The sequence below is a fragment of the Diabrotica virgifera genome, chromosome 3 (genome assembly GCF_917563875.1).
Source record: "Diabrotica virgifera virgifera chromosome 3, PGI_DIABVI_V3a".
In the NCBI taxonomy this organism is placed as follows: domain Eukaryota; kingdom Metazoa; phylum Arthropoda; class Insecta; order Coleoptera; family Chrysomelidae; genus Diabrotica; species Diabrotica virgifera.
Genome location: NC_065445.1, coordinates 41,283,761 through 41,344,708, shown reverse-complemented (window position 1 = coordinate 41,344,708; position 60,948 = coordinate 41,283,761). Strand labels below are relative to the sequence as shown.

The 60,948-nt window shown below is 33.6% G+C and overlaps 1 protein-coding gene across 1 annotated transcript; it reads left to right on the top strand.

The window, feature by feature from the left end:
- The first annotated feature begins 2,503 nt into the window (after positions 1 to 2,503).
- On the top strand, positions 2,504 to 36,948 carry LOC114327747 (uncharacterized). Its single transcript, XM_028276453.2, has 3 exons — positions 2,504 to 2,670; positions 33,792 to 33,868; positions 36,624 to 36,948. Exons 1-3 carry the CDS (start codon positions 2,626 to 2,628, stop codon positions 36,874 to 36,876), a joined length of 375 nt encoding a protein of 124 aa, XP_028132254.2. The 5' UTR covers positions 2,504 to 2,625; the 3' UTR covers positions 36,877 to 36,948.
- Positions 36,949 to 60,948: the final 24,000 nt, after the last annotated feature.

The following is a 60,948-nucleotide window of genomic DNA, read 5'->3' as shown; positions in this document are numbered from 1 at the left end:
ATATAATCTTTAGACCTTCTACCTTCTCGGGTGTAGGTATGACTTGTGCTCTGTTAAGAGTGCACAAATCTCTTCCACTGCTTTCTGTCCTGTGCCACAGTCTTTGGTTCGTTTCTTGATATTCCTTTTTTGTCAAGAATCATTGCCATCACTTCGTTCCATGTCTCTCTCGGTCTTCCGCTAATTATTTTTCCTGCACCTTCGTTTTCCATATCTCCTTAACTGTTAATTCTTTCTGTAGTCGTTGTAAATGTCCCCACCAACTTAATTATCTTTTTTCAACATACTCCATCATTGTCTCGATTTCAGTTCTTCTCTTATGTAGTTATTCCTTACTCTATTGCTTCTAGTGACTTCTTGAACTCTGCGAAGATACCTCATTTCTGCATCCTGTATATTACTTTTGTGTTGTCTATTTAGTACCCAGGATTCAGATCCGTATGTAAGTACTGGTCTGTATATAGCCTTAAATACTTTTATTTTCGTATATTTTGATAATTCTTTCTTGTTAATAATTGCTGTTGCTATTGCATGGTACAGTCTATTCATTTTATCAATTCTTTTATTGATCTCTGCTCCCTGTCTACATGTTTCTTCAATGGTTACTCCCAAGTACTCAAATGATTGTACCTGTCTAATCTCTGTATCATATATCTGAACATGTACATCCCCTATTTATTTGGCTATTACCATTAACTTCTATTTTTCTTTGTTCATAGTCATACCATACATTTTTAAAACTTTTTAAAACTCCGGGCAGCCTGCGAGGTCTTTAGGAATTAGTCGCATAAGTTTAAGCTTGTGCTTTCTTAATGATACATCCCCCTAGATTTTTTAAGACATTTTTACACCTCAGTCACCCCATTGTGATTTCTTACACACTTACTTACGCAAATTCCAACAGCTACCAGTAAGTTAAATATATTTGATAACTTTAAATCAACCCAAATTTGCTTTTTTAAATCTTAGATCTCTTGATAACAAGATTTGATTACTGACTTTAGTTCTCGAATACAAACATTTGTGTAATGTGGTTTGCCTAACCACCTCCACTTGCAATATACGTGAATACATTTTTAACTACAACTACTAGTATACTGAATTTTAAATGATAATTTTCACAATGGAGTGTATTTTTACATCATTTCTAATTGTAACAAGCTGTACACCATAGTCTTTAAATATGACAGGTTAATTTTTCAACTTCCTGTGGAACTGTCATTTCTGTCTTGTCATCGTTCGAGGTCTCTATCCATTTCATTGTCACTTGCTGTCATACTTTCACCATGTGAACAAGTCAACTCCACAGCTCAGATGTTACCTAGGGCATACATGCTTAATGTAAGATGTTAAACCGATCTTTCCTTGACGGATTACATGGAGTGTATTGTTACATCATTTCTAATTGTAAAAAGCTGTACACCATAGTCTTTAAATATGACAGGTTAATTTTTCAACTTCCTGTGGAACTGTCATTTCTGTCTTGTTATCATTCGAGGTCTCTATCCATTTCATTGTCACTTGCTGTCATACTTTCACCATGTGAACAAGTCAACTCCACAGCTCAGATGTTACCTAGGGCATACATGCTTAATGTAAGATGTTAAACCGATGTTTCCTTGACGGATTACTTTTACAGGGCTTTGACCCACATATTTTTGTAAATTTAGATCTTGGTAGTTAGCATGTACACCTCACGTGAGTATAACCTACAACTTTTCTTAACCGTAGTCAAAATTTCAATATCTGCATTATTTTACCAGGTTATATTCATTTTAGGTAAGCACTGATGATAACTGGTAAACCAGTTGAAAACTAATTATGTGATTGTGATGTAGCCCTTTTTAGGGATTTTAAATATACCTTTTATAAAGGATTTTACTGTTTTTTGTATTACATGGTATACAGCCAACTACAGGAAAACTTTTTCCTTGTGGATTTTTAAAATTTTTAAAACTGTATTCCATGTTTTTACGCTTCTTTTTAACTCGTCTTCAGTCGCTGCTAAGATTACTAGATCGTCGGCATATGTACAATCTGCTATCTCAGTGCTTTTAAGCACTGAAACATCTTATCTTGGACGCGGCCCGAGTAGACGAATGATCTGGCTGCGCAAAATGACTAGATGGACATGATTAGACTTTCAAAGTTTAATAAGAAAAGCCCAAAATAGAGAAGACTTTCGCAGAAGTCATCGCCTACCTTCGCTAAGAACACGGCTCCTAAAGAAGAAGATAATATGTTCAACTTTGGACACAGAAGACTAGAAGGTGCTTATGAATTGTTAACGCTGTATATAAAAATGAATTTTCAGTATCGGTAGAATCCATCTTTGAACTAACATAATATTGTATGCATAGATAAGTGAATAAACAATGAGTCATAAACAAATTCAAACACGAAAAACACATTAATAAGTACAAGAACTTTGACTAATTTCTCTATTATTTATATTATCGGATAATTTAACATTGGTTTTGCCAAATGAGACAATGTTTGTTTGTTTAATGTCCGCACAAAAGGCAAGGTTAAATTTGCAGTTATAAAACTAATACTTTATTCACTGACATTGGAACTATTGTTATAGTTTTATTAAAGTGGTTTAAGAAGCAATAAAATCCAAATATGTTAAAGAAGTTGGTTGTGTATATTCTTGTTTCTGGATTTTTAGTATGTATTAAGTTTGTAGATGTGCAGTGTTTATAGAATATATTTATGGATATTTTGGGCCAATTCTTTAACACTTATTATGATTTGCATAATATGTCACATTAACAGTTTGTTGTGTAATTGTTTTTTATTTTCAATTATTATATAATTTTTAAAAAAACTAACAAATTTGATGTTTGTATCGATTCATTTTCTGCAGCTTTAGGTCTTCTTGGTTTGGATCTGTATCTGGTTTGGTGCTCCCGTTTTAGGCTTATCACGGTGTTCTATTTTTTTTTTTTCATTGTGTTCATCTTATCGAGAAGAATATTAAAACGTTAAAAATATAATGGTCTGTTAGATACCATTAAGTAGAGTATATTATTTGTCTTTTATCCTAATTCGACATATTTTGGTCCAATAAAATGGTATTTCGCAGAGATGTCTTTTTGCTCAATATATTTCTTTCTTTGATCTTATTTTATTAAGGGTTTCATTATTATTTTAATTTCTCATCTATTTGATTACCTATGTATGTACAGCAGCGGTCACTGGATAGTTTATTTACACCTTCATTTTTATAATTATTTTCATTTACATATTTATTTATCTTTTGTAATTTTATCTTTTTTAATCTTTTTTTTAATTTTAATCAACCTATCTTAGTTCGTCACTAGTAATTAAGGTCACTTTGACGTAAAAAGTGCGTTTAAACGAAGCAAAAATTTAAATAATATTAGATATGCAAGGGTATAAACTATTCAATTGCCGCAGCTGTACATGCATCTCATGATTTTTAGTTTAAGATTAAACATTAAACATTTCTTGCTCTCTTTGCTATTACCGAATTAATGCTTTAGTTAATTATACAGTGAGGGGCAAACTTTTTGAATATGTTAATTTTTTTTAGAATATGGGATTTTGTACACAAATCCCAAGTCGATTTTTATTTTTAAATTACGATTTTTTTGGCATATGTATCATATTAGTGACGTTATAAATATCTTAGTGTGATGACGTAACCGACGTGTACTAAACTTCGTTTTTAAACTAGGAGGAGTAATTAAACTTTACTTACTTACTTACTTAGTCCTAAGCCTTTCTACCTTTAGGTGTAAGGCTGTCAACTTTACTACGCCGGAATAATGCTTGTTTGTAATTGGTCCAACCGCAAGAAATTTGATTAAATTATGAAATTTGGACACTATTGATATTTATGAAATTTTGACACTATTGAGATTTAAAATATTTAGGTTAATTAAGTTATATCAGCGATTTTTTGTGTTTTCTACGTTATTCCTTTAATTATTAGATTTTTAGTCTGCATTTATATAAAAAATGGTTGATTTTAGAATTCTTTAGCGACGTATTAGTATAACATAATATTTATGGATTACCGTCGGAGGCCGACATGATCAACCAAAAAAGAAAATGAATCTGGTGATTTTTCTAGTGAAATTATTGGATGTGAATCGGTCTATTCAGTTTAGTCCTCCTAGTTTAAAAACAGGGTCTAGCTCTTTTGAAAAATTACGCAATTCCCTTTTAAGTGATAGTCGAGGAAATGAAGCATTTTGGCTCGCATTTTTTTCGTCCAAGGATCATTTCCTATATCATGCCGCTGTACGCTAAAACCTTGGGGGTGGTTGCCACCCCATCTCGGGGATGGGAATTTTTTATTACATTTTAACCATATAAATCGATGTAAAAGTTAATTCTAAGAAAAAAATGTTTTTTACATTTTCTTCGTAAAACTAATATTTTTCGAGTTATTCGTGGTTGAAATTAACAGTTTTTCGACGGAGAAATCGACTCTTTTAGAGGGTATTTTGAGAATAACTCGAGAAACATGCATTTAATCAAAAAAACTGTGGATATCGAAAATGTATATTTTAGTAACATAAACCGAACTGTTTTTCTGTAATATTTATACGACCAATCCAAACCGAGATACGGCATGTTAAAAGTTAGCTTTTTTCGTCAAATGCATAATTTGAAATAATCAAAGCCAAATAACGAGAAAACTTTGCATTATTCCAGAAAACCTTATATGATATTTTTTCAAGCATACAATAAGGTCTTTCATCAAAAAATAATAAAAAGTTTCAAACATAGAAATTGAGCAACTTATGATCAAAAAAATAAGTCGGTATCTGTTTTTCTCTACGAAAAAACAGTGAAGACAACCCCCTAACTACCCTCGTAATTAAAAATTGGTTTTAGGATTTCTGTCATTTCTTTTATATTTATATTATTAATACACCCAAGAAGTTTGACCTAGTTAAAAGGCCTAATTTTAGAAAAATTTTAGTTTAAAAAAAATGATTTTTTGCAATTTCGCATTTTTTATCATTTTATTCAAAATATCTCCGAAAATACTGGAGATACGAAAAAACTGATAGTTTACTAAATTGTAGCTCTATTAATAGCTAAACTTTTCTTATACATGGATTTTCATTACAGCGAACAGTTAGCGAGATATAGCTGTTTAAAACATCTATTACTGAGTAAATACCCCCTTATTCGAGCTATCTTACGGAATTTAATTTACACAGTCTTATAGCTCTCCAAAAATCCTACAAAACAATTATTGAAAAAACTTTTTATCGCAAAAATGAAGGAGGTATGTTTATAAAACTTAATTTTTTTTTTTCGAAAAATTCGAATAGTCCCCTTATAGGGCAGTTTCAATGTATATAATACCACAGAACCGGTTCGTATACTGGATTATGACTAAAAAACTATTTGTATGTGTATTTTTACATATTTGTAAATTCGTATTTTTGTGTAAATAAATGTTTTTGTATTTCTTTAATTCTACTTTTTTTTCTGTATAGATTTATTAAATTATCTACTTATAAAAATTGCAATGTTGATAAGGGTGGTTTTTAAGGGTTGAAATATTATGATATATCGTAAAGCATAAAACAATCATTATTTAACCAGTCAAAACCAAATTTTACCCATATTAAAGTTTACAATGCTTTTATATAATTTTTGACAATAAGGGGTAGCACACCCCTAAAAATAATCAACGCCCTTGAGCATGATATAGAATATGAAATACAGAGTAAGATGATCCTAACCCCAAATTTTTATGTAAACTGATGCAAGCCAAAATTATTCTTTTAGGATAAGTAAACTTTTTATATATAGCTTCAACAAGGGTGGTTTTAAGGGTTGAAATATTATGATATTTTATCTTAAAGCATAAAACAATTATTATGTAACTAATAAGAAGCAAATGTTGACAATATTAAAGTTTAAAATGTTATTTTATAAATTTTTACAATTAGGGGCGGGTTTTCACCCTTAAAAGACCAAAAGCGTACAACGGCTCAATATAGAAAATTAACTAGAGGGTGAAATGAGCCTAATCCCAAATTTTTGTACAAATCGATGCTGGACGAAAAAATTGCGAGGTTTTGCCATTTTTCCAGCTTTATTTCCTCGACTATGATATAAACATAAACATTTAATATTTTTATACAGGATGGTCAAAAATATTTAATTTTTGAATTAAATTATTTTACGCAATAAGTATGTACGGAATTTATTTAATACAAAATTAATTGATTGGTTGACTTACCTGTTAAGGAAGGACAATCATAATTGTCCTATCTTACATTTCGGACATTTGTACTAATGGTAGTGGCATTTTCTGGCCGCTGATCACAGTTTAAAAAAGAAGAATAAGAAAAAAGAAGATATTAGGCTTCTTGACACGTGACGTGCGCACATCACTGTTTTTTTTTTTTTTTATTTTGATCGCACAGAAACGGGTGGGTTCGAAAGAATCAAAGGGAGGGAGCGTACAAATGTTCGAAATGTAAGATAGGACAATTATGATTGTCCTTCCTTAACAGGTAAGTCAACCAATCAATTAATTGTCCTTCACATAACATTTCGAACATTTGTACTAATGGTAGGCTGTTGAAAGATTAAGCAATATTGTGCGATAATTAAACAACACTACATTGCAATCCAAAAATCGATACTTTACATTTTTTTTTAGGAACTTTACAAAAAAAAAAGAGAGAATGTATTAAAACAATTAAGAGTAATGTTTGTAAATAATAAGAACATTAATGTTCTTATGCAATAATAATAACATAAACATATAATTACAAACGTATAACAAACAGTAAACAAACGCAGAAGCATACATGGACTAAACAGACAATATAGTTTTTGCAAAGAGTCCCTAATCTTTTACTAGAGGTTTATTATAAAAAATATTAAATACTTGAGAATTTTCTGTCAATCCCGCCGTCTCTCTAATAGTTTCTATATTTAATCCAGCTCTAGCTCCTGCTGACGTAGATGCTTATCTAACACTACACCCTTTAAACATATTGGTGTCTATGTTACATAATTTTAAAACATCTTTTAGCCATCTACTCAAAGTCTTCGTGAATGCTGCTTTCTATGTTTTTTTTATTGTTATAAACAACTTGTCCTCTGATTGAGGACGAATGATTTTAGAAATCTCTAAATAGTGACATAAAGTCGATGCTACACACAACTGTGGTTTTTCTTTAAAATAGAGAAATCTTAAAATAGGTTGATTTTTATTTTTCGAAGAAGTCTTTATCCTATCTGGTATCATAATCGCAATTTTATCTTGATCCATGAAAATATTTTGAATTTTTATTAGGGATAGGGTTTGCAACCTGTGAGCTGTAGTCAGAGCAATTAACATTACAAGTTTGTAAGTAAGTTCTTTCAAGGAAAGACCTGTGAGAGGAAATAATGTTTCTAAATAAAATAATACTGGTTGAGGGTCTCAAGTAAATTGATATTTGGTATATATACCTTTGTAAAATTTTTTTAAACATGTTTTTATGATTTTATGGTATATGTATTATCAATGCCAATGCAGCTCTATGAATGTTTATAGAGCTATATGTATAATCCCGATCTACGATATATTTAATAAAATTAATAATATTTGATAATTCATAAGCAAAAGGGTCCATATTTTTTCTATACTATACCTCCACCATCTCTTGAAAACTGTATCATATAAATTTAGTGTTTTTGTTGTAATAGATGCAATCATAATTGTGATGGAATGCTCAGGAATACCTTTTCTTAAAAAAGCTTGCCTGACAAACATGCGATAGTCAGGGTAAGATGTTGGTGTCCCGGATATGGAAGACTAAAAGGGTGCAAAATTAAATTTTTACCAGGTCCTAAAATTATCTTTTTGCCTGATATCCAAGGTTGGTTGCCAAGGCTGATTTGGCCATTCTGCTACTACCACAATTCCTACTGCTTTGTCACATATGATTTTTTCTAAAACTCTTGGAATAATAGCAAAAGGTGAAGTAGAAAAGCATAAAATTTTAATCCATGCCAATTTAGAGTGAAAGCATCAACTTTCTCCGATTCGGGGTCAGGTTTCCAAGATACATACCTTGTACATTTTTTGTTAAGTTATGTGGCAAACAAATCGATTTCTGGAATATGAAGCTGTTTAAAAATTATATTAACACAATTATCACTTAAAGAATACTCTGTTCCTATTTTCAAAAATCTTGACTCTGAATCAGCAATAATATTTTCTTTTGTACTGATATAAGATGCAAATATTTTTAAATTTCTATTTTCACAGTATTGTCAAATTTCTCTGCAAATGTTGTTAAGATTAGATTAGAGTATTGCACACTCCCCATCTTGTTAATACAAGATACAGCTGTTGTGTTATCTATTCTTAGCAAAATATTACAATTCCTATATTCCTTGGAAAAGGATTTCAAGTCATTATATGCTGCCAATAGCTCAAGTACATTTATATGTAGTTCTCGCTGTCCATAACTCCAAAAACTATGAGTTTTATTAGCATTACAGTATGCTCCCCATGCTAAAAGAGATGCATCACAAAATATTTCAAGTACATAATCAGATTTTTTTATATTTTGTTCACTAATTGGTATGTTATATAACCACCAATTGAAATCGTTTTACAAGTATTTAGGTATGGTCATTTTTGTGTTAAAACTATTAGTTTTAGAAGGAGCAAGCCACTTTTCTTTTTCTAAATTTTTTAAGTATAATTTTCCATATTTAACTGAAGGACAAACTGCTACCAACTGACCGATTAAAACTGCAAATGATCTTATCGTACATGTACTTTTATTTTTGATGGTCTGAATACTATTAATTATTTTTTCTTTTTTTGTCAGCAGGTGCAAAATATATCATTTTATTAGAATCAAACGTAAAACCAAGAAAAGTTATAATTTTTGTGGGTGAAAGTATACTTTTTTTTTTTATTTATAGTAAATCCCAGGCGGAAAAAAGAACAAGTTTCAACAATATTTTCCTTAAATTCTAAATATGATTTTGAAATCAGTAAAGTGTCATCTAAAAAAATGACAGAAGTAAAGCCTCTTGTTCTTAGATTGTTTAAGGCTAGTTTTAAGGTTTTCGTAAATATAAAAGGCGAGATATTCAAACCAAATGGTAAGAAGTTGAAATGATATAGAATATTTTTGTACTCCAATTTTAAATATTTTTCTTTTTAATTTTCATGAAGAGGAATAGCAAAATAGGCATCTTGTAAATCTACTTTTGCCATAAAACAACCCTTGAAAAATGAGCTTGAGAACTGACCTATAGTCTTCCAACTTAAAATGTGGGGCTTCTATAAAGCAATTTAACTGTTTTAAATTTAAAACAAATCTATGACTTCCGTCCTTTTTGGGCACTAGACAATATGAAGAAAGGAATTGCTCTATTGTATGCTAAGAAGAAGAAATAGCTCCCTTATCTAGTAATTGCTTTATAGCTAAATCATACGACTCATTTGGGTCTATGAAAAACTTTTGGTGCTCTCTCTTGAGACGGCGTTGTTTTAAATAAAATATTAAAACCTTGGACCCAACTTAAAACTTTGTTGTCTGAAGTAATCTTTTTCCGGTTTTTAAAATAATTAGCCACATTTTCTGCTGATTTTTTATTTACCTTTAGTATGACCTCCTGGTTGTTCTGGTTGGGTTTTGATGCTGTTGTCTGCTCGTCTGTTTGTATCTCGATGTTGGTTGAGGATGATTTGGGTACTGGCTTTGTCGAAATCTTGGTCTGTTCGAGGCTGGATTGAAGTATAAACTCTGTTGATTGAAGTTGTAAGATTCTGGAAGTACTCTTGTTGGATGCTCAGTGGAAAAAACAGCTTGGCGTTGTGGCGCGGCCTTCGGATAAAAAGTGGCTTTTTGTGGCTTCATTATAGAGCTGACTTGAAAAGCTGCTGATCTTGTATCTTTGCTTTCTTTCAACATTTCAATCAAATTCTCCCCAAATAAATATTTATCTATAGGTTTCTCGTCTAATAATTTTTTAAATTTTAAATTTAATGAAGAACTGAGCAAAAATCTTCTGTGCAAGGACATCTTATAAAACACTTCTATATTGAAGTTTATGTAATTGGCAATTGTTTCGATATTCGACCTCTTTATAAAGGGACATAATACTTGCAGCTAAAATTGTTTGCATAGTTTGCAAGCCTTTATCTTCCCTAATTTTATTTTTATCTTTTATGGCAGATAAAATCTCAGAATTCAACTGAGGTGGGCAAAGTCTTTCGCAGTTTGTAGCAGGTAAGAATTTTTCTGTAAGTTTACCCACAATACTTTTGTCTAAGCCTTTGGAAAGGGAATAGTTTAGCCTTTTTGCTACATCTGGCAACATTTCAGAAGCATTAAGGTTAGTTTTTAGTGGGTCTTCCCCAATTAAGTTAATCATATTTAGAGAAATAGATTCTTTTTGTGTAGGTACCTCTCCAATGAAAAAATCTTCTGTCTGTTGTTGTGACTCCTCAATAAGTACTGCTGGTTGTAGATCTTCACTTGCCCTAAAATCTTCAATTATGCTTCAGTTATGCTCAAATTGCATTGGATCTCATTTTCTGTATTATTTAGTGAAACTGATGGGCTATGCACCTCCACAATGGTTTCTGTAATATTATTTTTAATATTTTGACAAAACCAAATAAAAATTTAGTGTAAGTAAACTTGCTACGCTTGAAAAGTGAAATCAAGGTAAAATGTACAAACAAATATTTAAATAAATATTATGTATTCTATTTTAAATTTCTGTGCTACTATAAAATACCTCTGAGAAATAGGAGCACCTCAAATAAATCATAAAGATTTTCTGGGCTATTAAAAAATACCCGCTTCCCTAGTATTATTGTTTGAAGATAAGCCAAACACAAATTTTGTGTATGTAACTTGCTATTCTTGTGATGTAAATTCGAAGTAAAATGTGTAAAATTAGTTAAATAAAAATATATTCCATACTATACTTCTGGGCCACTATAAAGTGCCTCTGAGAAATAGGAGCATCTCAAATAAATCATAAAGATTTTCTGGGCTATTAAAAAATACCCGCTCCCCTAGTATTATTGTTTGAAGACAAGCCAAACACAAATTTTGTACAAGTAACTTGCTATTCTTGTGATGTAAATTCGAAGTAAAATGTGTAAAATTAGCTAAATAAAAATATATTCCATTCTATACTTCTGGGCTACTATAAAGTGCCTCTGAGAAATAGAAGCAGGTCAAATAATCATAAAGATTTTCTGGGCAACTTAAAAGTACCCTCTGATTTATTGTTATATCCTTAATTATTTAGTCTGTATTACTTTGGGCTACCTTAAGGCACCTTTAATGAGACAAACAGTATATTTTTTCTTTGCAAAATGTGACGTTTTTGCATGTAATTTTCTACGAAATAAACATTTTCAGGAAAACCCGTGCAGTCCGGCAACATAGTGCCTGTTTTATATTCGAACAGGAAGATGGCGAAAAAACAGGTACTATGGCAACAGAAAAATATATTAATAACAACAAAATAAAAGACTCCATGTTTGAATTTGATTAAGATTGTCACTTTGTAAATAATTAACAAATATAGCTCTATTTATTCACGCTAAATTTAATTTAACTACCATAAGCAAATCAAAATAAATATCATAATATAAATACCTGAGTCCTTTTCATCCATTTCCTCTCTCAACTTTACCAATTTCTGTTGCAACTCTTCATATTTCCGCCGCTTTCGGGATAAACAACCACTCTTTGATGTCACACCTTTTCGGTATGAAAATTCTCCGGTGTGGACAAGCACACCTTTTTGGCATTTTAAACGCTTTTTAACAATTTTTATAAAATTATTTCGAACACGCGTGTGATCAGCCGCGCACAGAAAAAAACAGTGATGTGCGCACGTCACGTGTCAAGAAGCCTAATATCTTCTTTTTTCTTATTCTTCTTCTTTAAACTGTGATCAGCGGCCAGAAAATGCCACTACCATTAGTACAAATGTTCGAAATGTTATGTGAAGGACAATATATATTATTTACTGTCCTCATAAAACTTAAAAAAAGCAAAATGATTTTTATTTAAAGTAATTGTTCAAAATACCAACCGTCTGCCTCTTGACAATAACTGAACAGATGACGACAATCTTCGTGAACATTATGGATCATTTCTGGAGTTATATTACAAATTACCAATTTAAGTCTACTTTTTAACTCTTGTAAATTTTGTGGTTTGCCGGTGTATACTTTTGATTTTAAGTAGCCCCATAGAAAAAAATTAAGTAATATGAAATCTGGAGATCTTTGTGGCCACTCTATTATTCCTCGTCTACCAATACATTTCCTAGGAACACAGTAATTCAAAAAGTCACGAAGAGGTAGTGCAAAATCAAGATTTGCACCATCTTGAGAAACCATATGTTTGACTTGTCAAATTACGATCTTTTTCATTAGGAAGCTTTTCTTACTTTTAATTTTAGGTAGGAAGCTCTTCTTCTTCCTACTTTATAAATAAGCTCAATACCTATTTTACTTCGGTATAATACTCTGGGCTAATTAGCAAAATTCATGGAAAAGTTATTTACCAGCAATTTTATTGATGGAATCGAATTAAAAGATCCTATATATTAATAATATAGGTATGCAAAGTCCGCAGATAGTGTGCTACTTTTTTTATAAACAAAATGGCGCCGACAAATCGTATTTTTTTCAATTATTGCTCTATAACTCCGAAGATTTTAACTTTACAACAAAAACACTCAAATAAAAATTCACCGCAATTAAATTCTGCATAGAGATATGTTTTTCACGATTTGCTCCGATGAAAATTTTCCTCGGAAAATGCGGGTTTTCCTAACAAAAACAATAATTTTCAAATAAAGTTTGAGGTAAATAATTATTAATCAATAATTAAATAACTTAGTGACATCAAAGATTTCTTAGTATATATTGTAATTCCAGAAGCCGGTGAAAATTAAACGAATATTTTAGCAACAATTCAATTGTTAATTAACAATTTACGATCGCAATAATAACCAAAATAATCATGATACATTGATCAAACTTATAAAGATTATAAAGATGAGATGCTTGTTTAATATTTTATCGACAAAATATAAATTTTTCTTTTTTTTGCATAATCTTTAAATTTTGAAAAAAACAAATAGTTATAATACGTTGGTCTAATTAGTAAAGTACAAAGAAAGGTTATTTACCAGCAATTTTATTGCTTTAATCGAATTATAAGATCTTATATATTATTAATATAGGTATGCAAAGTCCACAGATAGTGTACTACTTCTTTTATAAACAAAATGGCGCCGACAAATCTTATTTTTTTCAATTATTGCTCTATAACTCCGAAAATTTTAACTTTACACCAAAAATACTCAAATAAAAATTCACCCCAATTTAATTCTACATAGAGGCATGTTTTTCCCGATTTTCTCCGATGAAAATTTTCCTCAGAAAATGTGGGTTTTCCCAACAAAATCTCGAATTTTCAAATAAATTTTTTGGGCCAGTAATTATTTATCAATAATTAAAAAGCTTGGTGAAATAAAAGCTTTCTTGGTATAGATTATAAATTCAGAAGCGGGTTAAAATGAAACGAATATTTTAGCAACAATTCAATTGTTAATTAACAATTTACAGTCGCAATAACAACCAAAATAATCATGAGACATAGATATATAGATTATAATATATACATAGATTATAAAGGTGTGATGCCTATTTAATATTTTGTCGACAAAATATAAATTTTTCATTTTTTTGCATAATCTTTAAATGTTAAAAAAAATTGTTATAAACAAATTAACATTTCTTAAAAATTGTTTATTATATTCTAATTTTAAAAAATACTTAAAATGCGTATTTCATAGGTCTTGAAAAGGAATGCTTTAAAAAAAATTTCCAACCATTTGCAAAAAAGTTAGGAAACAGCAAAATAAATATATACGATATCTCCATTGTTTATAATTTGTTTTAATTGTTTCAAAGCTTAAAAGTAAGTCTATGGTACAATCTAATTACTCACAAAAAATGTCAAAAATTAGTGCAATGGTTATATTTTAATCAAAGATTAAAAATACTTTTTTTTTAAATTTTTAGCGCGAAAGTAGGCTTGATACAGAGCCGGAGATAAAATGTTCACTCGAAGCGACTGACACGCTTAAACTCGCGCGAGTTGTGTATGTGGGCGGGTAGCTACGGTACTGTATTATTCTACTTTCGCGCGTGTAAATTACAAAAAAATATATTTATAATCTTTAATTAAAATATAACCATTAAGCTGATAATCGATATTGTTTTAAAAATAATTAACTTGTACTTTAAACTCACTTCTACGCTTTGAAAGAATTAAAAAAAAATTATTAACACCCTAGTAATAGTATGTTTATTTTGCTATTTCATAACTTTTTTGCAAATGGTTGCAAAAAATTTTTGAAGCATTCGTTTTCAAGATATTTGAAATTCGCATTTTAGCTATTTTTTAAAATTACAATATAATAAAAACTTTCTGAGAAACGTTAATTTTCCGCAAATCGCCAGGAAATTTTGACATTCCTGTCAAAATTTCTTGAAGAAAAAGTCAGGACTTCCTTACTGTAAGGAAATGTCATTTCCTTACTGTAAGGAAATAATATTTCCGTACAGTTGTTAGTGTTCTACATAAATGATAGAAAACACATTGCTATTAAAACCTTGTAAATTACCTTAATCATTAAATTTTCTTTATCTGGAGCTTCCTGGATAAATTTTTCAATTTCTTCCTTCGTTAAAATCTTAGATTTCTTTGCCCTATAACCTTGAGCTTGCCGTTTCAATAAAGAACGAAGTTTTGAGTATGTAGATATATCTACATTGTGTTTAAGTGCAAGGGTTGACTTCATCATTGAATAATTGGCCCATAATGTTGAAGATTTCATCTTTAAACAAAGGTCTAGGAAGTATGCCATTACAACATTTTCTGAGAAAGAACTCGTATTTTTACTCATGCGATAATCCATAAAACGTCTGTATGCATTTTCGTACTTTTCTCTTGATTTCTTTGGCAATAATTCTAATGAAGCAGTATTCACTGCCTCAACCAGCTCTGGAGGAGTCCCAGGAATGGAAATTTCATCATCACTTATCATTTTACTTTCGAGAACACCAGCAATTAAATTTATAAGCGTCAAGTTTGACAATTCAACCTCAATACGTTTCCATAGTAACCCAAGTAATTTTATTAGGAATTTCAAAGCACCATTTATTTGGGAATAAAATTATCGCGTTTTTTTTAAATCAATCAATATCTGTCGAATTTTAAACGATTTGCGGAAAAATAGTATGTTTACCTCGTAGGAAAAGCCACATTCCTGGACTCTGTGTTGCTAAGTCTCGGCTTGCGCCTCGACTTAGCAATCTTCACAGTCGTCCAGGAATGTTAAGCTTTTCCTACCCGGTAAACAATGTACTATTGTTTATAACTATTTTTTTTAAGATTATGCAAAAAAATAAAAAATTTATATTTTGTCGACAAAATGTTAAATAGGCATCTCATCTTTATAAGATTTCAAAGTTTGATTAGTGCATCATAATTATTTTGGTTATTATTGCGACCGAAAATTATTAATTAACAATTGAATTGTTGGTAAAATATTCGTTTAATTTTCACCAGCTTCTGGAACATAATCTAAACTAAGAAGGCTTTTAAGTCACCAAATTATTTAATTATTGGTAAATAATCACTTATCTAAAACTTTATTTGAAAATTAAAGATTTTGTTGGGAAAACCCGCATTTTCCGAGGAAAATTTTCGTCGGAGCAGATCGAGAAAAACACGTCTCTATGCAGAATTTAATCACGGTGAATTTTTATTTGAGTGTTTTTTTTTGTAAAGTTAAAATCTTCGGAGTTCTAGAGCAATAATTAAAAAAACACGATTTTCGGGCGCCATTTTGTTTATAAAAAAAGTAGCCCACTGTCTGAGGACTTTGCATACCTATATTATTAATATATAGGATCTTATAATTCGATTCCAGCAATAAAATTGCTGGTAAATAACTTTTCCCAAAAATGGCCTATTCCCCGATAATCAGCCCAGACTATAATAATAATATCGTATGGCATTTTGCCGGGGAGATCCTTTCGGACAATTCCGGCGCCATTTACACCTTTAACCCTGTTTCAAGTAACTAGTGGCGATGTACACTAGCCCAGGGGGCCGACGGCTTTACGTGCTCTCCGAGGCACGGTGAGACGGCTCGTGTCATTATTGGAAATGAAAATGGTTTGTCTTTGGCAGGGCTCGAACCCACGTGTACTGGCGTATGAGACCAGCGAATATGCCGTTACTCCACGGCCGCTCATTTTACTTCGGTTTTTAGCCTCAATTGACATTGCCTGACCATCTTTTCCTCGGTCGGCCGAATGATCTTATTCCATTTGGCGATTTGTCTCTTGCTATTCGTACTATTCTAGTTTCTGTCATTCTTTCTATGTATTGATTCCATTCTATTTTTCTTCTTTAGCTCCACATGTTTATTTCTTCTATACCACATCTCGCTCGTATTTCCTCACTTCTTACTCTGTCTCTTAGAATTTGGTTTGATATTTTTCGTAAGACTTTTATTTCTGCTGTTTTCAGCAGTTTTTGTGTTTTCGCCATATCTGCTCTTGTTTCCGCTGTATACGTCATTATCGGTCTTATTGTTGATTTATATATCCTGATTTTCGTTTCCATTGTGAGGTATTTGTTTCTTCAGATTGTGTTGTTGAGACATCCTGCTGCTCTGTTCGCCATGTTCACTTGTTTTTGTACTTCTTCTTCCACTTTTCCGTAGCTTGACAGTTTTATTCGCAAGTGTTCTGTTTTCATCACTTGTTCTATTATTTTGTTATTTACGACCAATTTATATCATCTCGGTTCCGCTGATACCACTATAGATTTAGTTCTCTCTGTTGAGATCACCTTGTGTATACAGGGTGAGGCAGATAACGGGCCTATTAGAAGTATCTCGAGAACTAAAGCTAAGAGAATAATGAAAATTGTAATGCAAGGGTTTTGAGGTATAAACTATTTAATGAAAATATTTTGGTCTCTTTGCTACTTCCGGTTATACCGGAAGTTGATTGTAACTTCGTTTTTTTAAACGGGACTCCCTATATATTTTTACATTTTTGGATTCTCTTCGATTTCTTCTTTCTTAACATATCAGGTTTTGTAATATTATACAGGGTAGGTTAAAAGATAATAACGTTTTCTTATTAATTTCGTAGCAAGATTTACACCCTGTAGGATTGTAGTAGTTTGACATAATAAACTCTATTTATGTTCAAATGATTTTTAATATAGTCTACTATTGTTAAGAGTTATTGGTATAGTTAAATTTTTCATCTTAGTATACAGGGTTGGTCGAAACTCGGAATGAGTATTTTCTGAGTTTTCTTACATGGAATACGTATTTTAGTATTGTAATGAAATGTTATTTTATGGTACTTTTTAATTTCTTAAGCATTCCCTATACCTAACTGCTTTAATTTGTGAGTTATTGGTGAATAAAGCCAAACATTAATTGCAACACAAAATAGGTGAAATTGTATTAGGTTGGCCGTGAAAATATTCAGTCACAAGTATTTTTTGGAAATAAATAGATATTAAACTAGGCTGATACTTAAAATTGCCAATAATGGTTGAGGTATCAAAATACCATCGAAGTTAAAATTGTTGGTGCGATTAACAATTAAGCACAAATTAAAGCAGTTAGGTATAGGGAATGCTTAAGAAGTAAAAAAGTACCATGAAAAAATATCATTTAATTACAATACTAAAATATGGGGTGTTCCATTTAAGAAAACTCAGAAAATACTGATTCCGAGTTTAGACCCACCCTGTATACTAAGATTAAAAATTTAGCTACACTAATAATTTTTAACAATAGTAGACAACATTAAAAATCATTTGAACATAAATAGAGTTTATTATGTCAAACTACTACAGTCCTACAGGGTGTGAAGATTGCTACGAAATTAATAAGAAAACGTAATTATCTTTTAACCTACCCTGAATAATGTTACAAAACCTTATATTTTAAGAAAGAAGAAGTCGACGAGAATCCCAAAATGTAAAAATATACAGGGTGTCCCATTTAAAAAAGCGAAGTTATAAGCAACTTCCGGTATAACCGGAAGTACCAAATCGATGAAAATATTTTCATTAAATAGATCAATCTTCAAAGCCCCCTTATTCCAATTTTCATAATTCAGTTGCCATTAGTTCTCGAGATATTTCTAATAGGCCCTTTATCTGCCTCACCCTATATATGAGAGCCGTGTCTTCGAATTCTTTAATTAATCTTTGTAGGTCATCTTCATTTTCCGCTGTTATTATGGCGTCGTCGGCGGAGCAGATTATCTTTATTTCCTTTTCTCCCATTCTATATCCTTCTATATATTCTTTTCTTTTTTAACTTTCTTTATGATTTCATCCAGTATCAGATTAAATAAATATTAATGGGCTCAGCGAATTTCCAGCGAAGCACTTCTTACCTATAATTATATAGTCGGCCATCCCTGATAATTCGTTTGCTTTTTAAGGGTGTTGGGTGTGTATCTCAGTCATCCAATGGGGATTTTTTTACTCCATTATCTACTGTTCCTCATATAAACAGAAAACTGCTTCATCAGAAAAAAATAATTTAACGAATGAAACACGGACTGTATTGCATAAATCTTACATTACTTCGCAAAACTGTATTAAAATTTGGCAACCTGAAACATCGTTATTAATTTCCTGAGCATTATAAATTTTATACGGATAATATTTCTCTTTTTTAGTACATATTCAGTACACAGGTTATTATAAAAGATAAAATCGAGAGTCGCAGAGGACTTGGAATGAAGCAGATGTCAAAGCTCAAGAACATTGGCGATTGGACAGGAATACGCAGTGCCGAACAACTATTCCGATTAGCTGAAGACATTAAACAACTCACCAATGTAATTGTCAACATTGGAGAGCATAATATGGCACCGAAAGAAGAAGAAGAGGAAGAAGAAGAAGAAGAAGAAAGAGAAGAACATATAAAAATAAAACATACCTATTAGAAATAACGTTTGTGTCAGCTGCAAGTTACCTTGAATTAATTTACCTTGAATTAATTTGAGGATTCGCTGCCACACTTCATAATACTTCAAGATTAACCTTATCATTCATCGGCGGCGGCGGACAACCTGCATTTGCAATATGTTTCACTTATCCAGATTTTTCTTTTACCAATACCGGATTGTGTGATACGGGTATTGGGATGTTTTGTACTGATTTTATCTGCCTGTCCAACAATTTATCAGCTTATTTCAATTCTTTAGGTTTCCGTTAATGCTGCCATTAGTTATTTAACTGTTTCATGCAATAAACTACTATTTATTTAGTGTATGGACGTTTTTCTATTCTCATACTATAATGTTAATTATAATTTCACTACCTGTATCTTAATGAACTTCATTATGATACAGAGTTTCATTACGATATAGATTTTTAACCAATAGAATTGCGATATGGCATTCGGTACCAAAGGCGAGTCAAATACATACTCTTTGACAGTTTCCAATATGTAAACAAACTGTCAAACTACTTAATTTGTTTGCGTTACAAAGTTAATAAATTTGAATATATTTTTTGTTGTGAATGAAGCTCGTACTCTATACGAAACTAGCTGCTAGGCGGCTCGTTTCATATCCCTCATACTCGCTTCATAATGACCATCGTTAAATGCTCGTTGCATAATATACAATTACAGTACGATAAATACATAAATATAACATATTATTCAAACGCTAAAATAAAATGAATAAAACTAAATATTAATGTCCAATTTACACAGCCATTCAATTGCTTCTGGGGAACATTCCACAAACTGGAGGTTTCCACGTTAGGCACGATTTAGAAAGTCTTAAATATAATGGGTCAAAACGGCAAACAGGTGTATGTTTTCAAAAAACTTTTGATAGTGTGTAAAAAATATATTTTATATCAGCTAAGTACTTTCAACACATAACGTGCCATCATCAGAGCTTCGTCCTCTTAAAATACCTTCATAGAAGAGCAATTGCTTAACAACACAACAAAAAACATGAATACTGGGCAAAAGCCACAGATATAGGGTAATAACCCTTTACAGTGAATAGAATCACATCTAAATTCTTTTATTAAATTATAAAGACAACATGGCTGAGTCAGACCATTTTGAGCCCACATTTTGGTCTGACTCAGCCATGTTGTCTTTATAATTTAATAAAAGAATTTAGATGTGATTCTATTCACTGTAAAGGGTTATTACCCTATATCTGTGGCTTTTGCCCAGTATTCATGTTTTTTGTTGTGTTGTTAAGCAATTGCTCTTCTATGAAGGTATTTTAAGAGGACGAAGCTCTGATGATGGCACGTTATGTGTTGAAAGTACTTAGCTGATATAAAATATATTTTTTACACACTATCAAAAGTTTTTTGAAAACATACACCTGTTTGCCGTTTTGACCTATTCAGAAGTGTGTACAAGTCTTGCAGTCTTTTCCAATTTCCAATTTAAATATAATGGCTTATGGTCTGTCTAGATTCTAGATGATCCGCAATCGCACTATAGACTTTCCGCACGACCCTGTTTGAACAGCGAATGAGTACATCTACCATGTCCGGTACGTATGCGATTAAGCCTCGCCCAGGTGTACCGGAAAAAATTTGATCCGATGAAACCCTGAGTTGGGGTGGATATCTGAATATAGTATGATTCTGTTGTTGGCATCCATTTTGTTGACCATTGCCTATATTATAGGAATAACCAATTTTTCGTGCAGATCTGATTGGAAGATTTCTAGATCTCAGTCGCTGGTGCTCTTTTGAGATATCTGGTATATCTTGATGGACTGGTAATTGGTACTTGGCTGCAGTTTGCTGGTACTCTCTTACTAATACTGCTGTACGGCGTAGATCTGCTGAAGCAATATTGCTCAACGTAGACAGCCGTCTCACTGGGTTTGATTTTATTGTTCCAGTGATTATTATCATGGTTTGATTAAGTTAAACATCAATTTTGTTTGTATGTGCACTATTTGGCGATACTGGTGTACAATATTCTGCCACTGAAAAAACCAAAGCTAGAGCAGAGGTCCAAAGTGTATCTGCAGAAGCACCCCAAGTTTTTCCAGCAAGTTTTGTTATTACATATATTGTTTCTTGTTCTCAGTTTACCGGCTGCGTGTGTAAGATGACTTTTGAAGTGTGGCGCCTAGATATTTGGGGTTGTTGTTATGTTTGATAGCTGTATCATTTAAAGTTACATTTAGAGTATCGCCGGCATGTTGATTCGATAGGTCAAAGAGACAGGTTTCAGTTTTACTTATGTTAAAAAGTAAGCGCCAGTTCTTAAAGTAGTTACTTAGTGTAGTTAGGTTCTCGTTTAGAGCTCGTTCTCCTACTTTTGTACTATTATCTTGAAAGCCAATGGCCAGGTCGTCAGCATAAGCAAATTTTTTCGATTTTGTTTCAGGTATATCTGCCGTATAAAGGTTAAATAATAAAGGAGCTAAAGTAGAAGCTACAGTTAGAATGCAGTGTTGGTCTTACTACGCTACGATATCTCTCTCTCTCTCTCTCTCTCTCTCTCTCTCTCGCTCTCCTGTCGTTACCCCATTACTGAGGATCGTGATTTCTTCCAATATTCCTAACAATGTTTCTCCATTGGCCTCTATCTTCAGCTGCTCTAAGAGCTTCGCAGAATGAGTTTCCAGCTGAATGCTTTATTTGGTCAGACCATCTAGTTGGTAATCGTCCTCTTGATCTTCTCCCCGGAACGTTTCCAGAAACAATTAATCTCTCCAAACTATCGTCATCTCTGCGAACCACGTGACCAAAGAATTGCAGAATTCGTTGCAGACATATTTTGAACAGCCTTTTTTTAATATTGAGTTGGTTTAGAATGGAAACGTTTGTCCTATGAGCTGTACAAGGTATGCGCAGCATTCTTCTCCAGCACCACATCTCAAAGGCATCAATTTTGTGGCGCTCGCATGCGCGAAGAGTCCAAGTCTCTGCTCCGTATAGAAATATTGAGAATACAAGGGCATTCACCAGTCTCATCTTGATATTTTGAGAGATAGATCTGTCTTTCCAAACTTTAGTTAGGCGACTCATCGCATTTTTTGCCATACCAATACGTCTCCGAACTTCTGCTTCACAGTTACCATCGTTAGTTATACTAGACCCGAGATAGATAAAGGTGTTTACTATCTGGTATTCCTGTAATATGTTAGTCAGTTGAAAAGTGTCAAATCTGTCGACCACCATTATTTTTGTCTTAGTTTTATTGATTTTCAGACCAACTTTATTGCTTTCGTACTCAACTTTTCGCAGAGGATCAAACATTTCTTGCTCATTTGCTGCTATAAGTGTAGTGTCATCAGCAAATCTTAAATTGGAGATTTTCCTACCAGCTACTGTTACTCCACCGGCCCATCCTTCTAAAACCATCCTCATGACATGTTCACCATAAATGTTAAATAAATCAGCTGACAACACGCATCCTTGCCTAACACCTTTCTCGATCTTGAATTGGTTTGAGAACTTCTGATCTAGTCGTACTGTCGCTATATTAGACTGGTACAGATTTTTAATAAGTGTCACCAGGTGCATTGGTGCGCCCATTTCTATTAAAATTGACCACAGATCTGTCCAGCCTACACAATCAAATGCCTTTTAGTAGTCAACGAAGCATATAATCATAGGTACTTGAAATTCTCTAGACTTTTCAATGAGTTGTCTCAGGTTCAGGATTTATTCCCGTGTACCTTTACCCTTTACAAACCCCACTTGTTCCTGAGGTATTTGGTTATATAGATAGGTTTTTAATCTGTTTTTGATGATATGCAACAAGATTTTACTAGCATGTGTTATTAGTGACAGTGTGCGGTAGTTTTCACATCTGGTAGTAGTTCCTTATTTGTGTAGTGGGATATAAATTGAGGTACACCAATCAGATGGCCATTTTCCTAAATTCCAAACAGCGACACAGATATAATGGATGATATGTAATCCTTTGTCACCTAGTAACTGTAGTATTTCACATGGTATTGAATCAATGCTTGGGGATTTATTTCTCTTTAGTGATTTAATTGCATCTTTGACTTCAGCGAGTAAGACAGTAGGTTCTCTAGGGTGGTCAGAAGGCCACTGATTTTCTGATGGTACCTCGTTATTTTTATATAGCTCGCCACAGTAGTTTCGCCATGTTTCCAATATTTCATCAGTATCGATCTTTAAATTACCTTCCTTATCTATTACAGACCACGTTTGAGGTTTAAATTTTCTGGTAAGGAGTTTGATCTTCTGGAATAAGTCCCTCGGTTCATTTCGACAGCCATGTTGCTTTTTTCTCTGCATATTTGAAGATGTAATCAGCTTTATCTTTACGGCACGGTTTTCTGATTTCTCTCGATAACGCTCTGTATTCATCGTTTGTTCCGTATCTAGTTTTATGTTCTTTTCTGCGTTGAATCACAGTCCACATATTATCGGATATCCATGGCTTACGGCCAGTGGAAACCGCTGCCTCACAGTCTTTTGCAGCCTCGAATACCTTATCTATGAGATAGATCCGAGTGCTCTCAGAGTCACTACCTACTTGGTCTAAAGAAAGAGCATCTTCTAGATTTTGTTGGAAGTCATTGATTTTTGATGGACTTAGAGACATGACTTTTCTCTGGGGTCTTCTTTTGGGGACTTTAAAACGAAGTCGCACGTTCAATACCAGGAGTTGATGATCGCTTCCACAGTCTGCGCCAGGATATGTTTTACAGTTGATGGACGACGACTTCCATCTTGATCTTATTAGGATGTAGTCTATTTGATTCCTTGTTCGTCTATCTGGGCTGCGCCATGTGTATAATCTCCGTGGATGATATTGATATAACGTGTTTGTAATTGTAAGGTGTTGTTCTACACAGAACTCCACTAGACGGTCGCTATTCTCATTTCTCTGTCCCAGTCCATTTTGGCCCAGCACTCCTTCAATATTTTCATTAGATGACCCCACTTTGGCGTTAAAATCTCCTAAAATTATGACGAGTTCACGATTCGGAATAGCGCGAACAGTTTCTTCTAGACGACCATAGAACCTGTTGATGTCTTCTTCTTGTGCAGCTGTTGTAGGAGCGTGTACCTGGACAAGGTGTAGGGTATTGGTGGATATTCTCATTTTAAGGGATATTATCCTGTCATCAATAGTATTATATCCAATTACGCAGTCGTTAAGTTTAGAGGGTTCAATTATTGCGACTCCATTTGTACTTTTGTTATCTGGGCCTGAAAAATACACGACGTTGCCAGCAGTTGTTTTAAAATGCCCTTTTCCTCTCCAGTGAGTTTCTGAGAGTCCCAGTACTGAAAGATTGTGGTCTGCCATTTCTTTTTCAACTATGTGTAACTTTCCAGGGTTTTAGATCAGTCCTTGGACCAATTCGCTGACATTTTCTTAAATTAAATGAAAATTTCGATTCAGTCGCACAATTTCTGCCAGGTGCCTGGTCCCTCACACCTTGGCAGCCGGTAGCAAATTTCACACCATCCGACCCGGAACCGAGATGGCGCCGAGCGTGAGTCGGGTCGCTACACATTCCATCTTCACTTACTGAAATTTTCATCGTTATGGGAAGAAATTCTCTTGGGAAAATAGTGCAGTGGTTTCCCTTTGCCTTCTGCACCGCTGTATATGTGCCGTTTCTGTGGCTATCATTCTCGCCGCATGGTCAGTTTTGTAACAGCCAGCTGCCACTGTCCAACCTATCACCATGTCTGGCTACCCTCACTTAGTTTAGCCTGCAGACCAATGCAGTTGCCCGGGATGTGGCACGTGGAGCCATAAGTGAGAGTTGAGTGCCTTTTGAGGACCAGTTATCAAAAAACAATCTCCCGTCTATGACGTTTGATGTGGTCGTTCCAATAAAAGGTGCTACCTCTATAACACACTCGTACACACCCACACGCTACGATATGCAGACTAAGAAATCACCGGTCCTGATGCTCTTGTCGAGGCAAACCAGCAACGTGTTCGGCCGTTCTCCCGCAAGAAATACATCGATCTATGCTACCTGCACTGCATTCTAACTGTGGCTTTTAGTATAGCAACGAGCCTTGAGGTAAGCCGTTGTTAAGTTTTTTCTAACATTACTCCGTGCATCATTAATATATACCTGAAACAGTCTGTTAGTAGATTGTTTATCAATAAACTAATACTTACAAGAAACTCCAGAAATGATCCACAATATTCAAAATTATCTTCACCTTTTCAATTGCTGCCAAAATGCAGGTGGGTGGCAATAAGAACATTCAACATAGGCAAAAATAAAATTTTATTTATCAAATCAATAATTTTTGTGTTTTTTTTTCTCGAAAAAATAAATTTATTCCATAATTTTGCCCCTTACAGTATATTATATACTTTATTAATAATACTTATTACAACATGTTTCATTGGATATCTTTATGTGGACTTTGTTAATACAGCATTATTACATGCCAGTTTAAATTCCATTTCGCTTTTTTTAAACTTCTCCCCATGAAGGTTTTTCCAAGAAAGTTTAATTAAGGTAGGTAGGTATATTTCCTTTGAGTTTAGTCGATTTCATAAATATTTAATGTCGGACTTACAGCGCCCTTTCATTAAACCTCTTTTCTTTGCTTTCATGAATAATGAGTTTCGTTAATTGCATTCTTTTATTTAGAGGGCTATAACATACGGTCGTTGTTCACAGGGAAAAGGAAAACACATACATCAATAAAGGGAACGCTGCCTTACCTAAGGTAGCGTTGTTATTAAAATATACTGCAATTAAATTTCTAGCATTTTTGTAAATCACTTTATTTCTTCTAGCTTGAAGATCACACTCGCTTTCAGTGAAGTTTTTTTTTTCAGCTAAGTTTAGATTTCGTTTCAGTTGTTCTATGTATATCAGGTATTAATGAGTTTACACCTTTTTGTCCTATTTTGACTTATATTAAATGCTGTTATCTCCTTATTTAGATTTTTATTGTGACTTCTAGGCTGAGAATAATAATTGTCCCTTTACGTTTTCGATTTTTCTCGGATAACATACGTAAGAAAACATACTTATAGCATCCAAAAAAGAAGAAATAAATGTTATTTTAACTGACTTTATGCTAATGACCTCGTCCATGGATACCTCGGGTTGAGGTAGGGGTGGTTTTAGTTGATTGGTAGACGACCTGACAGGGATGTCCGAATGAAGCTCTCTGTGACTTAATTTGACACTAGGTCAGGGGTCGGCAAACTTTTGAGTCGGAAGAGTAAAAAATTACAATTTACCAAATATCAAAGTTTTTAAAGAGCCACAAATTTTTTGTCAACAATAAATAGTACTCGCATAAATAAAGTCCTTTGATAAAAAAATTAATCTATTTATTTATATGTATATAGAGTTTTTCACATACAGGGTTTTAAATTATGATGGCATATATTTCTTACTAGTGACGTCATCCATCTGAGGGTGATGACGTAATCGATGATTTTTTTAAATGGAAATAGGGGTCGTGTGCTAGCTCATTTGGAAGCCTATTCAATTCTGTTTTCATTAGTATAAACATTTATATAATTATTTATACAAGGTGCCCAAAATTTTTTTTTTAAATTAAATTATTTGACAAAAAAAAAAGAATTTATGTAATTTATTTAATACAAAATACATTTTACTGCTGTCACAAATCAGAGAAAAATATTTATATTGCAAATAAACAATGCTTTTCGCTTAAATTAAATGTTCAAACTTCCAAGAGGCAGGGGGCTGCGGAAGATGGCTTAAACATTTAATTCAAGCGAAAAGCAATGTTTATGTGTGAAATAAACATTTTTTTTCTGATTTCCGACAGCAGTGAAATGCATTTTAAATTAAATAAATTACATACATTCTTCTTTTTTGCCAAATAATTAAGTTTAAAATTTTTTTTGGATATCCTGTATAAAGGTCGTTATCAAATTTACATCATCACCCTTAGATGGATGATGTCACTAGTATGAAATATATGCAAAAAATTGCAATATAAAAATAAAAATTGACCTGTTTCGGCATTTCCTTAAAATCTAATAACTACCGTCAAATATCAAGGTGGACTCTTTTCTTTGGCCTACCCTGTATATAGATATTATCATACTTTTCATTTATTCAAGTAAAAAATTAAAACAACTAAATATTCACTTGTACTTGATGTACAATGACAAAGAATTGAGCAAATAATCTCAACGGGATCGTTGGCTTTGCATGGTTTTAGAAAGTTTGGATAATCTGGCTCACTGTTTGAAGGCTCAAACACGATTCTAAATTTTCATTTGTTAGTTGTCTTCTCAGTTTACGTTTAATTATTATCATGCAAGAGAACGCTTGCTCGCAAGAGTATGTCGATCCGAAGATAGTAAGCACTCCAAATGCCAACTCCTTCACCTCACTGTAGCAATCTGGAAGACTATTCTATGCGTCGAATATAAATCCCTCAATTCGCGGCATTTCTTTCAAGGCTGTCCACTTTTGTTAAGTTACGTACATACATTTCTGGACCTCTAACTCTTCCAACTTGTTTTTTAATTCTGTAAATTTTCCACTCCACAAAGCTTTACGTTTTAAATCGATCAATTGCATTTCTAAAGATCCATTATCAATACCAAATGGCTCAACGTGAATTTCGTTACTATTTGTGTTGAGAGGATGTACTCTGAATGCTAGAGTGGTTTTGAATTGTTCAAATCTTCCAGCAAATTCATCTTTAATTTTTTTTGTAACTGTTCTGAAGTAATTCCTGCCAACAGTTTCACTGATTTTATCGCGATATTACGTTAGAAATTGAAAATGAAGTAATTTACCACCCTGTATATCTTCTGCAAAAAGAATTAATTTTCCTTCAAAACATAGGCTGGGTTTCCCTTTCCTGGCAGTTCTAGATTCAGCTCATTTAATTTCGCAGCGATATCCACCATAAAGTAAAATTTTTTCAACCATTTGTCGTTCCCTAATTCAGAGTGATTAATGCCTTTTTCATTTAGGAATGTATTTAGTTCATTCAAGCACAAAGCAAAACGTTTCAACATCTTACCTTTGGAAAGCAATCGCCCTTTATTGTGAAGAAGGAGGTCGGAATAATGAGCCTACATATATTTCGTTTTAGGAATTCTTTAAACTGACGATGATAGAGTGCTTTTGACAAGATGCTATTAAAAATCTTGATCACCAAATTCACGACCTCAATTATTTCGGCTGGAAATGTTTGGGCACAAAGCGTTTCTTGGTGTATTATGCAGTGAAATGTAAGAATTTCGTGATTTATTTTGCTTTTAAGAATCGTTGTTGCCCGTTTATTTTTTCCTGTCATACTTCTGGCTCCATCAGTTGCTATTGAAACGATTTTATTGAAATCGATCTCATTCTCTTTAAGGCATTTTTGCATCGCTATATCTTCCCCTCTAGTTTGTCCCGAGAGCGGTAGCAATCCCAGAAGTTCTTCTTTGGGACCTTGGGAGGACATATACCTGACAAAAAGGGCAACTTGTGCCGTGTCTTTTACGTCGGAAGACTCATCTATAGCAAGTGATAAGGCGGAAGAAAGTTGGATTTCTTCCACCTGCAAATATGTCATATGTTACATTTGAAGACATCTATCTTATACTGTTTTAGCCGATAGTGACAAATGTTTGATTTTTGTCAAGATTTTTAAATGTTTTTTTTTGTTTACATCCAAAGAGCCGCATGCGGCTCACGAGCCTCAGGTTGCAGAACCCTGCACTAGGTGATAGGTGAATATGGACTGGGAACCTGTTATAAACTATCAGTTCGAAGAATATACACCTGGAAGCTCCTAGAGATGAAAATGAGAACAGAGTAAGGAATCATATTAATTACATTATTATAAACAAAAGATTCCTTAATGCCATAACATCGACTAAAGGCTAAAGCTTACCCAGGTAAGCACAGATAAAGCCAGTGACCAAAATTTTATTTTAGCAGACTTGAAACTCAAACTAAAGAAAATAAAAACAGCCACCAAAACACATAGAATTATTCTGAGGAGACTGAAAGAAGCTAATCTGTGCCGACAGATCAAAGAACACAGATACAAAGAAGTTCATAAAGTCGAAAGGCAAGGACTTGCAAGAGAAAAATGGAGGGAGTTAGAGAAGATCCTGAGGAATACCATAAAAAATAAACTGGATGGCTATACAGCCCCTAAAATATTGATATTATAAGAAATAGAGGCATTTATATTTGAAAGGAGGAAATACAAGAATAAAAACGAACAACGGTGCAAAAACATAAACAAAATAATCAGACAAAATGTCCAAGACAGATGTAATTATTATCTCTAGTAGGGACACATGTTGTTACCTTACTTACTTACTCCGTGGCGTTACAATCCTTCGTGGGTTTTAGCCGACTCGACAACATGCCTCCACTGTTTTCTGTCTTGAGTAACCTCCATCCAATTCTCCACGTCCATCGCGCTTAGGTCTCCTGCTATATTATCTCGCCACCGGAGTCGAGGGTGTCCGCGTGGTCTCCTTCCAGTTGGGACTTCCTCCCAAACCCGTCTTACTGTTCTTTGGTCAGAATGTCTTCTGAGGTGTCCCGCCCATTGGAGTCTTCTGGACTTTATTTCTTTTATGATGTTGGCGTCTGGGTAAAGTTCTTCGAGCTCTTTGTTAGTTCTTATCCTATATTGTCCTGATGCTTCATCTAGCACAGGGCCAAAGATCTTCCTTAGGATTCTTCTTTCCCAAACCAGTTGTCTCTCTTCGTTTGCCTTTGTTATCGTCCACGTTTCGCTTCCATATATCACAACGGATCGTATGATTGTTTTATAGACTTGTATCTTCGTACGTCTTGTTCATTGTTTTGATTTTATAAGGTTTTGGAGGGCAAAAAGACATCTGTTGCCGGCCTGTATCCTGTTGTTTATTTCTTGTGATCCGTTATTGTATTCAGTTATTGTTGTTCCAAGATACTTGAATTCTCTAACGCGCTCAAAGTTAAAGTCATCGATGGTGATGTTCTGACCAATAATGTCTCTGCTTTGGTTATTGCTGCTGATATACATATATTTCGTCTTGTTTTCGTTGATTTGGAGCCCCATCTTCTCTGCTTCCTTCTCGAACCTCACGAAAGTCTCTTTCATCCTTAATCGTGTGTTACCTATTAGATCGATATCGTCTGCAAATGCCAGTAGTAAGTTTGGTCCTTCTCGATGAAATACTGTATTGGGTTTTTCGATTCTTGCACTTCTGATTATGTGCTCCAGAGCTAAATTGAAGAGTTGTGGTGAAAGTACATCTCCCTGTTTTAGTCCATTGTTTATTTCAAATGTCTCCGAGTATTGTTGTCAAACTCTCACCTTACATCGTAACTGTTCCATACACATCCGTATCAACCTGACTAGTTTTTTTGGAAAGCCAAGTTCCTGCATCGCTGTCCACAGTCTATCCCTGCATACTATATCAAATGCTTGTTTAAAATCTATGAACAACTGATGAAGCTCACGATCAAATTCCCAGCATTTTTCCATTATCTGTTTTATTGTGAATATCTGGCCAATAGTAGAGCGGCCCGGTCTAAATCCGCATTTTTAATCTCCAACGATTTCTTCTGTGTATTTTTTGGTTCTTTCTAGCAGGATGTTTGCAAGGATTTTATAGGTGGTGTTTAGGAGTGTTATTCCCCGGTAGTTAATACAATACCGGTACAATAACTCCTTCTTTCTATTCATCTGGCATTGTTTCTTCTCGCCAAATGTCTTGAATTAGCTTGTATATAGAATTGTACTACGCTTCTCCTCCATGTTTTAAGCTTTCTGCGGGTATACCATCGCTACCTGGTGTCTTATTATTTTTAAGTTTTTTAGTTGCTTGTATTAATTCTTCGTATGTCGGGTATTGGTCTTATATTTCAGCTGTATGTACTTCTGTGTTTGATGTATTTCTGCTAGCTTGGTCGTTTAATAGTTGATACAAGTATTCCTTCCAGGTTTTTAGGATTTCCTTGTCGTCAGTGATAAGCTGCCCGCTGTCGTTTTGAAGGAAGTTTCCTGTTCTTGCTTGGTACCCGGTGTTGTTACCGGATAGTTTCATTTATTTTCATTGACGGCTTGTGCGGCATGTAACAATTGATCTGCTGATAAGCCAGTCCGTTGACGAAGGTTTCGGAGCCATGAATATTTCTTTCGACCAATTCCTCTTTTTCCGTCGATCTTTCCATTGAGTATTAACTGCAGCATCCTGTATCTGCTACCTCTCATTATATGCCCCAGATATTCAAGTTTTCTCTTTTTTATCATCTTCATTAAGTCACCTTCGCCTTGACCTACTCTGTTTAAGACTTCTCTGTTTGAAATGCGTTGAACCCAAGATATTCTGAGCATTCTACGATACGACCACATCTCAAAGGCTTCTAATTTGTTCATCATGTTAACCTTCATGATCCAGGTTTCACATCCATATAGTAAAACAGGATACACATAACATTTTAGGAACTTGATTCTTAGTTGTAAGTTCAGCTGAGAGTTGCTCAGAATAGATCTAAGTTTCATAAATGCTCCTCTTGCAATTTCTATACGAGTTTTAATTTCTTCATCCGGATTTAGTGTCTCGTTTATCCAACATCCTAGGTATTTAAAATGGTTAACTTTTGTTATTGACTCGTCACTGACAATTAGTTGCATAGGGCCGACGTCTTGTTTACTAACCACAAGTAATTTTGTCTTTGTTGCATTTATGTTAAGTCCGTTATTGGAGCATTCTCTAGTGACTCGATCAATAAGGAATTGAAGATCTTCGATATTTTCAGCCATGATCGCGGTGTCGTCTGCATATCTGATGTTGTTAATAGTTTCTCCCCCGATTCGAACTCCACATTGTCCTTCCAAGGCTTCATTAAAAATTATTTCTGAGTATACGTTAAACAAAGTTGGGGATAACACACAACCCTGTCTGACACCTCTCTGAATGCAAATTTTGTCTGTTTCTTTGCCGTCTACCAGAATAGAAGCTTCTTGATTCCAATATAGATGTTGTAAAAGTCTCAGATCTTTATCATCTACTCCAATCATTTCTAGATATTCAAACAACCTATCATGTTGAACTCTATCAAACGCCTTCTCAAAATCTATAAAGCAGAAGTAAATTGGTTTCTGTACTTCCCATGATCTTTGAAGTAATGTTAACATTGAGAACAAAGCTTCCCTTGTTCCCAATCCTTCTCTGAAACCGAATTGTTTGTTTCCCATTGTCTCTTCACATTTCTGCTTGATTATATTAAGAATTATCTTAAGAATTAGCTTGAGAGAGTGGCTCATGAGACTAATTAGTCTAAAGTCTTTACATGATGATGTATTAGGTTTTTTTGGGAGTGGAATAAATGTAGACTCATTGACCTCATATCGTTTATTTTAATACTTTTAAGTATGTGGTCTACAATTTCAACCCAACCACTGTTTGGTTTTATGATTATTAGCGCTGTACTTCAAAGTTCACTGAAGATGGACAAGACCGAAAACAGCTATTTTAATTTATTTGGATTTCTGATTTATTTTTTAATTAAATACTTATACCAATTAAAGTTTGTTTAGCAGTAAATGTTTGACTTCAATGGTCAATACTTGTTCTGGTACTTCAGTAGCATAAATGGCCCGGTTTCACGTAAAATTTAAATATGTTTGAAGGTTTGTTTTTCCATAATCTTAGCAATTAAAATATATTTAATTTATTTTAAAACTCATTTCAACACATTAATTTCGGGTATATAAGGCAAAGCAATATATTTTACATCCGTTTTTTGTTTTTGTCGTTGTTATTGTAACTTTTGTGGATCCTTTGCTTTATTATAGGAGTACCGTCTAGTTAGTGTTAATTGTCAAAAGATCAACTCTGTCTACCTTGATTGCCTATCGCTCCGGACCGGTCTTAACAATGGACCAAGTCAGATAAATTTGATAATATTTACGACCGCACTAATTAAAGTTAACCATTTACTGCTAAACAAACTTTACAACAGAAGTTTTTTACTCCAATGTTAAAGTTTTTTAAATAAATGGTACGCAACCAACTCCCGTGAACTATCCCGATGTAGTTTAAAATATTTTTTCTACAAACGTCTTAAAAATGCAATTTTTAGTACTCCATGGGAGCCTTAAAAATGTCACTTTAAAGCACTGTATGCTTTAAAAAATTTAAGGCACTGCAGTTAAAAGTGAAATGTCAAATTTTGAAAGCAAACGTCAAAATATTTATATTTCATTTATTAACATTAATATTAATAGTACAATTTGCGCAATTTGAAAAATGAATTTCTTGCACTGCAGTTTTACCATTTTCCATGGTTAAAGCAAATAAAAACTTCCGTAAACAATTAAGTCAACAATGGTTGCTAAGGTCCGTAATATACGATGCAATTTAAAACTATCTCCTTTCAATGTATTAAAGGTTTTTTAAAATTTAATTTAAACTGTATTATTGCATTTTTAACACGTTTGTAGAAAAAATATTGTATGATATGCGTGTTAAAAGTATATTTTTAAGGCACTCATGTGAATTGCAGAATGGGCTTCGCTCAATTACATGCGTGCCTTAAAATTGTAATTTTAACACTTATATCATAAATAACTATTACTTTATGAGCTACATCGGGTAGCTCATAAAAGTAAAATATTTACTTTTTTTACATTATTATTAAAACAGTACTTTTTAGTTTGTGTTTCTAATTTAATTTACTTTATAAAATGATTAATTTTTAGGTAACAAGTACCCTGTGTAGAGAAATCGAAACTTTAGAAGATGAATCAATTGATGAATCAAATAATGCACGCAAAATGTGATTATTGTAGGTATTATTATAAAGTTGCGCATATCACTCTACTATTGTAGAAAAACTGTGAAAGTCAAAAGAAAAAACATAGAGCCATAGACTTTAGTGGTAACATCTCGGGTGACTTCGTAAACAGTGGAAAAATATAAACTGAATGAAAAACTGAACGAAACTGATTGAGTCGTGAAATCCATTTCTATCGTTTAGATAAAGAAGTGACCCTGCATATTAAAATCGAAAATGGAAAAGCTTATAATACAGTTGAGTTCGCGAATCTTTACCCGTGCGTCATCGCTTAAAGCATACGAAATAAGTCGATGATAAGTCGGAAATTGAAATTTACTAAACGCGACAGCAAGTGACAGTAAGTGACTTGCTGTTCCGTTTAGTAAATTTCAATTTCCGACTTATTATCGACTTATTTCGTATGCTTTAAATGATGACGCACGGGTAAAGATTCACGGACTCAACTGTATATAATATCCAAAGAGCAATAAAGCAGTTAAAGCAATAAAGAAATAAATCAAATTCGTATGAAATTACATAAACTCCCAGGTAGCGTGAAGACTGATCAGAGTCGTTCCTCATAACGCTGCCAAAAAAAGGGGGAATAAAGCTTGGATTCAAAATCCAGGAGTGAGACGTTATTTTGCATGAGTACTTAATTCTACAGAAAAGTTGCGCCTTGTACGTCTGCTATGTAGATTTCGAAAGATTATTTAATGATGTTGTGAATTACCTTTTTATATAGATTCGGGTTATAACGTCCTGCGACGTTGTCCGATGCCCAATTGCCACCCCGTCCTATCATTACAATCTTCTCTCAATCCTCGTTCGCTCATTGATCTTTTATCTCTTTCCATCCACGATTTCTTTGGTCTTCCTCGTTTCCTGTGTTGCGGTGGTATCCATTTTGCTACTTTTTTGGTAGCCTTTCTTCTGGCATTCTTTGAACATGCCCATTTCAGCTGTTTTCTCTCTTTGCAGTCAGTCACATTTCTTCCTTTATTGTGTTGTTTCAAAACCTATCACGTTTCGTTTTTCTTGCTGCTCTTCTTAATGCATCCATTTCTGTGGTTTCTATTTTCCTTATTTGATATTCTTTAAGACGCCATATTTCAGATCCGTAGGTACATCAGTGTGCTTTTTATCATTGTGTCATATATTCTCAATTTTCTTTGTTTTCGTGTTTCAGTACTCCATTTAGAGATTTAATTATCTTTTATGACCTTTTTTGTCATATTAAATTAGTTGGACTCGAGAACTATAATTCTAGTTTTATAAAATAAGTCGACTACCATCAAACCATGAAGCAAAAAAGTAGACTGTAGCTATACCAGAACGATTTGCTAGGGTAAGAGCAGTGTGTTGCTAAAATACACTGCGGGGCAAAAAATCGATCTACTAAAAATTTGGTCATTTTTGATGTTTCGAATTTCCTAAACCTGTTGTCCGATTTAAGTGATTTTTTACCACGTTATAGCCTTATTCATTGACAATATCTCTGTAATAATATTGTTGCTAGACAGTCAAACTATCATTGTATACCTGGTGTACGAATTAAGCTGTGTTTTTTTCTCAGAGTTCGCATCAGCCTGTGGACTATTCTGGCATTTATTAAATACTGAAATTAAAACCCAACTATAGCCTCAGGTTTTTTTAACATTTTGTCTTTCGATTCATTCGCTTATGTTGGATAATAAAAAAGTTAGGTACTTTAACAACTGGCCCTGTTCGTCATCAGTACATGGTGTTTCTAAAATATTTGCACAAAATTTTAGAGGGTTATTTTACATGAGAAAATAATGACAATTTGCTTTATAATCATATGTCCGCAAACGCTTTAAAACCAGTTGAGATGTGCAAATCAAATTTGGTGGATTTTAAGACGTCGTTATTTCACATTTTTTGACATACAATTAAGAATTTAATATTCACCAGTGGCGCGCAAACGGGTATTATGACCGATAGTATTACCCGTACGCACGCCAATGGTGAATATAAAATTCTTAATTGTATGTCAAAAAATATGCAATAACTACGTTTTAAAACCCTCCGAATTTAATCTGCATATCTCAACGGGTTTTAAAGCAATAAATAAATCGTCAGTTTGTAAAAAAGAAATTGAACATCCCGTATCTCGGAAACGAAGCGTTTGCGGACATAATAAAATAAAAAAAATTGTCATTATTTTCTTATGTAAAATTACCCCTTAAAGTTTGTCGCACTTATTTAGAAACACCCTGTACTGATGACGAACATGGCCAGTTGTTAAAGTACCTATCTTTTTATTATTCAACATAAGCGAATGAATCGAAATACAAAATGTTAAGAAAACCTGAGGCTATGGTTGGGTTTTAATTTCAGTATTTTATAAGTGCTAAAATAGTCCACAGGGTGATGCGAACTTTGAGAAAAAACACAGTTTGATTCGTACAACCGGTATACAATGACAGTTTAACTGTCTAGCAACAATATTATTACATCGATATTGTCAATGGATAAGGCTATAACGTGATAAAAAATCACTTAAATCGGACGACAGGTTTAGGAAATTCAAAACATCAAAAATTACCAAATTTTTAGTGGATCGATTTTTTTGCACCGCAGTGTATATGCCTAAAATTTAAATTATAGCTCCTCAAAATAATCTTCCGTTTATTTCGTCAAAGCCTTGCAGCACCAATAGCAATTACCCTTTCAAGTTTTCTTGCAACAGAAAACTTACAAATCTTTACCTAATTAATATTTTTTGTTTTAGCCATAATAACGGATTTTCTTTCCTACGACCTGCTGATGATGCTTTGCTTAATTTTATAAACAAGCTTGTAAACACCAGTTATCTGTCTTCAAAGATGATTCTAAATAAAGTACAGGCTCAAAATGAACTTAGACAGGAAATAGAAGATCAAGTTGAAGAGTTTTTGGAGAGCTTGCCAAAGATTAAAATTCCTATTTTAGATGGATTCCTAACACCTAGAGAGTCTAATGTAGATACAAAACATGAAAAATAATATTACTTAAATCTGTGTAGTTAACGGTTATTGTGCATTTTTACATTTAATAAAAAATTCGTTAGGCAATAATACTTCACAGTTCAGGCAATCGTTGATTATTAATTTATCTCATAGGAAGGTAAACAGTACATAATCATCATCATTCTATTTGCTTATCCTTATGCAGGGTCGGCTTCCCTAATTGAATTTCTCCACACAATTTTATCTTGGGTCATATCAATATTAATCCCCTTTAGCAACATGTCCTGCCTAATCGTCTCCCCCCAGGTCTTCTTTGGTCTTACTCTCCTACTCCTTCCAGGAATCTGCACTTCAGCTACTCTTCGTATTGGATGATTAACGTCTCGACGTTGAACATGACCAAACCATCTTAACCTATGTTCTCTCATTTTAGCATCAATTGATGTCACACATAGACTTCTCCTAATATACTCATTTTTTATTTTATCCTTTTTTGTCACTCCACTCATTCATCTAGGCATTCTCAATTCCGCCACATCCATTCGTTGTTCCTCCTTTTTTTTTACTGCCCAGCATTCAGTTCCGTACATCATAGCCGGTCATATGGCTGTTTTATAGAATTTTCCCTTCAGCTTCATTGGAATTTTTCTGTCACACAACACACCACTCGCTTTCTTCCACTACATCAACCCAGCCCTAATTCTACTGCATGCATCTCCATCTATTTCTCCATTACTCTGTAATACCGATCCCGGATACTTAAAACTATTGCTTTTCACAATCATTTCACCATCCAAAGATACCATTTTATTTATAGTAACTACTTCTTTAAATGAACATTCCAAATACTCTGCTTTTGTCCTACTAAGTTTTAAACCTTTTTCCTCCAGAGCTTGTCTCCACTGTTCCAGTTTTTGTTCTAAGTCTCTACGCTGTAGTTTCACTGTTATCTGGTCCAAAACTAATGAGAATAAATAAGGTCTAAGCACCGAGCCTTGGTGCAATCCTATTTTCTCATGAAATTCATCAGTCACAGTAAATAGTACCATAATATTATCTCAAATTTTTACAAAATTCTTCCTATCATACACGCTATGAAACTATTAAAAAGTAACAAAACCCCAGGTCCTGATGATATGTACTTATGCAGAAAGCAGAAACAATAAGTTACTTAATGAAGAAAATCTAGACATTATTGTGCAGCTCTTTAACTACATTTACAGTACAGGCCAGATTTCAAAGCATTGGCTTCGCTCTACACTTATCCTAAAAACCCATGTGCCAAATTCTGTAAGAATCACCAGCTAATAAGCCTACTGAGTCACTTTTTAAAACTTTTCTTGATAATACTACACACAAGATTGTTTAAAAAATGTGAAGAGTTCACTGGCTGGGCTCATTGTGGCTTCATAAATAGACTTGGAATGATAGAGACTATCTTTAGTATGCAAATAATACACAATTGTTTAAATCAAAGAAAAAGTGGTTTTCTCTATGTTATCGATTATGAGAAAGCATTCAAAAACGTAAAACACGAACTAAACATAAAATAGTTACAAGAAGTGGGATTGGATCTTGGAATCCATATACATACATAATACACATATTTACATACAATGGGTTATCGCCAATCTGTATTGGAACCAGAAAGCAACAGTAAGTCTTCAAAATTTCGGAAGATTTCTCAATTTTCACAATACCATTCTCAATACCATTCTAATACACAGAGGACAAAAAGAATGCTAGAAGCAGCAGAGATGAAAACCATTCGCAAACTCGATGTAAGACACTATGGAGAACATTAATTATCTTCTTCTTCTTCTTCTTCCTTCTTGTATGTAGGCTTTAAAGCCTGTTTCTTCTTCAATAGCCTCCTAGATTATTTAAGTTATCGCACCATCTTTTTCGTGGTCTGCCAATACTTCTTCGTCCATTTGGTGACTTATCTCGTGCTATTCGTACTATCCTATCCTCTGCCATTCTACTAATGTCTTCGTTCCACTCCTGTTTCCGTTTTGTCACCCATCTATTTATGTCTTCTACATTGCATGATCTTCTCGTGTTTTCGCTTCTCTCCCTATCCAACAGATTTTCCCTGATATTCGTCCGAGTATTTTCATCTCTGTTGTTTCTAGTAGTCGTCTCGTTTTAGATGTGTCAGGTCTTGTCTCCGCCGTGTATGTCAATATAGGTCTAATTGCTGCTTTATAGATTCTTGCTTTTGTGTCTTGCCTTAGGTGTTTGTTCTTCCAGGTTGTGTCATTAAGGGATCCGGCCGCTTTACTTGCTTTTAAGCGTTGTTGTCGTACTTCCTCTTCAACATCTCCGTAACCGGTTATATATATTCCCAGATATCTAAACCTTGCTTCCTGCTTTATTATTTTCCCATCAATTTCGATTTTACAACGTAGTGGGTATTTAGATGTTGTCATACATTAATTTTTTTCTGCCGATATTATCATATTGTATTTCTTGGCTGTTGTATTGTATTTCTTGTATTGAAGATGTGTGTTAATTTTTGGAGATGGATCTGCATAACATAATATTTGGATTTCTTTGTTCTTCATTCTGTAACCATGGCCTTTACGTACTGCTTCTAATATTTTGTCCATTATTATATTAAATAGCAGTGGGCTTAATGAGTCACCTTGTCTGACTCCGCTTTGTACTGGTATAAACTGCGTTAGTTTTCCATTTATCTTTGCCTGTATTCGGTTATGAAAATAGATGTTTTCGATGATTTGTATAATATTGATTGGTGTGTTTCTTCTATACAGTAAATGTGAGACGTTCGACTTGGATGCGATCGAAAGCCTTTATCAGCTCTATAAAACATAGATATGCTGGTTTATTGTACTCAATGGTCTTTTCTGTGATTTGTCTCAGTACAAATACGGCGTCTAAGCAGGATCTTCCGGATCTGAATCCTTGTTGTTCATCTGATAAAGTTGTTAGTTTATTGATTTTGTTGGTTAGGACTTTTGTGGTTAGCTTAAGTGCGATGTTCAGTAGATTTATACCTCTATAATTGTTAAGGTCTTCTTTGTCTCCTTTCTTGAACACTAATTATAATTAATTATACTACAGTCGGAAAAATGAAAGAATACCCATGAACGATCACATCAATCACATATTATTCACATTATTAATAATCTATCTCTCTCGTTTGTTATTTATGAAAAAAAAACAGCAAATACAAAATATGTGTTTCATTCACAGTCATTTGTTTCGAGCTTCTGTCATGTGTCACATAATATTAATATATCTTCGTCATACGTTATTGGTATTGCATTGGTTAATGAAACAAACCAAAGACATATGACGTGGATATATTAATATTATGTGATACATGACAGAAGCTCGAAACAAATGACAGGCGATGAAAAGCCCTATTCTTTCATCTTTCCGACTGTATATTATATTAATTAATTAAGAACTTGGCAAGAACCCTAACAACACAAAACATTCCAGGAATGTACTATCAAAGTTGTATTAATGTTTGAATGTCCTGGACATTCAAGGAACATTCGGTGAACATCTGATTAAGTTATTCGTGGAATGTTACCACAAGACATTCTATAAACATACTACCAATGTCCTATATTTTAAGAGAGGCCATTTACTATTCAATTTGCATTCATGGTCAAATTTGCCGCGCGTGTATATTATGTATTTAGGCAATCCAAACCACGTGACTTCTGATTCTGGTTGGCATAAGTTACAGGTTACAGAGGTTATGTTTGTAATATCAATATCATTTAATTTCATTGTTTATCCTCGTATTTTGTCTATTTTGTATTCATTTGGATTTTGTTTGCTGTATTTTGTGAACTTTATAAACTTTACCACACTGCAAAGTGATTATTTAAGGAAATTATTGCAAACTCCAGATGTTTGGAGAAAGGTAGGGGAAACAATTTTTATTTACTGTTTATTTTCTCTGATATTTATCAATATTGATGAATTTTGCAAGCAATAACATTATTTCTTTTAATATTTTAGATATTTATTGAAGCTGAAAATAATTGGGGATTTAGATCCATATACAATTCAGTCAGAATTGGATTTTACCATAAAGTGCATTCCACCAAATTACTATTATAGATATTTATACATATCTGGTGAAGTCTTGCAGTTACTACTCTAAGCAGCAGATGAAAGCATACAAAAGCCTTCAGGCACATAAATATTTTACAGCTGGATTTGTTTTTAAAGTTGGAGCAAAGTTGCAAGTCACAAGCAACAACTTCGTAAGTACCTACAAGAATATTGAGGAAATCCAGCTCCTCGATACTACTGGGCAAACTAGAAGATTGCAGAGAACAAAGCCTTTTGAACTAGTTTGAGTGATAAGTGATAGTGAAAAGCAGAGCATAATGCTTGTGTGCCTGTGTATGTTAGACTAGTGCGGTTAGAAAAGCAGAGCATAGTGCTTGTGTGCCCGTTAGATTAGATAAGAGGTGCTATGGGGTAAGCTCTTCATTTTAAGGAATAGTAGTAATTTAGGTTAAATTAAAATTGCTCATTGGTCAGAGTTATGACCAGATTGTAATTGTAATGTACAATTCAATACAATGAATCGTCATCGAAGTGATGATTATGGAAAAAATATATGACAAGATTTTGTGCAATAAAAATGTTTATATTTATCAAGGATGTATTATTTGGTACGGCCACATATACTTCCGGTATATCGTCGGTGATGTGACAATACCTCCTATCTGATTTTTCATGAATTTTGTAGGAGATGAAAGTTTGGACCACTTCCTGTTTTCATATATTTTTTGACTTGTTTTGTAGTAAATTCAACTATCTGTTTACTACAAAACAAGTCAAAACTTACGTATGAAAACAGATGACCTTAAAAAATGTTTTTCGTCTCCTGCAAAACTCATGAAAAAACATATAGGAGGTATTGTCACATCACTGACGATATATTTCAGAGAATGTCTAAAAAATATACTTTGAATGTCCTAAGAACATTCGTAGACATTCATGGAATGTTTCAACAAGGCCTTCAGTCTAAAAAATGTACTGTGAATGTTCAAAGAACATTCGTAGACATTCATGGAATGTTCCAAAAAGACATTCAAGGAATGTTTAAAATGCTGACACAACACTTTCCTGGGACTTTCCAGGGACGTTCATGTGCATTTAGGGACATTCCAGGAATGTTTTCAATGTCCTGTGTGTACCTTCTAGGAACATTCCTGGAATGTTTTGTGTTATTAGGGAAACAGAAGAGTAAAATGGAGCGACCATAAAAGCCGAATGCCAACAAATAGAGTAGTAAGGACAGAGAGAGACGGTTCCCCAAGAGAGAGACGATCAGTGGGAAAACCTCTAAAACGACGGAACGACAACTTACTGGAGGGTCATTGAAAAAACAGACAGAGTTATGTCTACAAAAAAATGGGAAGAGGAAGACTCCCAAATAAATTATTTTATGTATTCCATAATATAGACATTGTATGTTGTGTATGTTTGTGCATAAATTAATTCCTATTAGTCTAGGCGCCAAATAGAGGTCACCGTGTCATTTGCAATTCTGATGGACAAACTCAACGGTTTCTTATGGATTTTGGGCTGCTGATTACGAATTTCGAGGGGGGATTTCGATCCGAGTGGTCAAAAAATTGTTATAAACAATTTACTTGTTTATAAATTGTTTATAAGGCTCTGGCTCATAAACTAAAAGAGATAAAAAAATGTTTCAAATAAAATTTGTTAAGAGGCTTCCAAACAAAGTTTGTTAAATTATTTGATCTTCATTTGTTTTAAAGTTATACCCGTTTGAAGTTATAATTTTCTTAAAAAAATTGTACATTAATTTGTTTATAAAGGTTTCAAACAAACTTGAGCTATAAACATTTATACTTTAATTAACAATAATGATAAAACAACTCAAAAGGAACAATTTGAGCTTACGAAAATGTTCGTAAGTTTATTTTTGGCTAAGATGTCGATATTTTAATGGCGCTCTATGAGGCGCAAGATTGGCTCACAGTCAAGTAAGTATGTATTCTTCGACGCTTTATCGATCGTAACTCGGCTTCTACGCAAGAAAATGAGCCAATATGTGATATCCATATAAAAATGGATCGAGTTCTTTTGCAGCATCATCATTTCATATAAAACGAGCATTTATGATGTGGCGGCATACACACAATTATTGACGGGACTTGATGATGCTGCAAAAGAACTAGATCCACTTTATATGGATATCATATAGATAATTAGACTCTGAAGCCTCAAAAAGTTTTAGTTTTACTGCCTACAAGAACAGACTTGTACCACCATGTAACTGTTAAAATTTCGCTAAGAACTTATGCAGATGTAAAAAAGCTGATATTGCCTGTATATCTCTATGCAGATTTGCAGATGCATGAAAAAAATGTTTGTAAAAATAGTATTAATAAATAATATCAACTTACTTTTTAGTTATACTTCTGAAATATTAGTTTTTAATGTTTTTTTCTCATTTAGCGCAAAAAATAGAAGACAATGTAAATAGAATGAAAGGTGATACGAGGTACAGTATGCTGATTTAATTATAAGAATTATATGATAAAATTTTATTAGGATCTTCAAAAATGAAAAATAAAGATCACTTATGTATACATAGAAATTATAATTTGCATCGAGAAGTTAGCGCGTGAACCTTTACGCGGTGAGCCGATCTTGCGCCTCATAGCGCGCTCCATTAAAATATCGACATCTTGGCGAAAAATAAACTTATGAACATTTTCATAACCTCAAATTGTTCCTTTTGAGTTTTTCTATCATTATTGCTCATTAAAGTATAAATGTTTATAGCTCAAATTTGCTTGAAACCCTTATAAACAAATGAATGTACAATATTTTTAAGAAAATTGTAACTTCAAACGGGTATAAATTTAAAACAAATGAAGATCAAGTAATTTAACAAACTTTGTTTGGAATCATGTTAATTAAGCTTTAAAACGACACCTTCTAAGACTTATTTGCATGGGTAGAAGCTGAGTTACGATCGATAAAGCTTCGAAAAATACTTATTTTGCAATTTGCAATTTGCATTGTGCACTAATTTTACAATATCTTGAGTTCTAATTATTAGATTTAAGTTTAGTAAACGGTTTTTTCTTCGTTTTTTATTAAGGAACAAATTTTATTTGAAACATTTTTTCTTATCTCTTTTATTTTATGAGCCAGAGCCTTATAAATAATTTATAAACAATTAGATTGTTTATAACAATTTTTTGACCACTCCGATCGAAATCCCCCCTCGAAATTCGTAATCAGCAGCCAAAAATCCATAAGAAACCGTTGAGTTTGTCCATCAGAATTGGATATGACACGGTGACCCCTCTGGCGCCTAGACTATATAAATAAAACAAAAATGTAAGGAAGTTTTTTATTTATAAATAATTGTACAAAAATATTCTAAGCTACAAACAACATAAATTATACAAAACATAAATAAAATGTTACTACTCTAAGAACATATTGTTTCATTTCTTTCTAACAAGGACATGATTTATCTCTCTGTATTAACACTTGATCATCTTGAGCCAAGTATTGTCTTTGGCATACCATCTTGTCATCGTGTGGATGAGCTAACTTAGTACAATAGTAATTATCGGTAGGCACTAACTTGGGTGTCTTAGCACATTGACTAGGTTTAGAGCAAATATCATTCTTGGGAATCACTTGGTACAATTTTGGAGACTCAACGTGATGTGCGTGCAGTTCTGGTTTGCATGGATTAGGTTTAGAGACAACTTCTTGTACAGTAGGTTGTTTGTAAAGAAGATGATGATAAGGATCAGTGTAATAACCACCTTCTGCCAGTGCGGTAAATCCATTATATATCACCTTGGGATCCCGATTTCCAATATGGGTAATCCCCATAAGAGAAGTAGTTGTAAAAGCAGCTGAGTGACCTGCGGTATACGGAACTGGCTGGGGTCTAGGAGGTAATTTTGAATATGCTGGAACAGGTAACTGGGAAGAGCATGGCGGTGGATTATTGTAAGTCTGAGGAGCAGCTTCAATTTTATCCCAAATCGAATTAGGATATGTTGGAGTCCATTCTTCTGAAGGAGCGACATGATACAGTGAATCTACATCTGCACTAAACCTTTTACCGTAAGGTATACTAAGTTCTCTCTTGCATTGGCAGTTAGCACAGTCACAAAATCCTTTTATCTGGCAGCAAGGGCAGTTAAAATCCTTTTTATCGCAAGTTGACTTGGAAGATACTATATTGGTTATTGGTATTTCAGGAATGCTTGTACTTTGGGATATTGGATATGACACCAACATTTTTTTACCACATTGATTACATTTATATGGAACTAATGAATTGTTTAGCCATTCTTCCACTTCCTTGCAGCCTTTTATCGGTGACGACAGCTCGACATCTATATAACATACTTTATTTGGACAAGGTTTTGATGGCAAGACCTTCTGCCTCTCAACTTTGTTCAAGTTAATAACAAGTGGTGCACTATGTGCATGTGGAACGCGCACGATTCCTTCTACTTGCAAAGGAGCATATTCACGACCATTTTCATCTTTGTAAAATTGATATTGTTTATATAAAGGTTCTAGCGAAGGACAAATCTGCTGCTGTGGACAAGGTGGAATATGTTTGCATACAGGCTCAATTAAAATAGATTTTTCCTTTTTGGGCGGAATTGAAAATATGGGTGCTTCCTTCCCAGAAAGTGTTGAAATTGATGTCTTTTTTTGAGATGTAATGTGCACAGGTCCCTCATGCTTGTGTTCTACTGTAATAGCAGCTTCATGATGAGAATTTATTAAAACTGGTGTCTCTTTGCACGTTTCAATATAAACTGGTTTCTCTGGTACAGATTGACATACATCAGGACCAGGTATTGGTCGACATGAGTCGAAACAAGGAACATCTTGACTGCATGAATCTATACACACAGGTGCTTTCTTGCATTCCTCTATGGAAATAGGAGTTTCATGTGGGCAAACAGAAATTGGAGTATGTTTACAAGATTCTAAATATGTTGGACTTTCTTTACAAGACTCTATAGAAATAGGTGTTTCATGATGAGATATTAGAGAAAGAGGACTTTCTTTATGTGAGTTTATAGAAATTGGTGACTCATGATGAGATGATATTGCGACTGGAAGTTCTTTATTTGAATGTATACAAATAGGTTCCTCTTTCTTTGATGTAATACCAATCGGAGTTTCTTCATAACAACAATTGTCTGGAACTTCACATATTGGCACTGCTGTGCATGTTGGTGTTTCTTTTTCAGAAATGATTGAAATTGGTACCTCTTTTACAGCCGTGATACAAATTGGTCGTTTCTCGCAAGGTGGAAGAGGTTGTTCGCATATCTCATGAACCACTTTTGGACATTTTTCTATATAAATTGGTGTTTCCTTTTTACCCGTAATAGACACGGGAGCTTCGTTTCCACCACATATGGAAATAGGCTGTTCTTTTACTGCTGGAATGGAGATGGCATTTTCCTTTTTGCCTGTTATAACAATGGGTGTTTCTTTTTCTGCAATTATTGAAATTGGAAGTTCTTTTTTACCGGTTATAGAAATAGGGGTTTCTTTTTCAGCAATTATAGAAATTGGTGCCTCTTTACCAGACGTGATACAAATTGGTTGTTCCTCGCAAGGTGGAGGTGATTCTTCACACACCTCATGAACCACTTTTGGGCATTCCTCTATATAAATTGCTGATTCTTTTTTACCCGTGATAGATATGGGAGCTTCGTTCCCTCCACATATAGAAATAGGCCGTTCTTTTACTGCTGGAATGGAAATGATAGTTTCCTTTTTGCCTGTTATTTCAATCGGTGTCTCTTTCTCTGCAATTATGGAAATTGGGAGTTCTTTTTTACCGGTTATAGAAATAGGCGTTTCTTTTTCAGCAATTATAGAAATTGGTGCCTCTTTACCAGACGTGATACAAATTGGTTGTTCCTCGCAAGGTGGAGGTGATTCTTCACACACCTCATGAACCACTTTTGGGCATTCCTCTATATAAATTGCTGATTCTTTTTTACCCGTGATAGATATGGGGGCTTCGTTTCCTCCACATATAGAAATAGGCTGTTCTTTTACTGCTGGAATGGAAATGGGAGTTTCCTTTTTGCCTGTTATTTCAATGGGTGTCTCTTTCTCTGCAATTATGGAAATTGGGAGTTCTTTTTTACCGGTTATAGAAATAGGTGTTTCTTTTTCAGCAATTATAGAAATTGGTGCCTCTTTACCAGACGTGATACAAATTGGTTGTTCCTCGCAAGGTGGAGGTGATTCTTCACACACCTCATGAACCACTTTTGGGCATTCCTCTATATAAATTGCTGATTCTTTTTTACCCGTGATAGATATGGGGGCTTCGTTTCCTCCACATATAGAAATAGGCTGTTCTTTTACTGCTGGAATGGAAATGATAGTTTCCTTTTTGCCTGTTATTTCAATCGGTGTCTCTTTCTCTGCAATTATGGAAATTGGGAGTTCTTTTTTACCGGTTATAGAAATAGGCGTTTCTTTTTCAGCAATTATAGAAATTGGTGCCTCTTTACCAGACGTGATACAAATTGGTTGTTCCTCGCAAGGTGGAGGTGATTCTTCACACACCTCATGAACCACTTTTGGGCATTCCTCTATATAAATTGCTGATTCTTTTTTACCCGTGATAGATATGGGGGCTTCGTTTCCTCCACATATAGAAATAGGCTGTTCTTTTACTGCTGGAATGGAAATGGGAGTTTCCTTTTTGCCTGTTATTTCAATGGGTGTCTCTTTCTCTGCAATTATGGAAATTGGGAGTTCTTTTTTACCGGTTATAGAAATAGGTGTTTCTTTTTCAGCAATTATAGAAATTGGTGCCTCTTTACCAGACGTGATACAAATTGGTTGTTCCTCGCAAGGTGGAACAGGTTGTTCACATATCTCATGAACCACTTTTGGGCATTCCTCTATATAAATTGCTGATTCTTTTTTACCCGTGATAGATATGGGAGCCTCGTTCCCTCCACATATAGAAATAGGCCGTTCTTTTACTGCTGGAATGGAAATGATAGTTTCCTTTTTACCTGTTATTTCAATCGGTGTCTCTTTCTCTGCAATTATTGAAATTGGGAGTTCTTTTTTACCGGTTATAGAAATAGGCGTTTCTTTTTCAGCAATTATAGAAATTGGTGCCTCTTTACCAGACGTGATACAAATTGGTTGTTCCTCGCAAGGTGGAGGTGATTCTTCACACACCTCATGAACCACTTTTGGGCATTCTTCTATGTAAATTGCTGATTCTTTTTTACCCGTAATATATATGGGAGCTTCGTTTCCACCACATATAGAAATAGACTGTTCTTTTACTGCTGGAATGGAAATGGCAGTTTCCTTTTTGCCTGTTATTTCAATGGGTGTCTCTTTCTCTGCAATTATGGAAATTGGGATTTCTTTTTTACCGGTTATAGAAATAGGTGTTTCTTTTTCAGCAATTATAGAAATTGGTGCCTCTTTACCAGACGTGATACAAATTGGTTGTTCCTCGCAAGGTGGAGGTGATTCTTCACACACTTCATGAACTACTTTTTTGCATTCTTCTATATAAATTGCTGATTCTTTTTTACCCGTAATATATATGGGAGCTTCGTTTCCACCACATATAGAAATTGGCTGTTCTTTTACTGCTGGAATAGAGATGGGGGTTTCTTTTTTGCCCGTTATTTCAATGGGTGTTTCTTTCTCTGCAATTATGATAATTGGGACTTCTTTTTTACCGGTTATAGAAATAGGTGTTTCTTTTTCAGCAATTATAGAAATTGGTGCCTCTTTACCAGACGTGATACAAATTGGTTGTTCCTCGCAAGGTGGAGGTGATTCTTCACACACCTCATGAACCACTTTTGGGCATTCTTCTATATAAATTGCTGATTCTTTTTTACCCGTAATATATATGGGAGCTTCATTTCCACCACATATAGAAATTGGCTGTTCTTTTACTGCTAGAATAGAGATGGGGGTTTCTTTTTTGCCCGTTATTTCAATGGGTGTTTCTTTCTCTGCAATTATGGAAATTGGGAGTTCTTTTTTACCGGTTATAAAAATAGGTGTTTCTTTTTCAGCAATTATAGAAATTGGTGCCTCTTTACCAGGCGTGATACAAATTGGTTGTTCCTCGCAAGGTGGAGGTGATTCTTCACACACCTCATGAACCACTTTTGGGCATTCTTCTATATAAATTGCCGATTCTTTTTTACCCGTAATAGATATGGGAGCTTCATTTCCACCACAAATAGAAATAGGCTGTTCTTTTACTGCTGGAATAGAAATGGGAGTTTCCTTTTTGCCTGTTACTTCAATAGGTGTCTCTTTTTCTGCAATTATGGAAATTGGAAGTTCTTTTTTACCGCTTATAGAAATAGGTGTTTCTTTTTCAGCAATTATAGAAATCGGTGTCTCTTTACCAGACGTGATACAAATTGGTTGTTCCTCGCAAGGTGGAACAGGTTGTTCACATATCTCATGAACCACTTTTGGGCATTCTTCTATATAAATTGGTGTTTCTTTTTTACCCGTAATAGATATGGGAGCTTCGTTTCCAGCACATATAGAAATAGGTTGTTCTTTTAATGCTAAAATAGAGATGGGAGTTTCCTTTTTGCCTGTTATTTCAATAGGTATTTCTTTTTCTCCAATTATGGAAATTGGAAGTTCTTTTTTAGCGGTTATTGAAATTGGTCTTTCTTTCTCAGCAATTATAGAAATTGGTGCCTCTTTACCAGTCGTGATACAAATTGGTTGTTCCTTGCAAGGTGGTAGAGGTTGTTCACATATGTCATGAACCACATTTGGACATTCTTCTATATAAATTGGTGTTTCCTTTTTACCCATAATTAATATTGGAACTTCTCTTCCACCTAATATAGAGATAGCCTGTTCTTTTACTGCTGGAATTGAGAAAGGCGTTTCCTTTTTCGCTGTAATGCCAATGGGGGTTTCTTTTTTCGCAACTATGGAAATTGGACGTTCTTTATTAGCGGTAATAGAAATTGGTATTTCTTTTTCAGCAAGTATTGAAATTGGTGCCTCTTTGACAGGCATGATACATATTGGCTGTTCCTCACAAGGTGGAAGGGAATTTTCACATATCTCGTGAACCACTTTTGGGCATTTTTCTATATAAATTGGTGTTTCCTTTTTACCCTTAATTAACATGGGAACTTCTCTTTCACCTAATATAGAAATAGCCTGTTCTTTTACTGCTGGAATTGAGAAAGGTGTTTCCTTTTTGGCTGTAATGCTTATGGGGGTTTCTTTTTCCGCACCTATGAAAATTGGACGTTCTTTATTAGCGGTTATAGAAATTGGTATTTCTTTTTCGGCAAGTATTGAAATTGGTGCCTCTTTGACAGGCGTGATACAAATTGGTTTTTCTTCGCAAGGTGGAACGGAATTTTCACATATCTCGTAAACCACTTTTGGGCATTTTTCTATATAAATTGGTGTTTCCTTTTTCTCCTTAATTAATATGGGGACTTCTCTTTCACCTAATATAGAAATAGACTGTTCTTTTACTGCTGGAATTGCGAAAGGAGTTTCCTTTTTGGCTGCAATGCCAATAGGAGTTTCTCTTTCGGCAACAATAGAAATTGGACTTTCTTTATTAGCGGTTATATAAATTGGTATTTCTTTTTCAGCAAGTATGGAAATTGGTAGCTCTTTAACAGGCGTGATACATATTGGTTGCTCACATGCTGGAAGAGGTGTTTTACATATATCATACACTACTTCTGGGCATTCTTTTATATAAATTGATGTGTCCTTTTTACCTGCAATTGATATAGGTGCTTCTTTTTTATTCAATATTGAAACAGGCCATTCTTTAACATTTAGTATTGAAATAGGTGTTTCTTTCTCAGATTTTATTGCAATTGGTCTTTCTTTTTGTGTAACTAACGAAATTGGAAGTTCTTTCATTGCTGATATAGAAATAGGTGTTTCCTTCATTGCTTCGATATATACAGGCTTTTCGTAAATAGGACGAGTCTGTTCACATACAGCATTGGTAGCTTCTGGGCATCCTTTTATATAAACTGGCGTCTCCTTTTTATTGGTTATTGATATAGAATCTTCTTTGTTCGCAGATATAGGGATTGGTTTTTCTCGGTGACCTAGTATAGAGAGGGGAGTCTCCTTTTGTGACAATATTAACACAGGAGTTTCTGTATGTGATCCTACGCCGACAGGTGGTTCTTTCTGTTTAATAATTGAAATAGGAGATTCTCGATGCGAAGTTATAGATATTGGTACTTCTTTACAGGAATTTAAGTGAATGGATGTTTCTTTGTGTGCATTAATAGAAACTGGAGCTTCGCGATGGGGGTGTATAGAAACTGGAGTTTCTTTACAATGTGCTATGGAGATTGGAGCTTCCTCACATACATTATTTACTATCGCTCTACATCCATCTTTGTGTAGTGGGCATTCATATGGAGTTATTGAAATAGAGCCCTCTTTATTTCCTGATATAGAAATAGGAGTTTCCTTATGATTCAATACCGAAATAGGAAGTTCTTTCTTAGAGGGTATAAAAATTGGAATTTCTTTGTATGATTCTAAACGGAGAGGACTGTCTTTGTGACTATTGATTAGGTTAATAGGTCTTTCGTGATTCGAGGTTATTGAAACTGGAATTTCACGGTGAGACGTAATTGAAATTGGTTTCTCATTGTGATTGCCTATTAATATAGGATGTTCTTTTTCTTGTTTCGTTATTTTTAAGACTTTTTCTGTATTTACTTTGCAATATTCAATATTTTGTTCTTGATTATTATTGCATGGTATAACTTGATCTTGTGATGGATTGTAATGAGCATGATGATGTGATATTTTGTGGTCGGTTGATCCAGGATAAAGGTCATTTGATAGTTTGTTATACGAATATTGTAATAGAATTGGAGATTCCTTTTGCAAATAGTTAAGATGTAATGGTAAATCGTGTTTATTTAGCTGAGACCATAAACTGTTTTCTTCATGAAAATCTGGGTTAGCAATAGGTACCTCATATTTTCCTTCTAATATATTTACAGAATGGTCTTTTACCGGTGAATGGAGTTCATTTTGGCATTCTGTGTTTAAATTTGTCGATTTTACAAGTGCCTCTGTGGTCGTAGTATCAGGTTTTCTGTTATGAGATATGTAAATATTGTGGTCTTTAGGGTAATTTGATACTAAATTTACTGTAATTGGCTTCGGAACTGGTGGTATATCATGCTGGTCTTCATGAACTGGTTTTTCGGGTTCGTTGTTAAAAATTTCTACTGGCTTTTGGTAAGGCAAATATACTTTGTTTGTAGGATCTTTTTCTTCCTGGGTTAATGAAACTGACTGGGTTGATAAGACTGATTGGGTTGATGGAACTAACTGCCCGGGACTAATTGAAGATGGTTGAGGCAATAACGTGTACTTACATTTTGTACTTACTGCGTCTGGTATGTGAAATGACTTGCTTATATCTACCAAGTTATCTCCCTTTCCAAAAGGTTTTTCAATAATGCTTTCACTATTAGCTTCATGAACTACATCGTTAGATAGGTCAGTGGTATGAAGAATTTTGGGATGATTTACGTTTATTATGTTGGCGAAGGTATGTTCTTGGTTTGAGTTGGTCAAATATTTATGTTCGAACACAGGTTCTTCGGGAACAGTTGAAAGGCCTGAAAAGATAATAATTATTAATGCTATTAGGTACTCAATAGTATTACATAAAACTAAATATACGAGGAACCGAAACCACTGAATCTATTATCTTCTAAAAAAAATGTTATAATCGCCAACGTTTTTTAACCTAGTAGTCTAAGTAATGAAGCTTAAAATGGTACAAAACCTCGCAATTTTTACAGAATGGATCCATTTGCTTGAAAATTTGAGAATGAGTAGTGGATAGTCCAAGGATCAAAATCTATATATGATGCCGAAAGGCGCTTTTACCATGGGGGTGGTTGCCACTCCATCTCGGGGTGGAAAATTTTTATTATATTTTGTCCGCAAAAGATGGTAAAAAAATTCATTTTAAGTAAAAAGTGTTCTATACATTTTTTTGATAAAATTAATAATTTTCGATTTATTCGCTAGCGAAAATGTTAGTTTTATATCGAAAAAAATCAATGTTTTTAAATAAATTTTCTGCTAATAACTACAAAATTTTTCGTTTTATCAAAACAACTTAACCTAACAAAAATGTACCTTTTAAAAAAATAAAAAAAAAACGTTTTTTTTTATTTTCTTTAAGACCAATAGTAATCGAGCTATACTTTATTATATGGTATCTCTTCTTCGTTAACCCGCCATTACACGCGCTATGAGGGAATCCCTCACCATATTTGTTTATAATCAATGAAATTGTGTAAACTAATACGATAACCTTAAGCACCCAGGAATGCCTTTAGCATGGTTCATGAGAGGGTATGAAAAAGTTATAGAATATTTCAGGCGGTCAGTGTGCTGTGTGATAGTTGAAAGAAGAGACATCCCTCTTCAAGTGAGGGAATTCCTCACTGCGCGTGCAATCACAGTGAAATCACGTTTCTATTATCTCAAAAGAAACTTTTAGGTTTTTATTTAATATTTAGGTAGGTTTAATTAAAATATTATTGTTTGGATTAGGTTTGGAACAGTGGCATAACGAGGGGGGGTTTGGGGGTTAAAATTCCACCCAGAGCATATAGAAATATATATAAAAGAAAGTAGGAAAATGTAACTTGTCTTTCACAAATAATACAAAAAACTTTCGGTACCCAAGCAAACCCCACTCCCCCTCCCAGAGGAAAATTCTAGGTGCGCCACTGGTTAGGAACCCATTTTTAAATTTACCTATTCTAATTGGGAAATAAGCCAAAATTTGACTTGAAAAATTGATTTTATTGACGTTTCGAATTCCACCTCGGACGTCGTTATCAAAATACAAAATATTAATAGTTAAATTACATAAATGCCACAAAGAAATAGCTTCAGAACAGTTGTTAATTTTAATTTGTATTTTTAGTAAAATGAATTCGCGTAAAGGACGTTAATTTCTTAAGTGGCTTGCTGAAATTGAAAACTAAGAAAATTTGCTTTTGATTTATATTATTTTTACTTTTGTTTTGTTAAATTATTAAAAAAAAATTGGTTTACGAGACTTTCTATAATATGTGAGTACAACCCATTTTATATTTCTACATGTTGACATTCATTCTTCCTCGAAATAAGTCGAATTTATGTAGGTGAGGGCGACGCTCATACGCGTGCAACCACGTCACAATAGAAGACGCGTGTAACGGCGGGTTAAATGCTAAATATTGTAGTTTCAAAGTCAAAAGACGGGAAAACTATGCATTTTTCGAGGATAACTTGTTCGAACTAATCTAAACTATATAAAAATATCTATCTCAAGAAATAAAAAAAGTATCTAGCTCAAGAATTAAGTGACTTATAATGAAAAGAATGTCAGTCTCTATTTTTTTTCAGCAAAAAAGTGATCGAAAGCAACCCCCTAATCACCATCCTAATTAAAATTAGTCATTTATCTTATTCGGTCTTCTTTATTTATGTATTATTAGTAGGTTCTAGAAGTTTGACCGGCTTATAGTGATTAGTTTTTAAAAAATGGAGTTACAAGCGTATGCCGAATTTTTGTAGTTTGGAAAAAATGGCCTTTTCTTCAGAATAGCAAGATTAGCGTCAGCGATACGAAAAAATGTTTAAATATGAAATTGTAGCTTTCTTAATTTCCAAGAATTTGATTTGCAAAAATTTTTTCTACGGCAAAAATTGAGTGAGCTATTGACAATTAAATTTTGTATTAACATGCAAAAACCAACTTTACCAACCCTTTTAAAGTCCACCTCTTTTTGCGACTGAGGATTTTAAAAAGATTTAATATTAATAGGCTTATAGATCTTGTAAAAACCTACAAAATTCATTTTTTTTACCAAACTGTCTAACATAAAAAATAAAAAAGTTACGGTTAAATATCAATATATTTCTTTGAAAAAAAAAAAAGAAGAAATCCAATTTGAAGGATAATAATGTAAGTTAGGGGTCTTTTTAGTCATTGGCCTTATTCATTCATCTTTATTTATGTATTTTAGTAATAGATTCTAGAAGTTTGACTGGCATAGAATGATTAGTTTTTAAAAAACGAGTTAAAAGCGAATAAGAAACTTTTGTAGTTTATTAAAAAAATGCCATTTTCTTCAGAATAGAAAGATTAGCATCAGAGATACAATAAAATATTTAAATATGAAATTGTAGGTTATTTAATTCCCAAGAATTTGGTATGAAAAAATTTTTTCTACGGCAAAAATTGAGTGAATCGTATATCGATATCGTATATCGTATATCGAAAAATATTGATTTTTTCGATATAAAACTAACACTTTCGATAGCGAATAAATCGAAAACTCTTAATTTTATCAAAAAAATGTATAGAACATTTGTTGTTTAGAATGAACGTTTTTATCAACTTTTACGCAACCACCCCCATGGTAAAAGCGTCTTTCAGCATCATATTGATTTTGATCCTTGGACTATCCACTACTTATTCTCAAATTTTCAAGCAAATCGATCGATTCTGTAAAAATTGCGAGGTGAAAAGCTTCATAACTTGGACTATAGCCCTAAAAGACGTCTTTAAAAGTACAAATTGGTGTCAATATGTCAATATGTCAAATGGTGTCAATAATATGGCAATAAAGTTCTTCTTCTTCAATTGCCTTCTTCGTTCCGAAGGCTGGCGATCATCAGGGCTATACGTATTCGTATTTTCGAAACTGCTGATCGAAGCAATTCGTTGTTGCTACAACTATACCATTCCCGTAGATTGTTTAGCCAGGAGTTTCGTCTTCTTCCTATGGACCTTTTATCTGCTATCTTCCCTTGCATAATTATTCGAAGCAGTTCATATCTTTCGCCTCTTGTAATGTGTCCCAAGTATTGCAGTTTTCGTTTTTGATCGTAAATATGACTTCCTTTTCTTTATTCATTCTTCTCAAGACCTCGACGTTTGTGACTCTCTCCGTCACTGATATTCTCAAGATTCTGCGATACATCCACAGTTCAAATGCCTCTAATTTTTTGGTATCAATATTTTTCAGCGTCCATGACTCCATTCCGTAGAACAGCACAGAAATTACGTACCATCTCATCAGGGGAAGTTTCATTTCAAGGCTCAAATCTCTTCCACAGAACACTCTCTTCATTTTAGTGAATATGGATCTGGCTTTTTCTATTTTTATTTTGATTTCTGCTGAGCTATCGTTGTGTTCATTTATTAAAGTGCCCAAATATCTGTATTTGCTAACTCGATCGATAATTTCATTGTGTAAATATAAATTTTGGACATTCCGTGTTGATTTCGATATTACCTTAAATTTAGTTTTCTTTATGTTCAAAGATAGTCCATATTCTTCGCTGCAGTCTGCTATCTAATTCACCAATGTCTGTAGCTCTTCAAGTGTTTCTGCGATCAGAACGGTAATACCGGCAATAAAGTTAATGGCAACAAATTAAATCAACTCGGGTGTCCTGACGACATCGTGATTATAGCGAGCACATTTGAGGACCTGCAAATTGTGATAGAGGAACTTGCAAAAACAATGACAAACACAGACAATCCCAGACGTATAACTATAAATGGCAGTGTGATAGAACAATGCCTCCATGAATATATCTACCTAGGCCAAATTCTGAAACTTGACAAAGAGAACCAAAGTACGGAAATCTCTAGAAGACTGGCATGGGCAGGATTTGGAAAATTTAGTTGCATGCTCAAGAATTCGAAAATACCCCAATATTTGAGGAGCACATTTTTCAACGAGTGCATCCCTCCTATCATGATATATGGATGTCTAACCTGGAGCAACCAAGACAAATATGGATAAACGAGCCACAACGTAAAGGGCAATCGAAAGTGGAATATTAGGTATACTATTGCCAGATAATAGGCTATTGATTATGTATTACAGAAAGGAACTACAACGTTAACGGGGTTTTATTGTTTAATATAGTCAATGGACCTCTAAATATGAAAAAACTGTGGAGTGCTACCATTTAAAGGGGTGCGTTTTTGAGAAAGGGGTGAATTAGTCCCTAGGCACAGGGCGAATTAGGGTGAGTTCTATGCACTTTTGGTACAAACACGTATATATGAAAATTGTTCCAGGTTAAATTTACTATTGGAATACCATATTTCAAAGTGAAAAATATTGTTTTTGCAAAAACATATTCAAAAGAAAAACAAGAAAATAACACGAAAGATAGCAATTTTGTTTTTCACCCCATAACTTTTTCCCATGGGGATATAGGTATAAGTATTGCTTCACAGAAAAATAACTTCCATCCTTTCTCTTTAAAATGGTGTTTAGTAGAAGTCTCTATAATTTATAACTTCAAAAATATGATTTTTCAAACTTCGCTACTCACAGCGATTTTGACCTATTTTCCTTGTTACTTCGCAAACATTGTTCTGTAACTTTTTTCTACGCAGCTTTAGGTATATGCAATGGTACATTTAGTAGGAAGAAAAGTCAATTCCCTTTAAAATAGTCTAGTGTAGAAGGATGTATGACTATTTTTAATGAAGATATGGTTTTTGAAAATTGTATACTTTTAATAATTTTTGATATATTTTTCGATTATTTTTAAATTTCTCATTATAACTTTTTTTATTATATATTTAGGTATATACATTGTGCAATGAAAAAGAAAGCCTATTTTCTTTACTTTAAAATGGTGTATTGTAAAAAATTCTAGGACTATTTTTAAACAAGATATGCGTTCTCAAAATGTGACATATACACAATACACATGCCACAGGTCCCACTAAGTTGGAACCATATGAAAACTTTTTTATTATTAACTTTATGAAAAAAAATTGTTCTTTATAAATGCTCTGCATATTCTAAATCCTGAGATGCAACCATGAGATATAAAATTTTATCAATAGTGTACGAGGTGTGTTAAAAAATATGAATTTCGCTCAAGAGTGAAGTACCTCTATATTTCACAATATCGAAAAGTGTTATTAAGAAAAGTTATTTGGAATTAAAAATTATGTAATAATATCCAACTATATTCTTTCAATTGAAAAAAATAAAAAAATTTAAAATTTGTCTCAAATATCTTCTTTAAAAATTGTCCTAGGATTTTTTGCAATACACCATTTTAAAGTAAAGAAAATAATCTCTTTTTATTGAACAATGTATATATTTAAATTAACAAGAAAAAGGTCATAATAAGAAATTTAAACAATAATCATAAAAAATATCAAAAATCATTAAAAGTATAAAAACTTGAAAAAGCATAACTTGCTTAAAAATAGTCGCACAACCTTATACAATAGATCATTTTAAAGGTAATTGACTTCTATTTCTACTAAATGTACCATTACATATACCTAGAAATGCGTAGAAAAAAGTTACAGAACAATGTTTGCGAAATAATGGGGAAAATGGCCCTAAAAATGCTGTGAGCGGCGAAATTTGAAAAATCCTATTTCGGAAAATATAAATCCCAGTAACTTCTACTAAACGCCATTTTAAAGAGAAAAAACTGAAGTTATTTTTTACTGAAGCAATACCTATACCTATATCCATGAGGAAAAAAGTTATGGGGCAAAAAACAAAATTGCTTTCTTTGGTGTTTTTTTCTTGATTTTCTTTTGAATATATTTTTGTAACAAAAACTATTTTTGACTCTAAAATGTGATATTTCGATAGTAAATTTAATCTGGAATAATATTCCTGTAGACGTGTTTGTACCAAAAGTGCATAGAACTCACCCTAATTCACCCTGAGCCTAGGGACTAATTCGCCCCTTTCTCAAAAACGCACCTATCTAAATGGTAGCACTCCGCGGTTTTTTGAAATATAGAGGTCCATTGACTATATGAGATTATAAAATCCCATTAACGTTGCAGTTCCTTTTAGCTCTCTTATTTTGAACATAATCAATAGCCTATAACGGAACGACTTGATAAGATCAAAAAGAAAAATCGAGGATATCACAACAAAAATTGAAAAACTCAAATGGAGCTCCGCAGCAGAGGCGGCTCGTCAGGGTCGGCAGGGTCGGCAGTGCCGACCCACACATTTATAGACACATTATAGATGTTTCTAAATATTTAATTTAATCCGAGTTGATGATATTCGTTTCTGTAAAATAAAAAATATCTGTGAGATAATACAGACTAAATTTTATTCATTGTTTTTAAAAGAATTCGATCGATCCGATACGTTAAGTGACTTTTCAAATTAATGATCCTATAGCCATGCACCCGATTACGATAGGCCCGCTTCCGCAAGCCATCCCCAGATTGACTTGTAATAAGAAGCTATAGAATATTAGCCGATAGGCAACCAATTATACATTCCCCGTATTCATTTGAATGGCAAATCCGGCAGATACCAATCTGCCGATCGGTGGTCTGCAAACGGCAGCAAGGCACGTACCTAGCCACGTACCTTGCTAGCGCTCCCGGGGTGAAACTATGAAATTAAGTAGTTTTACGTCGTTTAATTATTGATGTAGTTTTTTAAGTTGCCAAGAACTGCCATTTAGTGGACAGGATGAATCGGAGCATTCGTTAAATTAAGTTAATTATAGAGAACAAATAAAATTGTTTAACAAATAATATCTGGAATTTTCTAATTTACTTTCTGTCTCGAAGAGACTTAGCGGCGTACCTAAAACAGCACGGAATGAAATAATCAATTAGTAGTTACATTTTGAGTCTTTTCGGTAGAAGTAGACGAAACTACTGATAGAAGTAACATGTCATCCACAATTATCAATAATTGTTCTTCGATACGCGTTACGTCTAATATTTATGAGAGGTTTTTAGGTTTTCAGACGTGAGTAGAAGCCAAAAGACAGAATATATTTTTGGTGTTTTAAAAGACAGATTAAAATTTTTTGATATCACAAATAAATTACAGCCAAACTTATTACGGCGCTCGCGCTGCCTTGATATCCGGTGAATTGTATGGTCCCCAGGCAAAAGTTAAAACTATTACACCCCCGCCTTATTTACTCACTGTTATTGTTTAATCAAATAAAATAAGAAAACGAAATTTTATATGCTGATTCAAATATTTTCGGAAGATGGGATAAGTTACAAAATATATATAATTTTATATAGGTACTGCAATTTATTAGGTACAACAAACTGTTCCCGAAATTAATAATTTATTGTTCTCAAATGGGGACAAATTCTGCCTCAAATGAACGGGATTTCTCTTGTCTCAAAAGTATCAAAACGTATTGTCGAAATATCATGAAACAAGAGATAGTGTCAAGCTTGTCTCAAATGCCAATAGAAAAAAACTTTTAAAATCTCTCTAAAACAATAATAAATTTTACAATGACGTTATAACCCATTTTGCTACTTCGAAACAACATAGACTAGAGTTAATTTAAAAACAGGTTTAGGTTCTAAATTTATAGGAAAAAACAAAAAAAAATAAATTAAAGTAAACATAAACCAAAAATCTCCTATGAAATTGAAGCCTTTTAATTAGATGGCATACCTATCTGAGGAGACAAAACCTTGCCGACCCTGTCCCTAAAGCCACGAGCCGCCACTGCTTCGCAGACGACACTGCCAAATAAAAAGAGTAACATTGAATCACCACGACACAACATTGAAGACTTACGAAGGTCAATGACCAAGAGGAAACCACAGATGAGATGTGCAGATGCTACAAAAAGCATTTTGAAGTATGTTGCTAAGGATAGAGACCGATGGAAGGAGGTGGGAAAGGCCTATGACCAAAAATGGACAATAGAATGCTAAAAAGAAGAAGAAGAAAAAATATTGCTCAAATATTGAAGGCTAAAAAGGAAGATTTTGATCTGATTTACATATCATCTAACATACGGTTAAATAATGAAAATGTAGGTTAATGTAGAATCCATAGAGACAGTAATCTCTAATATTTTTGAGTAAACTTTTTCGTATAACATGTTTCGCTCAGAGCTCTCTAGATTTCCAATTTTTGTAGTACTACACGAGTAATTAATTAATTACACACTATCAAATGCCAATAAGTGAAGAAATATACCCAAGAGATTAGATGT

Excerpts from the sequence above, each read along its gene's own strand:
- LOC114327747 (XM_028276453.2), top strand. The coding sequence starts at position 2,626 with ATGTTAAAGAAGTTGGTTGTGTATATTCTTGTTTCTGGATTTTTA. Across the intron at positions 2,671-33,791 it reads TTCTTGTTTCTGGATTTTTA|GTAACAAGTACCCTGTGTAG; the intron begins GTATGTATTAAG and ends ATTAATTTTTAG. Across the intron at positions 33,869-36,623 it reads TCAAATAATGCACGCAAAAT|CCATAATAACGGATTTTCTT; the intron begins GTGATTATTGTA and ends TTTTTGTTTTAG.